We start from the raw sequence: 72,089 nt of genomic DNA, 5'->3' as shown, positions 1-72,089 counted from the left end.
ACCCCGGGGGAAAGTGGAACTTTTAGTGACCAATGAATAGGCAGGGAGGACTATGCTCCCCCCCTGCAACCACAATTTGGTAACATATATTTTGTGCACAAATTCATGGGATGCACCCCCAAAGCACCCCCTGCCCCGACACATTGGACACGAAAAAAACATAAAGAAAACATACCCCACATGTGTACATAATTTTTAAATGGTTGGACCCTTTTTTCAATAAATGTATAAAAAGGGTAAAATCCAGGATTGAAAAAAATATATAAAGGGAAGGACAAAAAAAGATTGTAAAAAATTTTGGGAATAAGTTTCAAGTATACTAGGGAAAGTGTATGGGGATTATTGAAAAATTGGGGGATGGAGAGAGTACTGCAGATGAAAAGGAAGCTTTTGAATGGGAAAGGGGTGAGATCAGGTGTTTACATTAAGCATATATGGAACAGTATTTAGATGAAGGTAGGGTTTTTTTGCATTTTTGGATTTAGAAAAAGGGATATGATTGGGTGGATAGGGAGCAATGTGGCAGATGTTTCAAGTGTATGGGAAAAGGGGTTACTAAATGTGTAAAGCATTCTTTAGGGTAGTGAGGTGATTGGGTGTGTAGGAGAGGGGGACTTCTTTGTAAAAATGGTCTTAGAAGGGGTGTGTAATGTCACCATGGTTGAAAAAGAACTTGAAAAGTAAGGGGGTTGGTACAAAAAATTTAAAAAAAAAAACTGGATATCACATTGGAGGGGAAATATGGAAGAAGTAATGTTTTCAGGATTTGGAGTTGACCTGTCAGCAGATGGTTTTTTGAAGGATAGGTAAACCCGAAATTTAAGGAAAAAGGGAGTGGTGCATTGGGGATTTGTGGGAAAAAAAAGAACATTTTCCCTAGGCAAAAAAGGGTATAAAAAAATAGTTACCAAATCTTTTGAGGGTGTGGCATGGGTTTTAAATGCTGAGTAGATGGGGGGAGGCAGAGACATGTCGTGTCTAAGGGCAATGTGTGTTAAATATTATGCAGAGAATTCAAGTGTGGAAATTAGGAGGTGGTGTGGTTACAAAAAGTTTTTCAGGGGGTAAAGGGGGGCTGGGTGGTTTGGTCTTTTAGAGAAAATGGAACAAAGTAGAATGTTTTGGGAAAGGTATAAATCTGTTGGGGAAGGAAGGGGGGATGGGGTCATCCCCAAAGGTTGGAGGAAGGGGAAAAAAAGGGGATTTTGTGGGGAGGGTTTGGATTCCCGCAAGCATCGGAAAGTTAGAAGGGGAATGAAACAAATGGTTTTGGGGCCCAAGCTGTTTGGGGGTGTGCGGGTAATATTTTATGAAGGGTTCAGGAAACTGGGTTTCTGGACCGGGGCTTAGAAATGGGGAAATACAATGCCGCCAATGTTTTATCCACTTTCTGAAATTTCCCGGTGAAAAAAAAAGGGAACAAATCAAATTGCTTGATTTCTGCTTATTTATCATAAGACAGATAACAGAAAAATGCCAGGTGAAAGCTCATCAACATGCTCCCTCCAGGGCAGTGAAAGTTATTTTTTTTTTTAAAAAAACTTTTTAGTACTAGTTTCGCACTGGCCTGTCATCTTTTACCTAAAAAAAATCTTTCATTTTTAAATTTTTTATTAAAATTTTTTGGTTTTTATGGTTATTATTTAAAATTCCTTTTAAAGATAGTGGGACAGTGATGGTTGCCCAAACTGGACAAGGCCACCCGGGGAGCACTGAGGTTAAATATAATATTTTCCTATGTATCCCTTAGTCACCAGCAGCTAGTACCCAAATATATCTTCCTCCACAAAAAAACCACAGGCACCGAGATCACATCTCACCCAAAATTAATAACAAATTTTTCTTCCCTTTTGGGGTTGGTCCCGACTAAAGGGGCGCCGGGGTTGGGGCGTACAAAGACACAAAATTTTCCCCTCCCCTTAAATCTAATGGGGAGGCTGGTGGGCCCTAATGGAAAAAGGGGTTATCGGTCAGTGTCGCGTAAAAAAAAAATCCTGCAGCAAAAGTGCATAAAAAAAAAAACCCCGACTTTTTTTTGGTTTTTAAAACACGGCTGCAGGTTTTTTTATTGCTTTTTTGGTTGTATTCTATTTCCTTTCATTTTATAGAATAAAGTTTGGGGAATTGAGATAATTTTGATTGGTTTATTGAAAAGTATTGAAATTGAGCTCAAAGAGCAGAAATTTGATTTTTCCCCCCAAACAAAAGTAAACAAATCACGGCAATCCCCCAACTGGGAGTGAATATTTTTCAAAAGCCTGATATTATTTATACCATTTCTTTCCATTTCTACACAAATGCAGTGGTCCACAATTTTATTTCTATTTTTTTTTGGAAAAAAAATTCAAAGGAAAAAAGAACTAACAGGGCCTGGGACATGGTAATGAACAGGGAAAAAGTTATTTTATCCGAAATGTCTTTTTTTTTATTCTGGACCCATTTGGAAAAAGGCATCTTTAAAGAATGCAAAAAGCCAATTTCTAACATTATTGGATAGTGGGAAAGGTAAATGGGTGGTTTTGGGACTATTTTATAGAAAAAAAGGATTCTAGTGAAATAGGAGATTTTTCGGCTGGTCATTGGAAATTGGAAAAAAGGGCTCAAAATGGGGGAAATCACGATACATAAACATTAGACCATTCTTCCAGAGCTTCCAAAATTTTCCATCAAATTTCCTCTTTTGGGGTCTTTTTGATCGGGGAAAATTTCTATCATTTCAAAGAAAAAAAAAATTTATTTTTTAAAAATTTCAAACCCCGAGAACAAATTTGAAGCCCGCCAACCCCAAAGGGTTAAAGGGTTTCAGGTATGATTAACAGTTAAAACCTTAAATTTAAATTCCTTCCATAAACAAAAACAAATCATCATATCATTCAAAAATTACAGGGACCCTTATATTACGGATATATCTGACACTTTTTGGTTATGAACTTGAAAAATTGGGCCCTTTTATACAACCTTCATAAAAAATTAACCGGGTTTGCAGAGGAAAAAATTTGATTAAACTCGCTCCAACCTGGTAGTAGCAATTTTGGAACAAATTTAACATTGCAGATGCCATAGTTTGCTAAAGTGCATGGAATGGGGGCCCAATTAACTTTAAACCCTTTCGGGGTTTGGCGTTTAAAATCGGGTTTACCCCGGGTTTTTGATGTCTGTCCCCACAACCCCCCTCAAATCTAGTGAGAGAAAGCTGGTGGGCCCTACATATGAAAGAATGGGTTTTTTGGGCCAGTGTGCAGGTAAAAAAAATCCCAGCACCACGAAAAAAAAAAAAAAACTTTGACCCTTTTTTTTTGGATTAAAACAGAAAATTTCACTTATTTTAATGGTTTTTTTATTGTATTCTAGTTTTCCTGGTCTCTTTTTTATAGAATGGATGACATATTACATAAATTGAGATGATTTTGACTGTTTTTCAAAGAAAATCATGTACCTTGAAACTGAGCTCAAATGGAAATGTTGATTTTTCCCAAAATTTGAAAAAAACATGCATCGCCAACTGGTAGTCTAAAATTTTTTTCACAAATGCGCTGATATTATTTTTACCATTTCTACACTAAGCAAGGGCTGCATAACAGAAATCCTATTTTTTGTAGAATAAAAATTCAAAAGGGGAAAACAAAAGAAGTAAGAGGGGCCTGGGGGCGGACAAAGAACAGAGGAAATGTTATTTTTGTCCCGGGAAAGTCTTTCCTGTTTTTTCTGGGCCCATCGAAAATTTGGGATCTTTGAAATTTTGTGAAATTGGCAAAATTCCCAAATTCTGACCACTGTATTGGTTAGTTGAAATCTAAATGGGTGGTTTTTGTACTCATTCAATAGAAAAAAAGGAGTTCTAGCGAAAAGTTGATTTTTTTCAACAAGTAAATGGGAAATTGGCGAATTGGGGGGCGGGGGCAAAAGCTGATCGTAAACTTAGACCATAACTTTGGAGCATAATTCCGTAAGTTTTTCCCTCAAATTTCATACTTTTGGTTCAAGATTGGAAAAAATTTCTATCTTTTCAAAAAAAAATTTTTTTTTTTTTTTAAAATTTGGCGACCCCGAGAACAAGTTCGAGGGCCTGTCAACCAAAAAAGGGTTAAAGAGGCTGGGGAAAATTTGGCCTCTTTGTTAACTTTATAATAATAATAAATTTTAATAATAATAATAATAATAATAATAATAATAATAATATTTATTTAAAAATGATACATAGTAGTACAAACCAAAAGCCCCCCCTTTTGCAGAGCATGATGGGCAAAATTAAAATTAAAAAAAGATTAATTAGGCTAAAAAAGATTAAATGGTGAAAGTTACATAAACAATTTATAAATGGTCAGGTTCAGGAAATTGTTCAGCTAAACGAGTTTACCAGGTGATGGCTTTGAAGATATAAAGGGAAGATGTAAATACTCTTAGAAGATGATGATGAAGCAAGCCCAGAAAATGCCCGGGAGCAATGACAGATAAAAAGAGAGCCAGATAACAGATGATGAAGAAAAACCCTGAAAAAAAAACAAACTTGCAGCGTTCGTGAGATTCCATGTTGTGCTAAACTGGATTTTTTCTTTAAAAGAGGACCTTACAAATCTAGAACATGTTTTGAAACAGGGTCTGAGGCTGATGATGCCTTCCCATCGCTGTATAATGTACTGAAAAGTAAAAAAACCAGAAATCCTTAAAATTTTTTAAAACCATTGCTTGTCAAAACCTCAACCGCCCCTTCTCCAAAAACCCAACAAATCACCTCACCCCAGTAGGGCCACACCATCATCTCTACTCTTTCACAATCACACATAACCACAACCAAAATTTTAAAGGTAAAAAATTATTTCTTTTGCTTTTTGTATTTTAAGCAACAAAAAATTATCATTTTTTTTTTTGTATGATCTGGATGTCAAAAAAAGTTTTGGCTTTTGGGGGGTCCTAGGAACTAACCCTTTTTTCCCCCCTTTTCTCCAGTTTTTTAACCCGGATTTATCTAACATGGCATTTTCAGGAATGTAACTACAGGGAAAATTTAAAGGGGCTACTTTTGAATAATTTTTATTTTTACAGATTAAAAAAAAATAACCCCAAAAGGGGAGAAGCTTATGATGATGTTTGGGCCCAAAAGGGGGTCATTTACACTCACACTAACACCCGGAGTGGGGGGCCAGTATCATTACCGAGTTTTGGCCTATCGTTCAGAAGGCTGTTTGAATGCCGAACAATTTGTTCCCATGGAATAACGTAAATAATGAATGATGGTGAAGTTTTTCTTTTGGGCCACCCCGCCTTGGTGGGGAAACGGCCGGGGGATAATAAAAAAAAAAAAAAGATCAGTCCATTTCAGACCCCCCAAAAAAAAACCCTACGCCCAAAATGTTCAAGTTGGAAAGCTTGACTTTGGTACCACTTTTCACAGGTGAAGGGGGGGAGGGACAGGACAAAAGAGGGAAAAAAGAAGGAAGGGAGTAGTGTTGGAGGCAAGTGGTAGTGGAAGGGTAGCAAAATGTAAAGGGGGTAGTTTTTAAAAACACAAAAACTCATACTACCCTGTATGTAAGTATAATGTAGTAATGTAGTAATCTTAAGTTAATTTTAAGCCAGCCCGTAACTTGCATATAAAAGGCTTTTTCATGCTTCTTACCTGTATTTTTTTTTCCCTGTATGTACAAAATTTCTAAATAAATAAATAAAAAATTGTTTGCCGAAAAGCCTAGGCATGCTAGTGGCCTTTAATTAATATTTTGTAACATTAAACCCCAAAATGAAACTTTTGAGGGAAATTTTGAACCTGGGCGTTGGGTTTCTATCCGGTGGTGGCGGTCGGTTGGCGGGTGGGTGGCTGGCTGGCTGGATGGGTGGCTGGATGGGTGGGTGGATGGGTGGCTGGATGGGTGGCTGGGTGGGGGGCTGGGGGGGTGGTGGGGGGGGGCTGGGGGGTGGCTGGATGGGTGGGGGGCTGGATGGGGGTTGGATGGGTGGGTGGCGGATGGGTGGGGGGGGCTGGGGGGTGGGTGGGTGGCTGGAGGGGGGGGCTGGGTGGGTGGGTGGGTGGGTGGCTGGCTGGCTGGATGGGGGGGCTGGATGGGGGGTGGGGTGTAGTTGGCTGACTGGCTGACCAATGTGGCTGTCTCTTTGTATCTCTCTTTTTTCTTTCTCTCTCTCTCACTGTACATAAGCAAGTTATCATACATTTAAAAATTACCTAGGGTAACCCAAAAATCCAGAAAAGTGCTATACAGTGGATCTGGCCCCCTCCCCAAAATTTAAAAATAATATTAATAATCATTTTTAAATTTCAATAATACATATGTACTAAAATTTAAAATTATTATTATTATTAAACTATAATATAATAATAGTGTCCCTCATTACCAAAAAAAATCTGTAGTTTTAATGAAGAGTGGGGGTGAGGGGAAAAAAGATTAAATGAATAAAAAGGGGGAATAAGAATTAGAAAGTTCACAGTTATGTAAACAAAGCGTTGTTGGTTTTTACCACCCGAAAAAACGATTCCTTTTGTCAACCGACCAGAAAAAAATCTCAATTTGTTAATTTATGTTATTTGCATGATTTTATAATTTGAAAAAATCTAGATGGATTAAGCAAAATTTCATATTAACTTTTTCCCTTTAATGCCCTCAGTGATTATTATTTTAAAATTATTAATATCGCTTTAAGACCGTACACTTTAATGGGGCTCTGAGACAAAAGCAGACAAAAAAGATAAAAGGTAGAAGAAAGACAGACACACAGGTAGACACACACAGGTGAAGAAAAACAGGGAGCTGACTGATCCCCGCAACCACAAAAGGGGAGGTCAGGACACACAGCCAGGTAGACAGACACACAGGTAGACAGAAAGACATCAGGTAGACAGAAAGACACACAGGTAGACAGAAAGACAGGCAAAAGAAAGACAGACACACAGGTGCAGAAAGACACACAGGTAGACAGACACACTAGTAGACAGACAGATAAAGATGCACAAAATTTACAAAGATATACAGGCAGACAGATCGGGCGGTTTTGTGCAACAGTGAACACAAAGAAGTTGGGAGAAAGAGCCTTTCTTGCCCCCAGTGAAAGATTCAGACTTCATCTTGGGGATGGTTTTACTGCCCAGTTATGTTAATAAAATTTGATGCTGCTGATGGGACAGGGTTACTCAAACGATGCTGCCTGCATGCCCCAAATTTGCCGGCATATTGTCAAATATTGTACGGTGTGCATCAAACCCCAAGGGGGGGTAATCGGGGGGAAAGCCCCGCAGGTTAAATGGATGGTAGGGTAATAATATTAATAATTAATAATAATAATAATAAAAATTTAAAAATAATAATAATTATAATAATAATAATATTATTATTATTATTATTTTTATCTTCATTCCTCTAAAAATGGTGTGTTTTTTTTTTTTTCTGAACAACCAACTTGTACACAATGTAAAATACAGTGGACCCCCCCTAAAGATTTCCCCCAATGGACCAATTATGAAATGTTTTATGTGGGCAGTTTTGCGGGATGTTTGGGGGGGCTGAAATGGGCTAATCTACTTCTTTTCTTGTGGGGAAAAATTCACATCTGGCACCCGAACTACTTCTGGAGTGAAAAAAAATCATTAACCGGGGTCCCCTGTATTTGATTGTGGGTAATTATTTTTAAAATAAAAAATTTGATTTTTTACAAACCTTACAAATGGGCGGGGAAAGAACTGAGAAAAATATTAAAACGATTTATTTGCCCGACCTGTGATGGTCCCCTCCTGTTCAGTTTGTATTCTTTTTCTCAACCTGTATCTTCCTTCTCGTTTTTTTTCGTTAACTAGTTGGCTCTCATTGTATTCAAGGTTAGCGGAAAAAAAGAAAAAAAACCCCCTTTAAGTGCCAATTAAGGATGATGGTGTGCCATTCTGATTTTTTTTCAATAAAACCCTCCCCCCCCTCACACATTAAAATTTTAAAATTTTAAGGTAAGTAATAATTACCCGTGTGTATCTTACTTTTTTTTGTGTTTTTTTCCTATTTCTATTGCTTTAAAAAATAATTATTAAACTTGTTTCTGGCATTTTATATTTTTTGTGTGCTCTGAAATAAATTTTGGAGCTGTTTTGGGCGGGTGGAGGAAACTACTTTCTCTGCCAGCCATCAGAACGTAAAATGAATCAGCGTTTGGGCCCAGCCCCCTTCCCCCCCCTTTGTTTAAAATTTTTTGGCATGAATTTTTCATTACTTCTCCCTTGTTTTGATGGCATCAAAAGGTATTTTAAAAAAGTTAAATTAGTGAACAAAATTGAGTTAATAATAGGTTGGGGACATTAAAGGCGGGGGTAGCCCAGGGGACACCCCCCGGCTACCCCCTGACATCAAAAAAATACTACTCCCTTTTCCCATTTAAGACCACATATTTTTGGTAAAAATGATTGTATGTTGCTTTTTACCTCTCTGGGTTTTTTAAATATTGTATATTAAGTATGAGCGGGGGAGAAAATCTACGTCACCTGGGCCCTCCCCTGACCTAAAAAAAACTCTCACCTCTCCCCTACTTTAAAAATTAAAATCTTTAAGATAAGTAATGAATTTACTGTGATTTTTTTACTTTGTGTTTTTGCTAGTTTTTTATACAATATAATTTAGTGTAAACTTTTGTCGGCATTTATATGCATTTATAAAGGGAAAAAAAATGGATTCTGCCTTCTGGCGATTTTCCCTTTTCCCCAAAAGCCTGGAACCTAACTCCCGTATAAGGGGGGCCCCTACTGTAATACTTCTAAACTGTTCATTTGAAAACCTTTTAAAAAAAGTCATTTTTGTAGTGAGGCAAAAAATGTTGAATGATGATGTATTTTCCTTTTTGGGGGTTTTCTTTCTTTTTTGGGTCACCCCTTTCCCCCGGGGGGAACGACTTTTAAAAAATATATATATACACCTACCATCCACTTTATGTGACTTCACCACTGACTTATGACCTGTTTTTTTCCCCAAATTTTTGGGGAAAAAAACAACTTTTGTTTTAACCGTTTTATCTAAACCTTACAGTATAAAAAACAGTACTTACAGCAAAAAAAGAAAAAACAAAATACCAAAAAAAACAAAAAATAAAGTCATTACAAAATGTTTTTTTATATTCAGTAATAAAAATTATTAATTTAATTTTCGACCGTTTCTCGGGAACCCAATTGTAAGTGGATGTAAATGAATATATATAAATGGACCCCCATAAGATTACCCCCGAATCACCAATTATGTAATGTATTTATGTTGGGGTTTTTCGGGATGTTTGGGGTCAAATGGACTAACTATTCCCAAAATTTTTTTCGGAAAAAAATTGGCCATACGGGACCTAACATACTTCTGGAGTGAAAAAAAATCGTTAACCGGACATTAAATTATATATATATATATGTACTATATATATGTATATATATATATTATATATATATATATATATTATATATATATATATATATATATATATATATATATATATATATATATTTTTTTTTTTTTCAACAATTTTCTCCCACATGACCCAAAAAAAAAAAAACCCCCAAAAAGAAAATCCTTTCTCATTCAACCTTTCCCCACACTCAATTATCACTGTTTTGCAGAGGTGCTCAGAATACAACAGTCTAGAAGCATAAACATAAAAAAGTACACAAATACCCTCAAACAAATCCCAAACCCCCTTTTAAAAGTGCAGGCAAATTTTTTCCAGGACTAAGCCCGAATATATATATATATATATATATATATATATATATATATATATATATATATATATATATATATATATATCTCAATGGAGGCAGTGGAGATGTCTGTCTAAAGGGCAATGTGTGGTGTAAATATTATGCAGAAAATTCGGAGTGTGATTAGGAGAAGGTGTGGAGTTAATAAAAGCATTAGTCAGAGGGCAGAAGAGGGAGTTGTTGAGGTGGTTTGGTCATTTAGAGAGAATGGATCAAAGTAGAATGACATGGAAAGCATATAAATCTATAAGGGAAGGAAGGAGGTAGGGGTCATCCTACCGAAAGGGTTAGGGGGTAAAGGGTTTTGTGGGCGAGGGCTTGGACTTCCAGCTTAGCGTGCATGGCGTGTTACATAGGAGTGAATGGAGCCGAATGATACTTGGGACCACAATGATCTGTTAAGTGTGAGCAGGGTAATGTTAGTGGAGGGATTCAGAGCAGTTATTTTCATATAGTCGGACTTGAGTCCTGGAAATGGGAGTACAATGCCTGCACTTTAGGAGGTTTGGGATGTTGGCAGTTTGGAGGATATGTTGTGTATCTTTTATACGATATATGCTTCTAAACTATTGTATTCTGAGCACCTCTGCAAAAACAGTGATAATGTGAGTGTGGTAGAAGTGTTGAATGTGATGAAGTATTTTTTTCTTTCGAGGATTTTCTTTCTTTTTTGGGTCACCCCCTGCCTCATTGGGAGGCAATACGACTTATTGAAAAAAATATATATATATATATATATATATATATATATATATCTATATATATATATATATATATATACGTCACATTAGGTAAAGGTTAGTAGACAGCAGCCACCCGGGAGTACTACCATCCTGCCAAATGGAGTGTGACACGAAAGTATGGTGTTTAGTGATGGTAGGATTGCTGGTGTCCTTTTTTCTGTCTCATAAACATACCCAGATTTCAGAGTGCGTCTTGCTGCTTCTACCATAGGTCACTACACATGTGTTTTTTTCCAACAAACCGGCCATATCCCACCTAGGCAGGAGTGGCCCAAAAAAGAAAACCAAAAGTTTCTCTTTTTAAATTTAGTAATTTATACAGGAGAAGGGTTACTGGCCCATGCTCCTGGCATTTAGTCGCCTCTTACAACATGCATAGCTTACGGAGGGAAGAATTCTATTCTACTTCCCCCATGGAATGAGGAAATAAACAAGAACAAGAACTAGAAAGAAAATATAAGAAAACTCAGAGGAGTGTGTATATATATGCTTGTACATGTATGTGTAGTGTGACCTAAGTGTAAGTAGAAGTAGCAAGACATACCTAGAATCTTGCATGTTTATGTGAGACAGAAAAAAGGACTCAGCAATCCACCATCATGTAAAACAATTACAGGCTTTCATTTTACACTCCTTGGCAGGGCGAGTGAGTACCTCCTTGGGCGGTTGCTGTCTGCCCAGCCTACTACCTAGAATTCACCTATATGTTTCACTATAAACACTTCCAACAGCGTGCATGGGCGTGTTAGATGGGAGTGAATGGAGCCAGGAATGATACTTGGGACCTGACGATCTGTTGGAGTGTGAGCAGAAGGGTAATATTTAGTGAAGGGATTCAGGAAGCGGTTATTTTCTTATAGTCGGACTTGAGTCCTGGAAATGGGAAGTACAGTGCCTGCACACTCTGAAGGAGGGTGTTAATGTTGCAGTTTAAAAACTGTACTGTAAGCAACACTCTGGCAAGACAGTGATGGGTGAATGATGGTGAGTTTTTTTCTTTTTAGACACCCTGCATGATGAGTCAGCCAGTGTAGTAAATAAAAAAAAATACACACACTGGCTCCTCACTCCTCAAGTGTTAGTGTGACCTAGTAAGTAGTTCAAATCGGACGAAACATTGTCATAAACATCTCCCCTATGTGTGGAGTTGTTGTGTATATCCCAGGAGTGCCTCATAATGCTACCTCTATGTATTTGAGGAATCTGAAGTCAACTCTTGACTTGCAGAGTAAGTGGAGATAAAAGAAGACACACAAGTTGGCTTCCACAATGTAATATCCTGCATGTTGTCATTTAGTGAGTTCTCATCCTTATTATATGAGAATCCATGTAATTAAAAATAAATGCATGGTAAATATCTAATCATCAATGCAAAATCAATCCAAAGTCTTCATATTTAATCCCAGACCATTTATGTAATTAAGTTATCTGGGTAAGATGTACACATTGCTGTGTTAGAAGGTAAGTCACAGTACTTGGGAAGTCAGCTAGAAACATAACACCACGACCACATACCTGCTGTCTCTTACCTTGTACAAGTTGCAATATTGGCTATTACATGATCAAAATGAATTCAGTCTGACCCTGCAATCACGATCACATGCTCTATCTGAAAGGAAAATATTACAATCAAAATTAAACATCCAAAATTCAGCTTATTAAAACTGGTGGTGTTGTCCGACCTAATCATGTTGTGATAAAATTTATTTTGATAAATGTTGATAAGAGAGTGTAGACAGCATTCCCAATAACAGCTTATCACAGACATCTTGCATTAGGAACATCTTTAAATCACAAAAAGCAACATCCAGAAACAAACACACTGGCATTTGTGTTATCACAAACATAAAAACAAAATAGACAATATATACTTATTAGCATTACTGCCTAAAGAAATCTACTAGAGTGGCAGAGAGAGAAAATATGATAGTTTTTTTCATTTGTGGCAAACAACTGATAATATCTGAGTTACCCCTCTTTTCAACAGAGAAGTGACAGACTGAAGTAGTAAGCACTGGGGACATCAGCCCTTATCATAGGAAAAGATTAACTTGAAATGATGTTGATGTTTATAACTAACTTTAATTTTTAATTTTAACTATTGCAGTAATGTACTGAATATATATAATGTTTATTTTTAATATCAAGTACAGTGGTTCCTTATTAGTCTGTTTCAGAAGACACATTATTATCAAAACTACAGCAACTCAAATCCCAAAATACAAGTTTTATGGTAATTTGTCCAGACCTTGGAAGTACAACTTTTGCTGTACCTTACACTCATAGATATAACACCAAACACTAATAAGTGGTAAAAGCTCAGGTTAGTGACAGCAACCACCCAGGAGTACTACAGTCCTGCCAGTGAGTGTAAAGCGAAGCCTGTAATTGTTTTACATGATGGTAGGATTGCTGGTGTCTTTTGTCTGTCTCCTTAAATATGCAGATTACAGGCGTATCTTGCTGCTTCTACTTACCTACACTTAGAGTGCACTACACATACATGTACACATTTATTTATACACACTCATCTGAGTTTTTCTTTGATTTTATCTTAATAGTTCTTGGTCTTATTACTTTTCCTTTTTATATCCATGAAGTAGGTCAGAATGTTTATAAGTAAATATCAAATTATTGTAAAAAGTCAGCTGATGCAGGAACAATGGGCTATTAACCCCCTTTTCCTGTAAAGATTACTAAAAGAATAAAGAAGAAAGAAAATTGTCAAAGTGGGAATACAGATAATGCGTGGGTACAATGCAAATGACTAGAAAGATGATTGTGGATATTTGAATGAAGAAACTGGATGTCCTGGCTTTAAATGAAATCAAGCTGAAGAGGAGTCAGAGGAGAGTTTCAATGGAGAGAATAAATGGGGATTAGGTCAGGGTTTCAAATAGAGTTAGAGCTAAAGAAGGAGCACATGTTAATAATGTTGAAGGATAAGCTATGGCAGGAAAGAGGGACTACAAATGTATATAAATTCAAGGATTATGGAGTAAAATAAAGATTGGATGTGAAAAGTGGGTTATAGTAGTATATGTACCTGGAGAAGAGAGAAATTAGAGGAGAAGTACAGAAATGTTGAGTGAATCGTGGAAATTTTTGAATCAAGTGTGAGTAATGGTGGTTGGGGATTTCAATGCTAAAGTGGGTAAAAATGTTATGGAGGAGTAGTAGGTAAATTTAGTTTGGAGTAAGTAAATGGGAGCCTTTGAATTGAGCTATGTGTAGAAAGAAATTTGGTAATAAGTAATACATATTTTATGAAAAAAGGATAAATAAATATAGATGTGTGATAACTACGTAATAGAGAAGTAGTTTGTTAGATTATCTGTTGGTGGATAAAGGTTGATGGGTAAATGGGATCTTGCATGTTTATAGAGGGGCAACTGATATATAAGATCATTATTTGGGTTGTAGCTACAGTTAAGAGTAAAAGAGGTAGATGGGAAAGAAAGAAGGTGGCAGCAACAAGTAAGAGGAGGTGAAAGTGTATAAACTAAGGGAGGAAGTTAAAGGGTGAGATATAGCGACTATTGCTTGAGAAAGGTGGGGGCTAGTACAAGATGAGTAGTGGGGGCGTTGAAGAGGTTGGAGATAGTTTTAAAATGCATTATTAGAATGTAGAGGCCAGAAGTTTGGTTATAGGAGGTGAGGCAGGAGGAGGAAGAGGAGTGATTAGTGGAATGATGAAGTAAAGGGTGTGATAAAGAAAAGGTAGCTTACAAGAGGTTTTTGCAAAGTAGAGTGTTATAAGAAAGGCAAATTATATGGGTAAAGAAAGGTGAAAGTGGTGAGAGAGTGCAAAGGAGAGCAGATGAAAAGTGGGAGAGGCACTGTCAAGAAATTTTAATGAAAAAAAGAAGAAAATTTGGAGTTAAACAAGTTAAAGCCTAGGAAAGTAGCATGGATTTGTCAGTTAAAACAGAGTAGGGAGTTAGTAGATGGGGAGAGGAGGTGTGGGTAGATAAGTGAAATATTTTAGAGATTTTAAATGTTGAGGAAGAAGGGAGGCGGTAATTTCATGCACTGGCCAGGGAGGTATACACATCTTTTAGGAGTGAAGAAAGAGCAGAATGTAGAGTGAGTGGTGCATTGGCATTACGTAAAATGAAAGGGGGTAAAGCAGCTGGAACTGATGGGATCATGACAGAAATGTTAAAAGCAGGGGGGGATATAGTGTTGGAGTGGTTGGTACTTTTGTTAATAAATGTATGAAAGAGGGGAAGGTACCTAGGGATTGGCAGAGAGCATGTATAGTCCCTTTATATAAAGGGAAAGGGGACAAAAGAGACTGTAAAAATTATAGAGGAATAAGCTTACTGAGTATACCAGGAAAAGTGTACGGTAGGGTTATAATTGAAAGAATTAGAGGTAAGACAGAATGTAGGATTGCGGATGAGCAAGGAGGTTTTAGAGTGGGTAGGGGATGTGTAGATCAGGTGTTTACATTGAAGCATATATGTGAACAGTATTTAGATAAAGATAGGGAAGTTTTTATTGCATTTATGGATTTAGAAAAGGCATATGATAGAGTGGATAGAGGAGCAATGTGGCAGATGTTGCAAGTATATGGAATAGGTGGTAAGTTATTAAATGCTGTAAAGAGCTTTTATGAGGATAGTGAGGCTCAGGTTAGGGTGTGTAGAAGAGAGGGAGACTACTTCCCGGTAAAAGTAGGTCTTAGACAGGGATGTGTAATGTCACCATGGTTGTTTAATATATTTATAGATGGGGTTGTAAAGGAAGTAAATGCTAGGGTGTTTGGGAGAGGGGTGGGATTAAATTATGGGGAATCAAATTCAAAATGGGAATTGACACAGTTACTTTTTGCTGATGATACTGTGCTTATGGGAGATTCTAAAGAAAAATTGCAAAGGTTAGTGGATGAGTTTGGGAATGTGTGTAAAGGTAGAAAGTTGAAAGTGAACATAGAAAAGAGTAAGGTGATGAGGGTGTCAAATGATTTAGATAAAGAAAAATTGGATATCAAATTGGGGAGGAGGAGTATGGAAGAAGTGAATGTTTTCAGATACTTGGGAGTTGACGTGTCGGCGGATGGATTTATGAAGGATGAGGTTAATCATAGAATTGATGAGGGAAAAAAGGTGAGTGGTGCGTTGAGGTGTATGTGGAGTCAAAAAACGTTATCTATGGAGGCAAAGAAGGGAATGTATGAAAGTATAGTAGTACCAACACTCTTATATGGGTGTGAAGCTTGGGTGGTAAATGCAGCAGCGAGGAGACGGTTGGAGGCAGCGGAGATGTCCTGTCTAAGGGCAATGTGTGGTGTAAATATTATGCAGAAAATTCGGAGTGTGGAAATTAGGAGAAGGTGTGGAGTTAATAAAAGTATTAGTCAGAGGGCAGAAGAGGGGTTGTTGAGGTGGTTTGGTCATTTAGAGAGAATGGATCAAAGTAGAATGACATGGAAAGCATATAAATCTATAGGGGAAGTAAGGAGGGGTAGGGGTCGTCCTCGAAAGGGTTGGAAAGAGGGGGTAAAGGAGGTTTTGTGGGCGAGGGGCTTGGACTTCCAGCAAGCGTGTATGAGCGTGTTAGATAGGAGTGAATGGAGACGAATGATACTTGGGACCTGACGATCTGTTGGAGTGTGAGCAGGGTAATATTTAGTGAAGGGATTCAGGGAAACCGGTTATTTTCATATAGTCGGACTTGAGTCCTGGAAATGGGAAGTACAATGCCTGCACTTTAAAGGAGGGGTTTGGGATATTGGCAGTTTGGAGGGGTATGTTGTGTATCTTTATACGTATATGCTTCTAAACTGTTGTATTCTGAGCACCTCTGCAAAAGCAGTGATAATGTGTGAGTGTGGTGAAAGTGTTAAATGATGATGGAAGTATTTTCTTTTTGGGGATTTTCTTTCTTTTTTGGGTCACCCTGCCTCAGTGGGAGACAGCCGACTTGTTGGAAAAAAAAAAAAAAAAAAAATCTCTATGATAATTTCTCTGACCTTTTTCACTAGCTTAACCCTTTCAGGGTCCATGCCATAGATCTACGGCTTTACATTCAGGGTCCAAACTGTAGATCTACGCCATGAGCTCAGCCCACCACTCTGATAAGCTGTGAGCAGTAAATTTGGGCCTAAATATGAGAGAATATATCTATGTGGTATGTGTGCACTACATAAAACAAATCCTGCAGTGCACAGTACATAATGAGAGAAAAAAACTGAGACCGTAATTTTCGATTAAAACAGCGACTTTGCGGTGTTTTTTCGTATGTTTCTTATAGTTGTATTTGCAATTTCTTGGTATCATTTGATAGAATGGAAGATATACTACAGAAATAGAGATGATTTTGATTGGTTTACGGAGGAAGAATTCTGTTCCACTTCCCCATGGAGATAACAGGAAATAAACAAGAACAACAAGAACTAGTAAGAAAATAGAAGGAAACCCAGAAGGGGTGTGTGTGTGTGTGTGTATATATATATATATATATATATATATATATATATATATATATATATATATATATATATATATATATATATATATATATATATATATATATATATATATATATATATTTTTTTTTTTTTTTTTTTTTTTTTTTCAACAAGTCGGTTGTCTCCCACCGAGGCAGGGTGACCCAAAAAAGAAAGAAAATCCCCAAAAAGAAAATACTTTCATCATCATTCAACACTTTCACCACACTCACACATTATCACTGCTTTTGCAGAGGTGCCCAGAATACAACAGTTTAGAAGCATATACGTATAAAGATACACAACATATCCCTCCAAACTGCCAATATCCCAAACCCCTCCTTTAAAGTGAAGGCATTGTACTTCCCATTTCCAGGACTCAAGTCCGACTATATGAAAATAACCGGTTTCCCTGAATCCCTTCACTAAATATTACCCTGCTCACACTCCAACAGATCGTCAGGTCCCAAGTATCATGCGTCTCCATTCACTCCTATCTAACACGCTCATGCACGCTTGCTGGAAGTTCAAGCCCCTCGCCCACAAAACCTCCTTTACCCCCTCTTTCCAACCCTTTCAAGGACGATCCCTACCCCTCCTTCCTTTCCCTATAGATTTATATGCTTTCCATGTCATTCTACTTTGATCCATTCTCTCTAAATGACCAAACCACCTCAACAACCCCTCTTCTGCCCTCTGACTAATGCTTTTATTAACTCCACACCTTCTCCTAATTTCCACACTCCGAATTTTCTGCATAATATTTACACCACACATTGCCCTTAGACAGGACATCTCCACTGCCTCCAACCGTCTCCTCGCTGCTGCATTTACCACCCAAGCTTCACATCCATATAAGAGTGTTGGTACTACTATACTTTCATACATTCCCTTCTTTGCCTCCATAGATAACGTTCTTTGTCTCCACATATACCTCAACGCACCACTCACCTTTTTTCCCTCATCAATTCTATGATTAACCTCATCCTTCATAAATCCATCCGCTGATACATCAACTCCCAAATATCTGAAAACATTCACTTCTTCCATACTCCTCCTCCCCAATTTGATATCCAATTTTTCTTTATCTAAATCATTTGATACCCTCATCACCTTACTCTTTTCTATGTTCATTTTCAACTTTCTACCTTTACACACACTCCCAAATTCGTCCACTAATCTCTGCAATTTTTCTTTAGAATCACCTATAAGCACAGTATCATCAGCAAAAAAGTAACTGTGTCACTTCCCATTTTGTATTTCATTCCCCATAATTTAATCTCACCCCTCTCCCGAACACCCTAGCATTTACTTCTTTTACAACCCCATCTATAAATATATTAAACAACCATGGTGACATTACACATCCCTGTCTAAGACCTACTTTTTCCGGGAAGTAGTCTCCCTCTCTTCTACACACCCTAATCTGAGCCTCACTATCCTCATAAAAACTCTTTACAGTGTTTAGTAACTTACCACCTATTCCATATAGTTGCAACATCTGCCACATTGCTTCCCTATCCATTATCATATGCCTTTTCTAAATCCATAAATGCAATAAAAACTTCCCTACCTTTATCTAAATACTGTTCACATAAATGTTCAATGTAAATACCTGATCTACACATCCCCTACCCACTCTAAAACCTCCTTGCTCATCCGCAATCCTACATTCTGTCTTACCTCTAGTTCTTTCAATAATAACCCTTCCATACACTTTTCCTGGTATACTCAGTAAACCAATTCCTCTATAATTTTTACAATCTCTTTTGTCCCCCTTCCCTTTATATAAAGGGACTATACATGCTCTCTGCCAATCCTTAGGTACCCTCCCCTCTTTCATACATTTATTAAACAAAAATACCAACCACTCCAACACTATATCCTCCCTGCTTCTAACATTTCTGTCATGATCCCGTCAGTTCCAGCTGCTTTACCCCTTTCATTCTACGTAATGCCTCACGCACTTCCCCCGCACTTACATCCTGCTCTTCTTCACTGGCTAGTGCATGAAATTACCACCTCCATTTGTTCGTCGACATTTAAAAGTTCCTCAAAGTATTCTCGCCATCTACCCAATACCTCCATCTCCCCATCTAATAACTCTCCTACTCTGTTTTTAACTGACAAATAACTGACAGATAACTATGGTATCATTTTTTTACATTCATGTTCATTTCATTTAACTTCAGTCAAAAGAAATAGGTACACATCTGAATTTATACTGCTTATCTGTTCACTAAGCTACAGAAGGTAAAACAGGGAACAACAACAATCCTCCAGAGGTTATTCTTACCGCCAAGCTTCTCTCTTCAGTAAATCTGCCCAAGACTCGAATGGCCTTTGTAAAATCTGTTTCCTCCTGACTGGGTGTTGGAACAACATTAACACCAAGAGTACTGTATAATTTCAAAAGTTCAGATTTGGCAGAGTCAAAATCACCAGTAATAATCTCTGGTAAAGGACATGTGCAGCATGATGACTCAAATGATGTATTCTGGCACCTCATAAGCTTGTGGTAGGCATTAATGGCCCCGTCAACACACACGCGCACAGAGGCTGAAACAAAAAAAAGCAATACCATTTAACTGCATTAGAGATACAGAGTAAGGTATCCTTGGTCATATACCCAGGTACAGTACAGCATTCTTGACAGTACAAGGTTCTTAGGAAATCTTAAAAAAAAAAAAAAAAGCTCTATCATTTCCCCTCCCTACTCTCTTCTCTCCTTCACTTGATGTTAGGCACTGCACTACACAACTAAATTTTTAAGAGTTCAAATTTTCACTCGTATTGTACGTACGTATTCAATGACAATCAAAATGAATCTGCCTGCAGAACCTGATTTTGCTCATAAATTTGAGAGAAAAAACCACAACCATAACTGTTCTTGGATATCATCCTATATATTTTGTTGCCTTGGTGCAGAACTTCATTATTTCTGAATTCTCCTTATGAATGCCAACTGACAAACCGATAATTACTTTTAATGCATTTTTATAATACTGAAACTATTTTTTTTAACACACAGGCCATCTCCCACCAAGGTATGACCCAAAAAAGAAACAGTTCATGGACCGGGCCGTGGGGGCGTTGATCCCCGGAATAACCTCCAGGTAACCTCCAGGTAAACACTCACTCTATCACTGTCTTTCCAGAGGCATGCTGATACTACAGTTCAGATGCCCCTCCAAACTGCAAATATCCCTACCCCTCCTTCAGAGTGCAGGCACTGTAATTTGCGCCTCCAGTACTCAAGTCCAGCTAACTGGTTTTCCTAGCTCCCTTCATAAATGTCACCTTGATCACACTCCAACAGCACAAGTCATAAAAACCATTTGCCTCCACTAACACTTTCACACATGCCTGCTGGGTGTAACTGTATCATTTGAGTATTAAAGTAAAGGACTTCATTCCTGGAAATGGGAAGTACAGTGCCGGCACTCTGAAGAAGGGGAGTTAATGTTGCAGTTTTATAACTGTAGTGTATGCATGCCTCTGGGAAGACAGTGATGAAGTGAATGATGATGAGAGCTTTTCTTTTTCAGGCCAAACCTGCACATGAAAATCACTCCATATGAAAGCAAAAGACTCGGCAGGAGATGCAACATTTCCCCGATGAAAAGCAGGGGTGCCACGAGTACAATGAGAGACAACACAATAAGTGTCCGGAGCCCAAGACTGTTCAGTTGCCTCCCAGCATACATAAGGGGGATTACCAATAGACACCTGGCTGTCTTCAAGAAGGCACTGGACAGGCACCTAAAGTCAGTACCTGACCAACCGGGCTGTGGTTCGTATGTCAGCTTGCGTGCAGCCAGCAGTAACAGCCTGGTTGATCCGACCCTGATCCGCCATGAGGCCTGGTCTCAGACTGAGCCACGGAGGAAATGACCCCTGAAACCCTCTCTAGGTAAACTCCAGGTAAACCCTGCCTTGGTGGGAAATGACTGATGCATTAATAATAATAATAATAATAATAATAATAATAATAATAATAATAATAATAATACTGATTACTGTATAGGATTTTTTCTTTTCCATAAGGTGTGAGATTCAAATAAAGTTTTTTCTTAAGAGTTATTTACATTATCAATAGCCACTTCTTATAACACAGTCGAGCCTAAAATAATGTACGTACATTAACCCTTTCAGGGTCCGTCCCGTAGATCTACGGCTTTACGTTCAGGGTCCAAACCGTAGATCTACGCCATGAGCTCAGCTCACTCTGATAAACTGTGAGTAGTACATTTGGGCCTAGATATGAGAGAATACATCTATGTGGTATGTGTGCACCACATAAAACAGATCCTGCAGCACTCTGTGTATAATGAGAGAAAAAAACTTAAATCATGATTTTTCGATTAAAACAGCAACTTTGCAGTGTTTTTTCGTATGTTTTTTATAGTTGTATTTGCGATTTCTTGGTCTCATTTGATAGAATGGAAGACATATTACAGAAATAGAGATGATTTTGATTGGTTTTAGCACTGGAAATGGCTTGAAACTTAGCTCAAAGTAGCGGAAATGTTAAATTTTTGCCGATATTCAAGAGTAAACAAACGACCTCACACGTCTAATACACGTCAGCTGGTGGGTCTAATATACATTCACAAATATGGTGATGATATTTATACAATTATTACAGTATTGCATAACAGTAAATCTTCTATTTTTTGGTGTGAATAAAAATTCATTATGTGAATAAAAAATCAAAATGGAATATATTTGTAAAGCCTCAAAACATAACTAATGAACAGAGGAAATGTTAGTTTAGTGCCAGGAATGCCTACATTGTTTATTCTGGACCCTATTTTGAAATTGGAATATTTTGAACTTTGTGTTAAATTGGCCAAATTAACAATTTCCGATCACTTTATTTTGTAGTTGGAACAGTTGACTTGGCAATTTCTTGTGCTCAATCGATAGAATAGAAGTAATACTAGTGAAATAGCTAAGAATTTGGTTGATTGGAATAATGTAATTGGCCTAAAATGGGAGTCAAAGTCGGCAAAATCGCCGATTCGTAAATATCGCTGACACTTCAAAATTCGCAAGAGCATAATTTCGCCAATTTTCCACCAAATTTCGTACTTTTTGTTTTATTACCTTCACAAAAAGATTCTCTACGATTTCATAAGAAAAAATAACAAATTTTTTTTTTTTTAAATTCTTGGACACTGGTGCGTGACTCCAGATTTGGGCCTTGGACCCTGAAAGGGTTAAGTCGATTCATTCTTCTCAATGAGTGGTTTTCATTTTGATAACAGTGCTATACACATTTTTGATAACAATCCAAATGATCTACCAAACTGCAACATCAACCCCCATCTGTCAAAGTGAAGACACTTTACTTCCTCAACACAACAAATATTGCATTGATCACAATCTAACAGCACATCAAATCCCAAAAACTTTTTCATCAACTTGCTTTGGTTTAACATGCTCAAGTTCTTATTTCACAAATTCCCCTTTTCACCCACCTTCCAACTCGTGCAATACTTGGATATCTTTATTGTGGAAACTTATCACCAACCAGTGACTTTATCAATCCAATACAGAGAAAAACAATTGAAGATATGCCTCGCTCATCTACGTGTGTCAGTTTTCTAAACCATTCACATAAAGCTTCCATGAGATGCCCCCTACACCTTCTCTCCAGCCCAGATCTATACACTATCTTGGTCAATCGATCTTGTTCCATCCTTTAGAAATGACCAAATCATCTCAACAACCTCTCTTATGCTTTAAATTCATACCACCACACCCACTTTTAATTTTGTCCCCTCTTTATTTTCTGCATAATATTCATGTCAAAAATTAATCTTACTCACGACATCTCCACTGCTTCCAGCCTAATTTTTGATGCATTATTCAAAGACTATGTCTCAGACCCATGCAAAATACAATGTCTTACATTCATACAAAAGACAATGCCTCACACTAAACAAAAGATAATGCTACACAACCATATTAAGACAATATCTCACACCACAGCATACACAACACAATGCCTTACACTTACACAAAAGTGTTGGCACCATTATACTTTTCTTAAACATTACCCATTTTGCATCCATTAACGAACTCAACCAGCTGCTCAACTACTACTTACTCTTAGTGTCACTGAAAAACTATATTTCATAGATGACGGTTTCATCACAGATCTATGATACTGCAGGGAAGACATCTCGGGTACTTGAAGTTGAAGATGCAGGATTTTCAGATGTAGGCCTACAGCTATGACACATTCATCTTGGCTGTCTTCTTCAACATTTCATACAAGTGAAGTTGTTTCAGTTGCTTCAATCTTTCCCCAGTGTAATTTTCCATACATCAAATAAAAATTAATTAGCTCTTGTTCCATCACAAAGGAACATTCTATCTGTGATTAATTCACATGACAGCTCAATTAACTGGCATAGCCAGGATTAAATGTTAGCAATATACACTAAGAATAAAACAAAATCAATGGATCACCATCAACAACTGTAGTGTAACCAATATAAATGTGTGTGAACTACACACAATGCCATCTGAGGCTGCCCTAGTAATTTTGTCTGGACTAAATGAAGTGCTGGACCATCTGCTGCTGGAAAATCAGTGTTATACCTGTATTTATGTCAAGAGGAGTGCTGAACCCATAGGAGTCATGCAGAGCCTTGGGGAATAAGAGTCAATCAGATTCAATCCAAATTCTTTGGATCAAGCCATTCACCAGCATCAAGTACCTCCCTTGAAGGAGCTTTTTCTATACTGTGACTTTATGGGGTGTGCCAATTCTCTGGAGCCTACCTTGTGCTCTAAGTGTGATTTTGCTCTAAGCCTTCATGATTGGAAATTGGCAGGAAAGTTTTTTCAGTGTTTAATTTGATGTAGGTTTATGAACACCTCCAATGCTCTATTTTAAATTTTTAAATTTCGTCTTGCAACAAAAGGAGTACACACTCCATGACATCACACTGGCAGATGTGTAGTCATAACATGAAAAAATAAAAAGTAGTAAAATTGTAGAGGCTTTAGTATCCACAGCTAAACCTCTAGACATATAAATAATCCACTGATTTTCTGTCCAACAATTTAGTATATTTTTCCAACAAAATCTCTTCAAGAACTTATAAAGAAAGCACAATACAAAAAACATACCACTTTATATTAAACAAAAATAAACTTACCATGCTGCCAAAGAAAGCTGACATAATGCACGTTTGTCTTGTTCACTGCTTCGTTCAGCAGAACAATTCCATATTGTAATCCTGGAGAAGGGTGGTAATACTCTTTGGGCTTCCAACATAATTTTCCATCACCATTTTCCATTATTATATCTGCTGAATTGGAACATTATGAAAATTACAATACTGAACATCATGAAATGTGCTGTATTTGCTGAAAATAAAACTTTTAATAAACTTTTATAGTAGTCAAGTTGGAAAAGCTGCACAATCAAAACTATTTCTAGAAACCAATTCATACTAAAGAATGAGCGATAGTGAATCTGTTGTCTTCTTTGGGTGACCCAGCCTTATTCAGAAACAGCTGGTGTTCAAAAAATAATTATGCTGTTTTTTATAAAGTTAGGCAGATGCAAAAGTTGCAAAAGTTTATTCACTCTAATTTTAAAAATTCTGCCATAAACACTTTCCTTTGTGAGAATAGAGACCTTAAAGATAAAACACAGAAAATTAAACTCAAAGCTGAGTAGCAAAGAGCAAGTCATTATCCATCATTATTCACACCAGAAATTTCCAAAAAAAGTAAAATACATTACATTACCACAGTAAAATACAGACCATGTGATTGCTTATTACTTTGAAAGTTCCACCATGAGCACGTTATTCTCAGAAAATATTCCTCCCAATACTGTACATAGCAGTTATATACTGTACTTAAAACATTTGTGTTCTCTTAGCTCTTGAGAAAAGGCCCCGTCAGTAACTGGGGTGGTAATTTCCAGAACCTAAAGGCACAATAGATTAAATGTAATGTGTATTTTCTTGACATATTAACAACACTGTTATAGTCCTGAGAGTATCAATTTCCAAGTTCATGACCACAGTCAGATATACAGCCTCTCCTCACTTAGTGACGTACTCGTTTACCAACGACTCGGAACGGAACGGAACTCTGTCGTTAAGTGAGGAGAGGCTGCATATTGTTATTAAAAAAAAATGCTAATACTGTACTGTACTTTCATTTTATAGCAAAATACATATAGATATGAATTTCAGGTAACTCTCCACAGCACTTTTGTTAATATTTTGCTTTCAACAATACTGACTATATAACAGTCACCCTATGGGGGAAGTGTCCCCTAACCTTGGATGTTCCGAGGCACAAGCTGACTGTGCATGTTGGGTAATCTGGGTAATCTTTCAATGTTGCTGAGAGGAAGAGGAGGCTGAAGGTAGTGAAGGGGTTACCTCCCCCATTACCCAGTCCAATACCAGACCATCTGATTGATGGCCTGATCAGTCTTTTTGTTGATGCTAGCTGTATGCAGTACAAGGTAGGTAGGACAGCTCGGCTGATCAGATTCAATTTTCTTGCTGAAGTAGTTAGTTTATTGTGTGCTCCATATCTATTCTGTGGGTGGTAGAGCATGAACAAATGGATTCACAAAAGGCCTGGGAAGTAGATGCCAAAAGGGTTAACTGGCATGTATCTGGGTTTATATCTACAACTAACTTGTCTGTTGCAAGCATATTTAGGATACTTGCTTAATATTTCTGGTATCTTATTTTCATAATAAGATATATCTTGACACATCAGGAACTGCACAAAATGTTATTTCTACTAAACCAAAAAACTAGTCAATGCACTATTACACTCAGTGTATTAAAATAATTGTTGCCAAAATAAATAAGTAAATAAAAAAAATGTATGTATGTTTAAATGAGATACAAAACATAGATATCATAAAATAAATAAGTCATGTGTGACTTTCTTGGCTTATACTGGATTGAATCATTCCTTTGTACAACACTGTACATGGGCACACCACTAAACTTCTGCTGTCTATTCACCTTGCAGTAAGCAACTACCTAGAAGTTAGTCTCCTGTTCTCATTAGGAATGTAAGGAAGGATCTAGGAATAGCATTGAATATAGGCACACTACTTGCTTGGGATAGCTAAGTGACAGACTCCCTTATTCTTGAAGAGTTTAAACTTACTCAGTATACATTATATTCACTTATACTACTGTGGATAATATATATTATATATATATATATATATATATATATATATATATATATATATATATATATATATATATATATATATATATATATATTATATATATATATATATATATTATATATATATATATATTATATATATATATATATATATATATATATATTATATATATATATATATATATTATATATATATATATATATATATATATATATATATATATATATATATATATATATATATATATATATATATATATATATATATATATATATATATGCAATAAGATCACAGTAAACAGGTGATTTCAAAATATGCAAAACAACCACTCTGAAAGAATAGAGAAATTCCAAGCGCTTTCGTGACTACTCACATTATCAAGGAACTATGATTGATATGCCTTCTCTTCTTAAGACTTTTAATATTAAAGTTGTATTCAAAAATCTTGATACAGTAAAAAAACTTTTGATTAAGAATTCCCCCCAAAATGCTGATGGATGTGTCTATAAGATTCCTTGTAAAATTTGCGATAAAGTTTATTACGGTCAAACTGGTAAAAATCTCGAACTAAGATTAAAACAACATAAATATAGCATTAGAACTGGACAAGATTCCAATGCTCTATTTATTCATGTAAGAGATTTTAACCATCCAATTGATTTTCAAAAAGTTGAGAAAGTAGTATCAAGCAAGTCCATGGTCGACAGGAATATAATTGAATCTTGTTTCATAAAAAGCAGTTTTGACAATAATATGAATATTTCCTTTGGTTTATATAAATTAGATCCATTTATAATTAATAGAATTTGGGTAGAATTTAATAATACACTGGACAAATAAATAGCTTGGGGGTGAGTTTTGCAAAGGACCTGTCCAAGTTGGCTCGCCGCGCGTCACGTGTTTAACCGTTGTAGGATCTAATAGTGAGGTGCTGGCCGACCCCTTATATAGCTTCCTTGGATGCTTCACTTTCATAGTTCCTTGATAATGTGAGTAGTCACGAAAGCGCTTGGAATTTCTCTATTCTTTCAGAGTGGTTGTTTTGCATGCATATATATATATATATATATACATATATATATATATATATATATATATATATATATATATATATATATATATATATATATATATATATATATATATATTATACATACATACATACACACACACACAATGTATATATATATACAGTGGAACCTCAAATATCGAACTTTCTTCGGTCCAGAAGTCTGTACGAGTGTATTTACCGAATGAATTTATTCCCATCAGGAATAATGTAAATTAGATTAGTCCATTTCAGACCCTTAAAAATACACTTATAAAAGCACTTACAAAAATACACTTACATAATTGGTTGTGTTGGGAGCAATTCGATTTTTGAGGTTCCACTGTATATATATATATATATATATATATATATATATATATATATATATATATATATATATATATATATATATATATATATATATATATATATATATAATAATGTAGGTAGTAGGTTGGTAGACAGCAACCACCCAGGGAGGTACTACCGTCCTGCCAAGTGAGTGTAAAACGAAAGCCTGTGATTGTTTTACATGATGGTAGGATTGCTGATGTCTTTTGTCTGTCTCATAAATATGCAAGATTACAGGCATGTCTTGCTACTTCTACTTACACTTAAGTCACACTACACATACATATACACATTTATTTATACACACTCATCTGAGTTTTCTTTGATTTTATCTTAATAGTTCTTGGTCTTATTACTTTTCCTTTTATATCCATGGGGAAGTGGAATAAGAATCTTTCCTCCGTAAGCCATGCGTGTTATAAAAGTCAACTAAAATGCCAGGAACAATGGGCTAGTAACCCCTTTTCCTGTAAAGATTACTAAAAAGAATAAGAAGAAGAAAATTGTCAAAGTGGGAAGTCTGAATGTGCGTGGATGTTGTGCAGATGATAAGAAAGAGATGATTGTGGATGTTATGAATGAGAAGAAGCTGGATGTCCTGGCTTTAAGTGAAACAAAGCTGAAGGGGGTGGGAGAGTTTCAGTGGAGAGGAATAAATGGGATTAGGTCAGGGGTTTCAAATAGAGTTAGAGCTAAAGAAGGAGTAGCAATAATGTTGAAGGATAAGCTATGGCAGGAAAAGAGGGACTATAAATGTATTAATTCAAGGATTATGTGGAGTAAAATAAAGATTGGATGTGAAAAGTGGGTTATAATAAGCGAGTATGCACCTGGAGAAGAGAGAAGTGTAGAGGAGAGAGAGAGAGTCTGGGAAATGTTGAGTGAATGCGTGGGGAGTTTTGAATCAAGTGTGAGAGTAATGGTGGTTGGGGATTTCAATGCTAAATTGGGTAAAAATGTTATGGAGGGAGTAGTAGGTAAATTTGGGGTGCCAGGGGTAAATGTAAATGGGGAGCCTTTAATTGAGCTATGTGTAGAAAGAAATTTGGTAATAAGTAATACATATTTTATGAAAAAGAGGATAAATAAATATACAAGGTATGATGTAGCACGTAATAAAAGTAGTTTATTAGATTATGTATTGGTGGATAAAAGGTTGATGGGTAGGCTCCAGGATGTACATGTTTATAGAGGGGCAACTGATATATCGGATCATTATTTAGTTGTAGCTACAGTTAGAGTAAGAGGTAGATGGGAAAAGAGGAAGGTGGCAACAACAAGTAAGAGGGAGGTGAAAGTGTATAAACTAAGGGAGGAGGAAGTTCGGGTGAGATATAAGCGACTATTGGCAGAAAGGTGGGCTAGTGCAAAGATGAGTAGTGGGGGGGTTGAAGAGGGTTGGAATAGTTTTAAAAATGCAGTATTAGAATGTGGGGCAGAAGTTTGTGGTTATAGGAGGGTGGGGGCAGGAGGAAAGAGGAGTGATTGGTGGAATGATGAAGTAAAGGGTGTGATAAAAGAGAAAAAGGTAGCTTATGAGAGGTTTTTACAAAGCAGAAGTGTTATAAGAAGAGCAGAGTATATGGAGAGTAAAAGAAAGGTAAAGAGAGTGGTGAGAGAGTGCAAAGGAGAGCAGATGATAGAGTGGGAGAGGCACTGTCAAGAAATTTTAATGAAAATAAGAAAAAATTTTGGAGTTAAACAAGTTAAGAAAGCCTAGGGAAAGTATGGATTTGTCAGTTAAAAACAGAGTAGGGGAGTTAGTAGATGGGGAGATGGAGGTATTATGTAGATGGCGAGAATATTTTGAGGAACTTTTAAATGTTAAGGAAGAAACAGAGGTAGTAATTTCATGCACTGGTCAGGGAGGTATACCATCTTTTAGGAGTGAAGAAGAGCAGAATGTAAGTGTAGGGGAGGTACGTGAGGCATTACGTAAAATGAAAGGGGGTAAAGCAGCTGGAACTGATGGGATCATGACAGAAATGTTAAAAGCAGGGGGGGATATAGTGTTGGAGTGGTTGGTACTTTTGTTTAATAAATGTATGAAAGAGGGGAAGGTACCTAGGGATTGGCGGAGAGCATGTATAGTCCCTTTATATGAAGGGAAAGGGGACAAAAGAGACTGTAAAAATTATAGAGGAATAGGTTTACTGAGTATACCAGGAAAAGTGTACGGTAGAGTTATAATTGAAAGAATTAGAGATAAGACAGAATGTAGGATTGCGGATGAGCAAGGAGGTTTCAGAGTGGGTAGGGGATGTGTAGATAAAGTGTTTACATTGAAGCATATATGTGAACAGTATTTAGATAAAGATAGGGAAGTTTTTATTGCATTTATGGATTTAGAAAAAGCATATGATAGAGTGGATAGAGGAGCAATGTGACAGATGTTGCAAGTATATGGAATAGGTGGTAAGTTATTAAATGCTGTAAAGAGTTTTTATGAGGATAGTGAGGCTCAGGTTAGGGTGTGTAGAAGAGAGGGAAAATACTTCCCGGTAAAAGTAGGTCTTAGACAGGGATGTGTAATGTCACCATAGTTGTTTAATATATTTATAGATGGGGTTGTAAAGGAAGTAAATGCTAGGGTGTTCGGGAGAGGGGTGGGATTAAATTTTGGGAAATCAAATTCAAAATGGGAATTGACACAGTTACTTTTTTCTGATGATACTGTGCTTATGGGAGATTCTAAAGAAAAATTGTAAAGGTTAGTGGGTAAGTTTGGGAATGTGTGTAAAGGTAGAAAGTTGAAAGTGAACATAGAAAAGAGTAAGGTGATGAGGGTGTCAAATGATTTAGATAAAGAAAAATTGGATATCAAATTGGGGAGGAGGAGTATGGAAGAAGTGAATGTTTTCAGATACTTGGGAGATGACGTGTCGGTGGATGGATTTATGAAGGATGAGGTTAATCATAGAATTGATGAGGGAAAAAAAGGTGAGTGGTGCGTTGAGGTATATGTGGAGTCAAAAAACGTTATCTATGGAGGCAAAGAAGGGAATGTATGAAAGTATAGTAGTACCAACACTCTTATATGGGTGTGAAGCTTGGGTGGTAAATGCAGCAGCGAGGAGACGGTTGGAGACAGTGGAGATGTCCTGTTGAAGGGCAATGTGTGGTGTAAATATTATGCAGAAAATTCGGAGTGTGGAAATTAGGAAAAGGTGTGGAGTTAATAAAAGTATTAGTCAGAGGGCAGAAGAGGGGCTGTTGAGGTGCTTTGGTCATTTGGAGAGAATGGATCAAAGTAGAATGACATGGAAAGCATATAAATCTATAGGGAAAGGAAGGCGGGGTAGGGGTCGTCCTCGAAAGGGTTGGAGAGAGGGGGTAAAGGAGGTTTTGTAAGCAAGGGGCTTGGACTTCCAGCAAGCGTGCGTGAACGTGTTAGATAGGAGTGAATGGAGACAAATGGTACTTGGGACCTGACGATCTGTTGGAGTGTGAGCAGGGTAATATTTAGTGAAGGGATTCAGGGAAACCTGTTATTTTCATATAGTCGGACTTGAGTCCTGGAAATGGGAAGTACAATGCCTGCACTTTAAAGGAGGGGTTTAGGATATTGGCAGTTTGGAGGGATATGTTGTGTATCTTTATATGTGTATGCTTCTAGACTGTTGTATTCTGAGCACCTCTGCAAAAACAGTGATAATGTGCGAGTGTGGTGAAAGTGTTGAATGATGATGAAAGTATTTTCTTTTTGGGGATTTTCTTTCTTTTTTGGGTCACCCTGCCTCGGTGGGAGACGGCCGACTTGTTGAAAAAAAAAAAAATATATATATATATATATATATATATATACAGTGGACCCCCGCTTACCGATCACCTCCCAATGCGACCAATTATGTAAGTGTATTTATGTAAGTGCGTATTGTACGTGTATGTTTGGGGGTCTGAAATGGACTAATCTACTTCACAATATTCCTTATGAGAACAAATTCGGTCAGTACTGGCACCTGAACATACTTCTGGAATGAAAAAATATCGTTAACCGGGGGTCCACTGTATATATATATTTATATATATATATATATATATATATATATATATATATATATATATATATATATATATATATATATATATATATACCCTGCCTCGGTGGGAGACGGCCGACTTGTTGAAAAAAAAAAAAAAATATATATATATATATTATATATATATTATATATATACAGTGGACCCCCGCGTAACGATTACCTCCGAATGCGACCAATTATGTAAGTGTATTTATGTAAGTGCGTTTGTACGTGTATGTTTGGGGGTCTGAAATGGACTAATCTACTTCACAATATTCCTTATGGGAACAAATTCGGTTAGTACTGGCACCTGAACACACTTATGGAGTGAAAAAATATCGTTAACCAGGGGTCCACTGTATATATATATATATATATATATATATATATATATATATATATATATATATATATATATATATATATATATATATATATATATATATATATATATATACAGTGGACCCCTGGTTAACGATATTTTTTCACTCCATAAGTGTGTTCAGGTGCCAGTACTAACCGAATTTGTTCCCATAAGGAATATTGTGAAGTAGATTAGTCCATTTCAGACCCCCAAACATACACGTACAAACGCACTTACATAAATACACTTACATAATTGGTCGCATTCGGAGGTAATCGTTATGCGGGGGTCCACTGTATATATATATATATATATATATATATATATATATATATATATATATATATATATATATATATATATATATATATATATACGTATATATATATATTATATATATATATATACGTATATATATATTATATATATATACGTATATATATATTATATATATACGTATATATAATGTATATATATATTTTATATATATATATATATATATATACATATATATATATATACATATATATATACATATATATATATATATATATACATATATATATACATATATATATACATATATACATATATATATACATATATACATATATATATACATATATACATATATATATATATACATATATATATACATATATACATATATATATATATACATTATATACATATATACATATATATATATACATATATATATAAATATATATATATATATAAATATATATATATATATATATATATATATATATATATATATATATGAGCATGCAAAACAACCAATGTGAAAGAGTAGTAAAATTCCAAGCGCTTTCGAATTCTAAAGTGCTTGGAATTTCACTACTCTTTCACAGTGGTTGTTTTGCATATTTTAACCCTTTGAGGGTTTTGGTCGTACTAGTACGTCTTACGCGTAGGGGTTTTTGACGTATTAGTACGCATAAATTCTAGCGGCCTCAAATCTAGTGGGAGAAAGCTGGTAGGCCTTCATATGAAAGAATGGGTCTATGTGGTCAGTGTGCACAGTCTAAAAAAAATCCTGCAGCACACAGTGCATAATGAGAAAAAAAAAAACTTTGACCATTTTTTTGGAATATATCAGCGACTTTGCAGTGTATTTTTGTATGGTATTTATTGTTATATTCTAGTTTTCTTGGTCTCATTTTATAGAATGGAAGACATATTACAGAAATTGAGATGATTTTGACTGGTTTTACAATGAAAGGTGCCTTGAAATTGAGCTCAAAGTAGCAGAAATGTTCGATTTTTACCAAACTTCAAAAGTAAACAAATCGTGCCAAGCGTGCAATACATGTCAACTGGTGAGTCTAATATTCTTTCACAAGTGCACCAATAATATTTATACCATTTTTTACACTAATGCAGTAGTCTGCATAACAGTAAATCTTATATTTTTTGTGAGAATAAAAATTCAAAGTGGAAAGCATAAGAATATAAGAGGGGCCTTGAGACGTGACTAATGACTAGAGGAAATGTCATTTTAGTGCCAGGAATGTCTTTCTTGTTTATTCTGGACCCTATTCGGAAATTGGCATCTTTTGAAATTTGTGTGAAATTGGCAAAATTGCCAAATTCTGACCACTGTACTGGATAGTTGAATTTCATAAATGGGTGATTTCTTGCACCCATTCGATAGAAAAAATAGAGTTCTAGCAAAATATTCATGTTTTTTGTCGACTAGTACAGTGAAATTGGCCGAAAATGGGGCTCAAAGTGGGCAAAATCGCCGATGCGTAAACATCGCCGAGACCGCTAACTTTGCGAAAGCATAATTCCGTAAGTCTTCTATTAAATTTCAAACTTTTGGTGTCTTTATGATCGGGAAAAGATTCTCTATCTTTTCATAAGAGAAAATAATTTTTTTTTTTTAAATTTGGCCGACCCTGAGAACGAGTTTCGGAGAGGGCCTGTCGACCCTCAAAGGGTTTTAAAATCACCTGTTTACTGTGATCTTAGTGTGTGTGTGTGTGTGTGTGTACTCACCTATTTGTACTCACCTATTTGTGGTTGCAGGGGTCGAGTCTTAGCTCCTGGCCCCGCCTCTTCACCGGTTGCTACTGGGCCCTCTCTCTCCCCGCTCCATGAGCTTTATCAAACCTCGTCTTAAAACTGTGTATGGTTCCTGCCTCCACTACATCATTTTCTAGGCTATTCCACTGCCTTACAACTCTATGACTGAAGAAATACTTCCTACTATCTCTCTGACTCATTTGTGTCTTCAACTTCCAATTGTGACCTCTTGTTTCTGTGTCCCCTCCCTGGAACATCCTGTCTTGTGTGTGTGTGTGTGTGTGTATATATGTGTGTGTGTATGTGTGTGTGTGTGTGTGTGTGTGTGTGTGTGTGTACGTGTGTGTGGGTGTATATATATATATATATATATATACACAATTATATATATATATATATATATACACATGTATATATATATATATATATATAATATATATATATATACACATGTATATATATATGTCGTGCCGAATATGTAAAACTGGTCAATTAGCAAGAACTCATTTAAAATTAAGTCCTTTCTAAAATTTTCTCTTATACGTTTAAAGATATATTTTTTCATTAATGTTGATGTAAAAAATTATAATTTTGCACCAAAAAAATCTTAGAAAACTTATCTAACCTTATTATAACATGAACAATTTATTTTAGCCTAACCCAACTAAATATATTTTAGATTTGTTTACAATAATTTAATACTAAACAAACACAGTGAAATATATTTTTTTCGTTAGGTTCAGAATGATTTTTGCGAAATTATTGCATACACAAATTTTCACTTGTCCTATATAGCAAGATGAACGTTGCTTTTTAAGCCAAGATGGCTTTTCCCGTTTAGGGTTTCCGCTAATACGGCCATTTCAAATTTGACCAAATTTCCCTTTTGGCCCCCCCACCTGACTTTCAAATACGCCCCCGGGCCCCCACCCGGTTTGTTTACTTTTCTTCAAGATCTGTAAGCACTAAGTCTTCCATTATGTCGGGAACCCTCCAAAATTTTCCCAAGTGTTTTTAAAAGTTATTTAATTTTATATATACAGGGCCCCTGGAAGATTTTAACCGCAAGGGGGTAATTGTTTTAAAATAATCTATGTGAATGAAATTTTCCCATAAGAAATAAGGGGAAATAAAATTAATCCGGAAGACACCCAAAAAGTATAAAAAATTTTTTACCACATAAAAATATTAATTTTTCAAAACAAACGGGAAAAGGCAGGGCACACTTACATGACACTTACTTTTATTAAAGATCGGGGATGATTGATGGGATGGGGGAGGGGGAGTTATTTTTTTTTTTGTTTAAAAGGGGGAACCCCTTCCATTGGGACTTGAGGTAGCAAGCCCTTTTTCGGGTTACTCCTTCTTTTTTTAAAAATGCCATTTTGGGGCCAGCCCGGGAGTCACTGATTTTTTCGGACAAGATATCTGTCCATAGTGGCCTGTACCTCTGCCCTTTATCACTTCCCTAAAGTGTTTCACAACATTGTCAGTGTACAGGTTGCCAACACGGCTTGAAAGTGAGGGTGATTTTCATCCATGAAGGTTTGAATTTAAAAGCCATTTTTGGCCAGATTTTTTTATTTTTGTAGTAGGCAACTTTTTTTCAATTTTTTTCTCCTCCTCTAAAACCATTTTCCCCCAGGGTCTGGCCTTTTCCCTTTTGAAGTTGATCTATCAGCTCATCAGGGTTAGCTTTTCACCCCCTCCACCAACTCTTCCACATCCTCCCACTAACCCCCAAACCCCCAAACTTCCAATGCCACAATGGTTTCCCTCAATCACAGGTTTTCTCGGGGTTACCCAAAAACCCCTTAAAAACCCCTTTTGTCTACACATTTTTGGCCCAAATTTTTTTCCAAGCAGAGTTCAAGGTCCTTTTTAGTCACTTCCTCCCAACCCTTTTACCTATAAGGTTTAACAATTGAGGATATTAAAGGGATCTCTCCAAAACTCTCTTGAGTCAGTTGAGTTTGGGCTTACACCCCTTTCCCCAAACAGAGCGGGCAGTTTTGAAGGGGAAAACCTGCTGGTCCATGGGCTGCAGGAGGGGAGGGTATTAGGGAAAATTTCACCAAAAGTTTTTTATGTCCCCATAAAGTCGTTTCTGCCACGTCTTGATGACCGGGGGGGCATTGTTAAAAACCGGGAGGCACTTAAGTTCTAATTTTTTCAGTTAGGTAATTTTTCAAGGGGGGGAAAATGCAGGGTTTAAAACCAGTTATAAAAAAATTTCCCTAGTGACCCATCCCTTTACTTTTTCCCCCTCCCAGACACAAAATTATTTTTTGAGGACATTTTTTTTGCCTGAACCCCTTTTGGGAGTTTCGGGAGGGGAAAACCCCAATAAAGGCTTCATTTTGCAACCACCAGAGAAATTGGCACACATGAGAAGAGTAAGCCTGTTTTTCATGGGTTTTTGTCCTGGGAGTCCCTTTTTCCCTCCTGAGAATGAACCCTTGCTTGGCATTTTCTTTTCCAGAACGGGCCTTTTTCCCATCACAAAAACACTTTTTCGGTTTCAGCCCTTCATTTTCCCTATGTACCCCTTTGGGAATTCCTGCACATATTTTTCAGCCGTTTGTGGTCCGAACTGGACCCTACCATCCCTTTTTTCACATTTGGGATGCCACCAACGTTTATAAACTTAAAACCAAACCCTTTTGCTGGCCTTAAATTCACTCACATCATCACTAGTTGCAGGCTTTTTTTAATTAAACGCCTGCAACTTCCACCCTTTTTTCACATATGATCCCCTGAAAACGCCATCTCCTCCCAGCTGTTTTTCATTTATCCACACCAATAAGAGCCCTCAACATCTTCCATCACTTTGGACTTTTTTTTAAAAACACATTTAAAAAACCTTTTTGGCAAAAACCCTTGATTGTCTTCGTGCCCCCAAAATGGTATGGTTGGGGGTTTTTTGTACAATTTGGGAAAAAGGTCATATATCCCCTTAATTTCATATTTATCAATGATCTCTTTCTTCATTTAAGGGTTTTTTCCCCTTTTATTGGTGTACAAAAAAAGTTTTTTTGGGGGGCCCATGGTCATTTATTTTCCAAAAACAGCCCCAAAAAACATTGTAATAATACGAAATTTTCCAAAAGGATGGATGTTAGGGGAGGTTCTGGTAAACAATGGCACGGGCGGAGTGGGGGGCTGGTTTGAGGGCAATTGATTTTTCCCCGGACAAAAAGGGAGCGGTTTTTTAATAAAAGAAAAAAAAATTTTTTTGCGAAAAGTGTTGCGAAATAATAAATGGGATGCCACCCGGTATGGGGTCCACTGTCCCTGAAAAAATTAATTTCCCTATACCTAAAATAAACTTACAAAACGTTGGATGCAGGTACAAAAATTAAAAAAACAGAAAAGAGTTTTTTTATGTCCCCAGACGCCATATTAGTAATGATAATAATAATACCATTTTTAAATGTTGAAAACGCAATTATACACATTTTTCATTAATCCATCTATGATATTTTTTCAAAATTATAAATAAACAAAAACATAACTTATAAAGATGATAAATAAAACCTCACAATAGAAAAAAAGCATAAAAGGAGATGGGTAGCCAGATAATTTTGTACAAGTGACGGAAAGAATAACATTTTCTCACTACTCCTAGTTTATATATTCAAAAATTGTTAAAATAATAAAGGTGCTATTCTCAGGGCAAAGAGAATAAGTTCACAATTTTGCCAATTTCCAAAGCTCAAATTTGATTAATTTTATTTTTTCACTACAACCCCATATTACCCCTTTTTATTAAATTTTATAATAAAATTTTAATTTTAAATAATTACCTTTATGTACTCCCTATATCATTTTCCCCAAGCTCCATTTTTTGGGATCACTTTTGAAAAAAAAATAAATCCCTTTTTTATTGTTCCTTTTTTTTAGCTTTTTAAAAAATACCTTAGCCCCATTATTTTCATTTGTTAAATAATTCAGGTGCTATTTTTTTTGCTTAAATTTTTTACTTTGTTTTTTTACTTAATTCTAAAATGAGTCACTACAAATCTTATGATTACAAGCATTGATCCCATACCAACCCCTTATTTAATGACTTAAATGAATCAAAATTTCCAAAATTTCTACACAGCAGAACAATCAAAACACTTCTCAGAGCCAAAAACAACATAACTATCTTGAACTTTCAATATCAGATCTTTCGCATTACAAGGGCCTCAAAAAAGCATTTAAATTTTTACATGCCAATATGTCCATCATTACACTAATTTAAACCCCCTAAAACCAGATAGGAAGATTCCATGCCATTTTCCCGGGTTTCACAGCCATCCAACCAGGCCAGACCAAAAAGGGGGTTTTTACGGCTACCCAGACAAAAGAATGTATCACCTACTTGCAAAGGGGGTGAAAAATGGGGAAAAAAACAAAAATTTAAAAACCCAAAAACCTACAAAATTTCACATAGATAAACATCTACAGAGTTCCACAGTCAAACATTAGCCAATTTTTTAAAACTTAGGGAAGTATGATAACTGATGCAAAAATTGAAAAAAATTTACCATTTCCCCAGGTGGGTTTCAAATAAACTGGGGGGGAAATTACTGAATCCCCCCCAAAAACAATGAGAAATGGGCACCCCCAAAAAGTAAAAAACCCCAAGAGTTAAAAGACTAGTGTTTCCCCCACTTGACCCATCTGGGCCAACACCATATCCCCCCAAAATTTTAGGGGGAAATACAAAAATACCCCCAGACCACTACCCTACTTTCCTCAAAAACCTGAAACTACCCAAGACACTCTTAAAGTCAATTTTAGACTTCACAATGAGGCAGCCATTAATAACTTTACAACAGAAAGAAACATTATTCAAATCCGGGGCGGAAAAAAATAAGGGTATTGGGCGAATCAAAATTTTTAAAAAACCAACCCTATAACAACACCCCCGCCCTAAAACTAAAAGATGAAGTAAGGACTAACAGTCCCCCGGCTAACACCCCCCCAAACCTAAAACAAAAAAATTCTATGGAAAAAAAGGTTGGGGAAAGGGTCAATAACTAGAGACCAAACAAAAAAACTTAAATCAACTTTTCGATAAGAAGGGGAAAAAAATTTATTTTGAGAATAGATTATCCAACTTTCGCAGGTGAAAAAAAAAAGACCTGGAAAACCCCCATCAGAAATTCTGGGAAAAAAAAAAAAAGATATCACAAAGAAAATAAAATTAGAAAATCAGATGAACCCCAACTCCCACCAACAGAAACAGCAAACAGACTCAAGATTTTTCCCCCACCATAGGGCAAAAACCAAAAAAATCCCAAGCCCAGATAAACCAAAAGACTACCCCACCGGGAAACTACCCAACACACTGTTTCTAGTCCGACTAACCCATACTAAGTCTCCCTTATTATCAACGCACTAAAAACAAGGGGAGATTTAAAACCCTTTCCCCCCTTTTATTAAAACAAAAAAATGTCACAAGTGCTATCACCAACATTTCAACACTTTTTAACAAACCATTTAATCCCCCCACCCCCCCTACAGACTAAAAAAACAAGGGTCACCCGAACCCCAAAGGAGGAGATCAAACAGAGTTTAATAACTATAGGCCAATATCCAACTTTAACCTCTCTCAAAATCTTTAAAAAATTAAACCCTAAACGAATTACCCTTTCCTTTTCTCCCAAAACATAAACAACCCCCGCCAATTTGGATTCAGGCCTAATAAAAATAATTTAAAGATGCTATTATAAAATGCTAGAAAAAATATATACACTGCAATAGAGAAAAAGAAGTCCCCCTGGGGGTCTTCATTGATTTACTTAAAGCTTTTGATACAGTTGACCATGACTTGGTTCCCCCTTTAAAAATTTTCACACTATGGTATAAGAGGGCACTCCCCCCAACTACCCCAAGTCATGCCCCCAGCAAAAGAAGCCAATTTTGGGTACGCAAAAGGGGGAAACTCTTCTGCGAACCAAACAGTTGGTGTCCTACAAAAGTGTCCCTTTGGCCCCCCTTTTCTCCTATACATAAATGACCCCTTCCCCCAAAAAGCCGGGAAATTTCTCAAACCCAATTAAATTTCGAGATGACACTACATACGCCTTTCCTTTACCCGAGCCCAGTCACGCCCAGCCAATACTGTAAAACACCCAAATTTCAGAAAAAATCTACCTGGGTGAGGACCAACAAAAATTAAAACAAACATTTTTCAAAACCCCTTTTATTCAGTTTGGTAACAGAGCTACAGATGTCCTCTTAACATAATGATAAACGGATCACCCATCACAAAGTAACAGAGGGAAAATTTTAGAATCCCCCCTGATAATAGACCAAATTTTATACACATATACAACAAATTTCTAAGAAAATTTCCAAGACTGTAGGCATCCCATCGAAGATACGGTACTATGTTCCACAGTCACCCTGGCCCTATATCACTCTTTTTATTTACCCCTATCTCACCAAAGTGGAATTTGTGCATGGGGCTAAAAAATTAAACACCCAACCACCCCCAAAAGGTGGGGAGGGGGAAATAAACTCCAAACCCCCACCAAACCCAAAAACCTCCACCAAAAACACCCCTTACTTATTACTGCACCTATTACATCAAGAACACTTAACCTGATTTTAAACCCCTCCTAAAACATCCCCTTTGCCAACCTCAACAGAAAACATAAACCATAACACAAGGCACAGATCATTTTTGATTTTCCCTTGGTCCATCTCACACTATGAAAAAACCAATGCAATGGGGCCCCTTAAAATCGGGGAATTCATTCCCTTAAATATAAAAGAAACACTACCTTTTTTAAAAATTTCAAACTTTTCCCTCAAAGATCATTTCTCCCCCAAAAAACCAAATAAAATCAAATAACTAAACCCTTTTTAAAATTTTGAAATATTTTAAAAATGTTTCTACAATTATATCACATAAATGTTAAACCAAAAAACCGAATCTAACTTTATTATTTTTTAAATACCCCCAACCCAACAGAATACTTCAAAACCAATTGAATGTACAAAATGACAACCCCCAAAAAACCCGTCTTTTGTAATACCACTTTTTGCTTTTTTAGTAATGTTTTTAAATTTAAAGTTTTATCACTTTATTTCATCATTGCTTTTGTTAATCCTGGAATTTGCCAGCCCTAATGCTATGCAAGGATTAGTGGCTTTTGGGATACCGGGCTTATCTGTATTTTTTTTTTTCTGTATGTTGGGTCAAAAATTTTTTTAAATAAATAAATAAAAAACAAAAATAAGAAAAATTTTTACTTTGGGGGTTTAAATTTGAAAAAATTTTTCCTTTTTAGATGTAATGTAAAATAAGTTTTTTCCAAAGGGATACAAAATACAGTTAATGGGGTTATCAAAATAACAGTATTTGAGAGAACCCAGGAAACCCAACAAAAATCGGAAATGACTTTTTTTCCATTTGTTTACCAAAAACGCCATTTCTTTCAAAAGATGTTATATGAAAATGGGGGGCCCTTTATTTATTCTACCATCAATGTGAGGGCAACTTGTATACAATGTAATTTGACAAAACCAGAGGTTCCTTACTTTGTTTACAAAATTTAAATTTCACTTGTTTGTTTCATAACTCTGCCCCCCCTTTTTATGTACTCTTTCCCCTCTCACCCCATTTTTTCCTTTTATCCATTTACCCCTCTGCCCCTCATTAAGACTCAAAATTTATGAGGTTTAAGAACTGTATAGGGTTTATCCCTAATTTTAAAAAAAGTATGTGTGGGGAAAGGGGGTTTAGTAGCCCCCTCCACAACATACCAAAATTGATTTCCAAAAAACTACCATCTCACCCTAGATTAAGACTAAAAATTTTTTAATAATTATTATTATTATTATTATTATTATTATTATTTTCTCAATTGTTTGTTGGGTTATCTTAATGAAACTTGGGCAATGTATGATGGAAAGATGCTTCTTAACGTACTCAAAAATGAAAGAAATCAGACCACTTCTCAGCCATTAGCGGCCGCTTAGCGGTATATTTTTGTATGGTTTTTGTGGTTATATTATCGTTTTTTTCAGTCTCATTTGGTAGAATGAAAGATATATTACAGAAACATATGATTTTGATTGCTTTCATGATGAAAAGCACAGTGGATAACCAGTATACGATATTAATCCGTTCCTGAGAGCTCATCGTATGCCAAAATTATCGGAAGGCGAATTAATTTTCCCCATAAGAAATAATGGAAATTAAATTAATCCGTGCAAGACACCCGAAAGTACTATGAAAAAAAAAGTTTTACCACATGAAATATTAAGTTTAATGCACACAAACTGAAGAAGACATGCACAGTTAGTAGTACTCTACTAACAATAGAATACATGACACTTACCTTTAATGAAGATCTGGTGATGATTGATGGGATGGGAGGAGGGGAGAGTGTCGAAGTTGTTAATGTTTAGAAGGGGAATCCCCTTCCATTAGGACTTGAGGTAGCAAGTCCTTTTCCGGGGTTACTTCCCTTCTTCTTTTAATGCTACTAGGACCAACTTGAGAGTCACTGGACCTCTGTTGCACAACAAATCTGTCCATAGAGCTCTGTACCTCCCGTTCCTTTAAGATTTGTCTAAAATGGGCCATAACATTGTCATTGTAATAGTCACCAGCACGGCTTGCAATAGCTGTGTTAGGGTGATATTCAACCATAAAGGTTTGCAGTTCAACCCACTTTGCACACATTTCCTTAATTTTTGAAGTAGACACAATGGATTCCACAACTGGCAAAGGCTTCTTAGGGTTAGACCCAAACCCTTCAAAATCTTTCTTAATTTCCATACTAATTCTCACCCTTTTTACCACAGGGGTGGCACTAGAAGCTTTCTTGGGGCCCATGGTGACTTTATTTTGCAGAAACATGCTCCAAAATCACTGTGATAATATGGAATGTACCGAATGTATGCTTAGATGTGAGCACACTGGCTGGCTTGTAAACACTGGCATGCACGAGGCAGTTCAGGCCTCACGTGGACGCGTCCCAGACGAATCACGTGTGGTGGGTTTTTTAACGAGTGGCGAGGCAAAATTTTTGTGTTAAAATGTATTGTATACCAGATTTAACGTATACGGATGCCATCATATGCCGGGGGTCCACTGTACCTTGAAATTGCGCTCACAGTAGCGAAAATGTTCTATTCATTAGCGAAGCTCAAGAGTAAACAAATGACGTCACCGTCCAATACCTGTCCGCCTGCCAGTCCAAATTCCAATATGCAGTCAAGAATGGCTTGACATTATTTATACAATTATTACAATAATGTAGCAGTCTGCATAACAGTAAATCTTCTGTTTTTTTGTGAATAAAAATTCCAAATGGTAAGCAAGATTAATATAAGAGGGGCCTCTAGCCATGACTAATGAACAGAGAAAATGTTATTTTAGTGCCAGGAATGTCTGCATTGTTTATTCTGGACCCTATTTTGAAATTGGCATCTGTTGAAATTTGTGTGAAATCGGCCAAATTGCCAATTTCTGACCACATTATTGGGTAGTTGAAATAAGTGAATGGGTGGTTTCTTGTACTCAGTTGACAGACTAGAAGTAAATAAGTTTATTCAGGTATACACAAATACAGTTACATAGATTATCATACATAGCAGTGTATGTATAGAGAACCTAGGATAACCCAAAAAAGTCAAAGTGACTTATTTCCAGTACCTGGCTTGGGCTTGCCATATATGATTTTTGGTAAATATTTTTTTTTCTCGGTTGTTTGTTGGGCTATCTCATTGAAACTTGGGCAATGTATGATGGAAAGATGCTTCTTAATGTACAACAAAAATAAAAAAGACGGACCATAAATAAGGGAGTTCACTTCTCAGCCATTAGCCGCCTCTTTGCAGTATATTTTCGTATGTTTTTTATGGTTGTATTCTCGTTTTTTTGGACTCATTTGATAGAATGAAAGATATATTACAGAAATAGATATGATTTTGATTGCTTTCATGATGAAAAGTACTTAGAAATTGAGCTCAAAGTAGCTGAAATGTTCAATTTTTCCCGATGTTCAATGAACTTTGTGTAAGTCATTCTGTAATCAGGCAAACTCAGTAATCTGGCACACTACAGGTCCCAATGATGCCGGATTTGTGATGGAGGACCTGTACTCAAAGAAATGCATACATAGCTGATTACTTGGGGAAAAAATCAAGAAAATTCCGTCATTTTTTTTTTTCACCCACATATGAGCACCGGTCCCGATAACATCTCACCAAAATTTCTAAAAGATGGCACCTCTGAATTACCAATTCCCATTGCACATAATAAATCTATCAATAGCCACTTATACTGTCCTGGAGGGATTGAAGGAGGCCAGAGTTACTCCTATCTTCAAGAAAAATAGTAGATGTGTTGTCTGGAACTATGGGCCTGTTTGTATGCTCATTGTGATGTCCAGAATAATAACAAAAAAAGGCACAATACCATGACTGGAACGATACACAAATAATGTCATCATAAGCTCCTCTCTTCTATGTGCGGGTTATTTGATGTCCAGAATTCTAGAGATGGTGGTATACTGTCAAGTAGTTAATTATGTTAACTTAATGACAAAAACATTCTCCATTGTTACCAGTCAGGTTTTAAGAGATCTCATTCAACTGACACCTCCCTCATTAATTTGTTGGACTATCTGAGAACTGAAATGTCACTAGGGAATCTTATAGGTATGCTAGCCTTAGACTTGCAAAAGGCCTTCGATACAAACAACCACAATATATTATGTAAGAAACTACATACAAGCTATTGACAGGGGTACTGTAGACTGGTTTATGTCCTACCTGAACAACAGGAAACAAATTGTCAAAATCAATAACAAAGGCTCAGAACCCATGTAGATAATATGTGGGGTTCCTCAAGGCAGTATTCTGAGTCCTTTACTATTCTTGTGTTACGTGAATGACATGCCTAGTTCTAGTGATAGTACCCTAGTTCTAGTTCTAGTTCTAGTTCTAGTACCCTAGCAAGACATTGCTAGGGTACTATCACTAGAACTAGAGTCCTATAGCAAATGATTGTTAGACAACAAATTATCACTGCACCTCAGGAAAAAGAAAGCCATACTCTTTGGCATGAAACATTAATTGAAAAGGGTAAATAATTTTAATGTCCAGTGTAATGGTGAACTTATTATTAAAGTAAATTCTGTTAAATGTCTTGGAATCCCCTTTGACCCAAGCATTTCAGGTGAACTAATAGGGAACAATGTAGTAAATAAGAAGGGTAAATGCCAGACAAAAGTTCCTCTACAGATAGGCACAGCATCTATCTACTGAGGCTCGCAGACCCTGTGTCTAGCTCTCATACAATATAATATAGACAATTCCTGCTCTTCATGGTACTCTGCCTTAACAAAAAAAAAAAAAAAAAAAAAAAATGAAAGATATGCTACAAATCACCCAGAACAAAATTGTGAGATTCATTCTGGACCTGGGTCCAAGAGAGCATGTAGGCCAGAATGAATTATAACTGGACATGCTGAGTATTGAAGACAGAGTAAAACGACCATAGCTAGATTACATTTATAAAATTGTTCACAACCAGTGTCCCCAATATCTTACTGCCAATTTTGTTAAGGCTGGGAACCGAAGCAATTATAGAACTAGGGGAAGGGACAACAACTTTGCAGTACCTAGAGTCAGTGGTCAGGCTTCAAAGACTTTTTCTGTACAGCTAAGAAAAAGTGGAATAGACTGCCTGCACATGTCAAAGCCTGTCATAGCATGAGCTAGTTCAAGAAGAGAGCCAGAATGTACCTCATGAACAAGGCTACAGAAAGGGAGGAGAGTGATTGTTTGTATATCTAACGAAAAAAAGAGAGAGGTTAAGAGAGGGTGAAGCAATGAAAAAAAGAGAAAATGAGAGAGTGGGTGAGATGTTATCAAAAAATTTTTTGTTAAAAATAAAAAAAATTTTTGGGGAGTGAGATTAAAAGTTGGAAGTTTAGAAAAAAAATGGATTTGTAAATTTAAAAAAATAGGAGAGGAGAGTTATTAAATGGAGAGTTAGGGGTATTAAAATGGAGGGAATTTTTTTGGGGGAATTGTTAAATGTTGATGAAGATAGGGAAGCTGGGGTTTTTGTGTTAGGGCAAGGGGGAATAACATCTTGTGGGAGTGGGGAAAAATGGTGAGTGTGGGGGAATTTCGGAGGGAGGTAAAATAAAAGGGGGTAAGGCAGCCGATTAGGGATAAAGATGGGAAATGTTAAAAGCAGGTGGGGATATATTTTTGGGGAGTGGTTGGTAATTATTTAATAAATGTATGGGAAAAGGGGAAGGTACCTAGGATTTAAAAGAGATGAAGGGTTTTTGTTTAAAAGGGAAAGGGGACAAAAAAGAGTAAAAAATTTTAGGGGATAAGTCTGTTGGGGTATACCTGAAAGTTAGGTTAATTATTGGGAAAAAATTAAAAAATAAGACTGAGAATAGATAGCAGATGAACAAGGAGGTTTTTGGAAAGGTAGGGGTGGGGAAAAGGGGTTTCAGGAAACAAAATTGGGAACAGTATTTTTAAAAACAAAGAGGTCTTTTTTGGATTTATGGGTTTTGGGAAAAAGGGATATGACAGGGTGGATAGGGGGGAATGTGGAGGGTGCTGGGTTTGGGAGGGGGAGGTTTTGGAGGAAAAGGTTTTTCAGGAAATGGGAGGCCCCGGGAGATATTAAAAGGGAAAAAGGGGAAAAATTTCCCGTAAAAAAAGGCCTTAGACAGGGGGTTTTGATGTCACCTGGTTGTTTAAAATAATTTAAGTGGGGGTGTTAAAAAAAGCAGGGTTTTTGACAAGAGGCGGGGGAAAAAATAAGGAAAGGGGAAAAGGGTGAGTGGTGTACTTAGGAGTCTGTGGAGACAAAGAACTTTGTCCTTGGAGGCAAAGAGGGGAATGTATGAGAGTATAGTTTTACCAACACTCTTACATGGGTGTGAAGTATGGGTGATGAATGTTGCAGCGAGGAGAAGGCTGGAGGCAGTGGAGATGTCATGTCTGAGGGCAATGTGTGGTGTGAATATAATGCAGAGAATTCGTAGTTTGGAAGTTAGGAGGAGGTGCGGGATTACCAAAACTGTTGTCCAGAGGGCTGAGGATATATATATACTATAATCTGATCCAATCTTTATTATTATTTTTATTATTAACACATCGGCCAATTCCCACCAAGGCAGGGTGGCCCGAAAAAGAAAAACTTTCATCATTCACTCCATCACTGTCTTGCCAGAGGGGTGCTTTACACTACAGTTATAAAACTGCAACATTAACACCCCTCCTTCAGAGTGCAGACACTGTACTTCCCATCTCCAGGACTCAAGTCCGGCCTGTCAGTTTCCCTGAATGTTACTGTGCTTACAGTCCAACAGCACGTCAAGTATTAAAAACCATTTGTCTTCATTCACTCCTATCAAATATACTCACGCGTGCTTGCTGGAAGTCCAAGCCCCTCGCACACAAAACCTCCTTACTCCCCTCCAGCCTTTCCTAGGCTGACCCCTACCCTGCATTCCCTCCACTATAGATTTACATACACTCTCGAAGTCATTCTGTTTTGTTCCATTCTCTCTATATGTCTGAACCACCTCAACAACCCCTCCTCAGCCTTCTGGATAATAGTTTTGGTAATCCCGCACCTCCTAATTTCCAAACTAAGAATTCTCTACATTATATTCACACTACACATTGCCCTCAGATATGACATCTCCGCTGCCTCCAGCCTTCTCCTCATTGCAACATTCATCACCCATGCTTCACACCCATGTAAGAGTGTTGGTATAACTATACTTTCATACATTGCCCTCTTTGCTGCCATGAACAAAGTTCTTTGTCTCCACAGACTCCAAAGTGCGCCACTCACCCTTTTTCCCTCAGCAATTCTATGATTCACCTCATCCTTCATAGACCCATCTGCTGACATGTCCACTCCTAAATATCTGAATACATACATTCATCTCCTCCATGCTCTCTCCCCCCAATCTGATATCCAATCTTTCATCACCTAATCTTTTTATCCTCATCACCTTACTCTTTCCTAGATTCACTTTTAATTTTCTACTTTTACATACCCTGCCAAATTCATCCACCAACCTCTGCAACTTCTCTTCAGAATCTTCCAAAAGCACAGTGTCATCAGCAAAGAGCAACTATAACAACTCCCACTTTGTGTTTGATTCTTTATCATGTAACTCCATACCCCTTGCCAAGACCCTCACTTTCACTTCTCTCACAACCCCATCTATAAATATATTAAACAACCACGGTGACATCACACATCCTTGTCTAAGGCCTACTTTTACTGGGAAATAATCTCCCTCTCTCCTACATACTCTAACCTGAGCCTTGCTATCCTCGTAAAAACTCTTCACTGCTTTCAGTAACCTACCTCCTATACTATACACCTGCAATATTTGCGACATTGCCCCCCCCCCATATCCACCCTGTCATATGCCTTTTCCAAATCCATAAATGCCACAAAAACCTCTTTACCCTTATCTAAATACTGCTCACCTATATGTTTCACTGTAAACACTTTGTCTGCACACCCCCTACCTTTCCTGAAGCCTCCTTGTTGATCTGATATCCTACTCTCAGCCTTACTCTTAATTCTTTCAATAATAACTCTACCATACACTTTACCAAGTATACTCAACAGACTTATTTCCCTATAATTTTTACACTCTCTTTTTGTCCCTTTTCCTTTATACAAACGAACTATGCATGCTCCCTGCCAATCCCTAGGTACCTTACCCTCTTCCATATATTTATTAATTAATAGCACCAACCACTCCAAAACTATGTCCCCACCTGCTTTTAACATTTCTAACTTTATACCATCAGTCCCAGCTGCCTTACCCCTTTCATTTTACCCACTGCCTCACAAACTTCCCCCACACTCACAACTGGCTCTTCCTCACTCCTACAAATAAGTAATAAATATATTTTCTTTTGTTGTAACTGCTTTTACATAGTTAAGATATCTGTTTTTAGCTTTTAAATATAAATAATAATTATCTCAAGGATCCTGATGGAAAGAAGTCACTTTGTATGCCCTTTTTTGGGTTATCCCAGGTTCTCCATACATATGCTGCTCTGTATGATAATCTATGTAACTGTATTTGTGTATAGCTGAATAAACTTACTTTACTAAACTTTACTTTACTTATCTAATATAGTTACCCCAGTGCTATATATGTTTCTGTAATGGTAAAGGACCTAGAGGGACAAGAGAGAACAATAAGTAATACCATTTACATGAGTGTGGTAAATACCCCTCCTCACTTCACCACACCATTACCTACTTTCATATACAGGTGTCCCTCCAAATTCGCGAGGGTTAGGGGATCAAGAACCTCGTGAATGTTGAAAAATCGCGAATGTTTGGTGCCCAAATATATTGTAGGGAAATATAATAAGAACATTTATTTAGCCTAAAACACATGAAAACATTGTAAAATATTGTACTAGTGCCAGCCCTTTGGTAAAGAAGGTGAGAAAGACTATAGAATTCAAGAAAGAACTCGTAGCAGAGTACCAAAGTGGAGGAGGAAGAGAGAGGGGAGAATGTACCTTCTTCAGTGATTCAGTGATACTGCGATATGTATGATACTAAAGCAGCATGAGTCATTGAAGGCTATAGTGCCAGCCAGCGATAAAGTGTAGCATTAACAGTGTAGCAAGTAAGTTAAGTGATTCATCGATAGAAAAAGGACAGCACGAACCTAATTCCTCCAGTGTTGTTGGAGTTATATAGGGTGACTGACAACACCACCATCTCTAGTTTCTACTGCCTCCACCACCACTATGTAAGGCTTATGCCTCAGTGGCCCTTATACACCTGTGAAGGCTTACTCAGCCCTGTAACAACTTCAGTCAGTATTACCAAGGCTGGCTCCTCCTCAGGAAAATTAATGAATAGAAAAAGAATAAAAACTGACAAACATAAACACTTTATTATTTAGAAAATATAAAATATAAAATACTTAAATATGAAATATTTATCCTACTTTAAAGAAAAATGAAAAATATAAACGATATCTGAATTCAACGCTAGTATATACAATTAAACTTGGGTGTCTGGTTGATGTTGATACATTCTTGTAGAGAATATAGCCGTTGTTGATGTGTGGGGGGGTCACAGGTGTTGGTGACAACCCAACGGCCAGTTCTTCACAGAGTCTATAGCCTTGATTAGTCAGTCCAGATGACAGGAACGCAGGTTCCTTACCACTGCAAAGATGAGGGGTTGTGTCCTGCGGTGGCGTACAGTACATCAGGTAGGTAATTCAAAGAGTGACATCTCGGGATGTTAGTCCGTCTCCTTCAATACTTCTCATTGATTGGCAGGTGACCCAATCTGTCATTCCAAGCTGGAAAGAGAGACAGTTTACCCACTGCTTTATGTAGTAATTAAAAGAACACTCTGGTTTAGTTTCAATCTTTCAAGTTTCATTACCAACCACCAAAATAAATATGAATAACTGCTTTAAAAATATCTTGAAAGTAAAATTTAACAAAAAATTTATTAAACCTAAAAAATCAACTTTATTATTTAAATACATCCAACAAATATCCATAAAATGAAGTGTACACAATTGCTGACGTTGACTTGTTTTGTAACCCAACTCCCCTTGGGGTTTTAAAGTAACCTGCTTACTTATTAAAACACCGGAATAACTTCACCAATTGCTTAGTTAACTTTTTAATAACAAGTTTAATGTATGATAGAAATAAGTGGCGGAGTCTCTTATTGAGTTTTTGCACTCTTATGTGTGCTCAAATTGTAAATAAATAAATAAATAAATAAATATGGAACTTATAAGCTTGGAGAGCCAATGTCCACCTCAAGAGGTGACTGTTGGTTCCCTTAAAAGTTTCTAGGTACATCAAAGGTTTGTGATCCGTCTCTAAAATGAATTCTTTTCCCAGTAAATAAAATTTAAGCTTGGAGATGCCCCACACAAGTTCCAAACATTCCTTTTCTGTGGTTGAGTATATCGTTTCTGCGGGAAGGAGTTTCCGGCTTAGGAAGCATACAGGGAAGGGAGTACCATCATGGTATTGTAGTAACACTACACCTAAGCCAGTATTGGAGGCATCAGTTCTTAAACAAAATGTTTTATTAATATCTGGAATCTTAAGTATAGGGTCTTTCAAGAAGATATTTTTAATCTCATTAAACTTTTCCCGAGCTACGTTGGAAAGTTCAAGAGGTTCCTTCACAGACTTTTTAAGGAAGTCGGATAAGATGCCTGTAAGATCAGTAAGGTTCGGGATAAACCGTGCATAAAAATTTACAGAACCAAGAAAGCTACGCATGAGCTTCTTGGTTTTGGGGAATTTAAATTCTAATAAAGCTTTGATCTTACTGGGGAGAGGCTGCAAAGAGTTATTAGAAAGGATCAGTCTGAGATATCTAATCTTGTTATACCCAAGGAAGCATTTCTTCGGCTTGGCAGTGAGGCCATATGAGCGTAACCTACGCAAAACTGATGTTAATGTTTGGGTGTGCTCGCCCCACGTGGATGTCATTACGTAAATGTTATCAAAATAAACTGAAACATTTGGCATATTACCCAAGACCTTTCTCATCAGTCTCTTGTAGGTAGCACAGGCAGTTACCAAACCGAAGGGCATAGTTCTATACTACATCAGTCCTTGGTGGGTAGGAAAAGCGGTGTACTGCTTAGAAGAAGGATCTAACATTACTTGATGATAGGCCTGCGCAATATCAATCTCTGAAAAGAAGGAAGAGTCATAAAATTTGTGTATATCGCTATTAAGGGCATAGGCTCAGCATCCCACCAAGTCAATAGCAAGTCTATATGAATTATCCTCCTCCTTAACCATGACTACTGGTGAGCAATATGCAGATACTGAAGGTTCAGTGATCTTTAGTGTTAATAATTTGTCTACCTCTCGGTCAAATGCATCCCTAAGGTGAACTGGAACTGGGTATAATTTCCGTTTGATAGGATTGTCTGTCACTAAGTCAATCTTATGGACTACCGTGGTGGTGACACCTGGAATATCAGTAAAAATGTCTGAGAAGTTACTCACACATTGAAGTAGTTCATGTTTCACATGGTCATCCAAAAACTCATTAATATTAATGTTTGCTGCACCCGAGTGGTCAAGAGTCACCAAGTCATGTAGTTCTCTGTCATAGTCTATGTTAGAGGTGTCAATTACGCACACCTTACATTCTTCAGTTGTCTTATCAAGTTCGTGTGGAAAAACTAAGTCAGAGTTATTAAGGCAGTTAACCGAATTTCTTTGGTAATATTTCTTAAGGATGTTGATAAGATAAAGCTTAGGTTTCCCCTTGACTTCTATGAGGTAGTCAACTTTTCCACAAATTTTAACACCTTATGTGGACCTTTCCATGTTACTAATAATTTATTTGACTTGATAGGCAAAAGTACGAGAACTTCATCCCCTACTTTAAAACTTCTCCTCTGACTTTTGGAATCAAAATAGGTTTTGTACTGGTCCATTGACAAACTTAAGTTTTTCGAAACTATGTCAGAGGTCTCCTCAAGTTTGGATCCAAGGTCAAGGAGAAACTGGTAAGAAGACTGAACCTCAGCATTTACCTCCTCATTAGTCCATAAGTCTAAGGGGGGCCCCCCCCCTTTTTTTAGAAAATTAAAAAATTAAAAAAAAAAAAAATTTTTTTTTAAAAAAAAAAGGAAAAAGGGGCATTTTTTTTGGAAAAAAATTTTTTCCCCCAAAAAAGGGGGGGGAAAAAATTTAAAAAAAAGCCTTTTTTAAAAAAAAATTTTTTTTAAAAAAATTTTTTAAATTTTTTTGTTTAAAAAAAAAAAAAATTAAAAAAAAATTTTTTTTTTCCCCTTTTTTTTTAAGGGGGTTTTTTGGGAAATTTTCCCAAAAATTTTTTTCCAATTCCCCCCAAAAAAAATTTTGGGTTTTAAAAAAACTTCCCCCCGGGGGGCCCAAAAAAAAAAATTTTCCCAAAAAAAATTAAAAAAAAAATTTTAAAAAAAAAAAAAAATTTAATTTTTTCCAATCCGGAAACCTTCCCCCCAAAAAATTTTCCCCCAAAAATTTTTAAATTAAATTTAAAAATTTTTTTTTTTTTTTTTAAAAAAAAAAAAAAAAAAAATTCCCCCTTTTTTTTTTTAAAAAAATTTTAAAATTTTTTTAAAAAAAAGGGGGGCCCCCCCCTTTTTTTTTTTTTTTAAAAATTTTTTTTACCTTTTTTTTCCCCTTTTTAAAATTTAACCCAAAAATTTTTTGGGGTTTTTTTTTAAAAACCAAAAAAAAAAAAAGAAAAAAAAAATTTAAAAAAACCAAAAAAAAATTTTTTTTTTTTAAAAGGGGTTTAAAAATTTTAAAGGGGGTAAAATTGGGGTTTTTTTTTTTTTTTCCCAAAAAAAAAATTTCCTTTTTTTTAATTTTTGGGGGGAAAGGGAAAAAAAGGGGGGAAATTTTTTTGAAAACAAATTTGAACTTCACATTTGGAACGGGGTTAAGATATTAGAACCGTGTTGCGCTAACCCCCCCATTACAGCTGGGACGATATGGTGTTGTAAAACACCCGAATTTGGAGATTTTATTGTCAGTTTAATTTGCCCCACGGTCAACTTTGGAACCCCCACTTGGAGAAGATGGAAAAAAGAGTTCAGCCCCCCTTGGAGTTTTTCTTTAATGGTCAGGAAATCCAAATCAACAATTTTAAATGGCCCTCAACATTCAGCCAATTTTCACGGCTTCCACATTCCAATTCCCAAACCCCCAAACCCACCCACCAAACCCCCCGGCCAAATCATATTTTTTTTTCCATTTATAGCCCCTTATACTCCTCCAAACCGAAGGAAGCTCCCCCCATCAGGGGTGGGGGGCGTTTGTTCATTATTTTGCTTTTAAAACACAGATAAAAAAACCCATTATGACTGAATTTTAAGCATTGAAAGGTAAACGGTGACATCTTTTACCTAAACTGCAAAGAATTAAACTTTTCTTACAGCAATAATAACAATAGTAATAAAAATTTAAAAAAAATAATAAAATAATAAATATGATAAATTAAAAGGGAAAAAAGTAAAAAAACGGGGGAGGGGTTGACAAACGCCAGTGACTTTGTTTATGCATTTAGTCTCCCTGCTCCCAAAACATTTCAAAAAATTCGTTTTGGTTTTGTAGATTGAGTGTGACTGGAGGGGGGAAGGATTGAGGAAGTAAAAAAAAAGATAAATACTTTTATTAATAATATGTACTATTATTATTTAAAAACATATATGTTTTTAAAAAACATGTTAATAAAAAAATTTATTAATAATAACATATCATTAATTTATAACATATATGTTATTAAATACCACGCCTCAACTGCAATTTTTTGGAATGTTTAAAGAGCGGGGAGACAATGTCATCCAGCATAAAAAAAGTCACACGGGGACGAGTGTCCCACTTCTTTTTTTGTAAAATTTCTTCTTAAAATTTTTGTATTTATTATTATTTTTAAAATTTATTATTATTATTATTATTATTATTATTATTATTACAGTTTTTTGAATAGAGAAATGTTCGATTTTTTGGTTTTCAAGAGTAAAAAATGTTTCACTGTCAATCCCTTTTCCAAAGCCTTTCCAAATGCAGTCAGGAAGGGGTTTCATTATTTTTCTGTAGTTTAAAGCAAATAATGAACAAAAAAAACACTCACCACACGAGGGGGGGGGCTGGCTGCCGGGGGGGCGGAGGGGGGAGTAGGACCCAGTGGTGGGGGGATTGGGGGGATTTGGGGGAAGAGTGGTGGGGTCCCCTTTGGGGTCTGTGGGATTTAATAACATAAACATAAATACATGTTTTTAAAAAAATACATTATTAAAGCATAAATGTATATATTTAGTAATTTTCTAGTTTTCATGTATTTTAGATTTTTTCATTTCAAAAGTTAGAAGGTTTTTAAAATTTCAAAAAATTTGGGGGACCAAAATTCAAGTTTTTCAACATTCGTGAGGTTTAACCCAACCCCCGCAAAGTTTAGGGAGACCATTTATGTCCCCAGATGAAAGTGGGATAAAAACAAACGATGTCAATAGCTACTTTTTAAATTCCCAAAAATTATTTACCATGGTCCCTTGGGTTTCCCGGGGGTACGAAGTAGGCAACTTTCAAATCTACAATAGGAGGGTTTAAAAATTTTGGGGCCCAAAAAAAAAGGGTTTTAATTTTATTTTCACGGGAGAAATGTCCGCCACTGGTAGGTCATGAGCCATTTTTAAAAACAGTCTCTGCATTGACGGAAAATAAGATGGAATAGTCATCTCATCTGTTTAATTTAAAAATGATTTTCAAGATATTTTTTTATATTAAAATTTTTATGAAAAGTTTTTTTTTTTGATAATTGATTTTCTAGCTGCATTATGGCAATTTGAAAAGGGGGCAATTTCTAAATTGACAAAGGAGTCCCTTATTATCTAAAACTTTAAAATCAGGAAAACAAAGGATGGGGTAGGGGAAGCCCGACTTGGCGAGCCCAGCAAATATTTATAGCAGGTCCCCATCACAAACCGCAATCAGTTATTCTTCCCTTCAGTTATCGCTAATTTTTACAGCAATTTTAAAATTTCCCGGGGGCCCCCACCAAACCCGCTGGTACTTTTTTGGGGCCTTTCTGCATGTCATTAATTTTTTTTTCCATTTATTGTTTTAACCGCTTACTTTTTGCCCACCCTGGTTAATGAATAAAAGAAATGCTTCTCATTTTGTAAAACACCCCAAGACAATCCTTTAAAGTATTTTGAAAACGGGGGCAGGGGACAGTCTATAACAGGAGAAAATGTTTATTAAGCAATATCAACATACAGCTTATTTGCCTACAAATTGATCTAATAGACATGAAAAAATATAAAAAAACAAAAACATTTTAAAACCCCGAATAAAAAATATTTGTCTAAATTAAGGGTTTGAAGAAAAGAGGATATGGTAAAAAAATACCACCCCATCCTTGTCTTGGGGGTTTTTTTTAGAGAAAACGGAGGAGACAGGGGAACTATGATATAATGATCCACCCTCCCGAAACAAAAAAATTATTTTCTCTATAGATTATCACACATAGCAGCATATTTTAGAGAACCCAGAAACCCAAAAAAAATGGGTTTTTTTTTGTTGGTTTAGCCAAAAATTTTGAAAATTCATTCCCGCCCGATTAGAACAGGCATTTTTTAACTGTTGTCTATGACCATCAGTAAATGGGTTTCCCGGGGAAAAGTGGGGGTTATCCTGGGGAATGACCTAATTTTTTGAAATGTCGCATAACAAGTGCCTTTTATAAATAAAACACCGAGATAGTGACCCTATTGTGATAGTCTTAAGGGCCGTAGTGATGATTTTTTATGATAATAAGTGTTATCTTTTTATTTTAGAAAAAAGAAAATATTATAACATTTATTTTATAATAATTTTAAAGGTAAAGACCAAAAATTAAACTACCTTTTCTGATTTTTTTTGGTTTTCCCGGTTTTTTAAAATATGTTTTGAGATAATTCTATGTAACTGCATTTGGGGATACCCGAATAAAATTACTTATTTTATTCCTTACCCGTATAATTTAAAAAATTACGCAGAAAAAAAGAATTTTTATTACAGGGGCCCCCCAAGATATTTTTTTATTCCCGAAGTATGTTAGGTGAGTACTGCAATTTTGCCTAAGGGGAAAATTTAAAGATTGTTCATTTTGACCCCAAACATACACGAAACCCATTACAAAATACATTTTAAAAATTGGGTGCATTGGGAGGTGATCCCAAATTTCCCCTTATTTTTATTTTTATTATATTATTTAATTATTATTTTTCAGTTGTTTTTTGTATCTTATCAAACTTAAAAAGATGGGATATTTTTCACGAACCAAAAAAGAAAAAATGACCAAAAAGTGAGCTCACTTCTCAGTTACGCGCTTTTGCGTATATTTTTTTATGGTTGTTATTTTTATTCATTTTTTTACCATTTATAAGGATATATTACAGAAATAGAATACCGGGATCCACTGTATATACAATTAAATCCTAGTGTCTGGTTGATGTTGATGTTGATGTAGAGAATATAGCCGTTGTTGATGATGTGGTGGGGGTCACAGGTGTTGGTGACAAACTCCAACGGCCAGTTCTTCACAGAGTCTATAGCCTTGATTAGTAGAGAATATAGTCATGGCTGATGATGTAGGGGGGCTTACAGGTGTTGGTGACAAATCCAACGGCCAGTTCTTCACAGAGTCTATAGCCTTGATTAGTCAGTTCAGATGACAGAATGCAGGTTCTTACCACTGCAAAGATGAGGGGTTGTGTCCTGCGGTGGTGTACAGTACATCAGGTAGGTAATTCAAAGAGTGACGTCTCGGACGTTAGTCCATCTCCTTCAATACTGCTGGTTGGCAGGTGACCCAATCTGTCATTCCAAGCTTGAAAGAGAGACAGGTTACCCACTGCTTAAGAAATCACTCTCCATGATAACTATAATACCTAAAAGACGGGCATTAATAAAACATCTAACATAGAGATCAAGGCTGAAAGGAGTAAAGTTTATTATTGGTCAAAAGTGAAGCTTTCAACCAAATAAGTCCACTAGAATAGGAGCAGGCTTGTACATAAAGTTGTGCTGGGAGCTGTGAGCTGGAGTGATTACTGTTTAGTCGGAGCCCTCACGTCACCTTTCGGGGTAGGGGGAAAGGGGGATAGCGTGAGCAAGACTTACCCTACCTTAACAAGCAGCCAGCAATCAAACTATCGCTACCATGTACTCACCGCTACCCTATCTGTTGAACTTTTCTCACACACCCAACAACACCAACACAACAACACTAGTGACATAATTTAATGACATATTTTATTCATTCTAGAGTATATGCTTTGTTTCTGTAAGTTATTAATATCACTGATTGTATCATATTAGATGAATTGTGATTGATAAATAAGCCATAGATTAGATATTAGTGTCTTGTCCTATCTCCAAACAAACTCTGCCACCACCACAATTCCTAACATACTTAACCCTTAAACTGTCCAAATGTTGATCTGCGTTTGCACGCGTAGCGCTCCGACCTTGATTTTCTCTGTAAGAAATAATATAAAACGTAGATCTACGTTCAGAGTGCTGTGCGAGCGAACGTAGATCTACGTTTGGACAGTTTAAGGGTTAATGACATACAGTGGACCCTCGCCTAACAATATTTATCCGTTCCTGAGAGCTCATCGTTAGCCAAAATTATCGTTAGCCGGAGGAGTGAGCCAGAGTTACTCCTATCTTCAAGAAAAATAGTAGGTCTAATGTAAACAACTATAGGCCTGTTAGTATACTCAGTATAATATCCAAAATTCTAGAGAGGGCGGTGTACTGTCAAGTAGTTAAGTGCTTTAATGACAACAAAATTCTCCATAGCTATCAATCAGGCTTTAGAAGATCTTACTTAACTGACACCTCCCTAATTAATATGACGGATTACATGAGAATAACATCAAAGAGGATAACATCAAAGCTGCTTTCATAGACAACCTGGAAGCATTCTACAACAGATGGGAACATAAAAAGTCTGGGCTGAATGGTACTGCCCTTGATGCTGGCCATGTAGTCAGAAACTGTAAGGCTGGAGGTGATGTCCTGGTAGTCAGTAAATGTGGGGCTGATAGTGCTGTCCTGGTAGACAGTAATGGTGAAGCTGGAGGTGCTGTCCTGGGAGACAGTAATGGTGAAGCTGGAGATTTTGTCCAGGTAGTCGGGAATTATACGCAGGAAGGAATGCATATAAATGACCTCATGGGAGACAGGAGCCGTAGTGGGGAAACAAGTGTAGTCAAAAATAAGATAAAACCAATATTGCAAACTAGGAATACCACAGGAAATAGCAAACAAGAGGACTCCACTAGCAATAGTGAGGATATATTACCAAAAACAACTGGTGGGAGCTCCATTGTTGGTGCTAGGGAGGATAGGAATAAGACAGGTAAACATACACCAACAGGGAATACAGTCACAGAAACCCAAGGCAAATGGAAACCAAGCCTGTGCACATACTATGCACTTGGTATCTGCAGGCATGGGAAATCTGGAAAAACAGATGGGACGTGCAACTATGACCACCCTAGAAAATGCCGTGCCGATATGACAACAGGAAAATGCAGACTCCCTTCCTGTAAGCTTTTTCACCCTGAAATGTATACCTCTTCAGTACAGGAAAGACTGTGCTATAACTTAAATTGCCAGGCACACCATCTAAAGGGGACAAAAAGATACAAAACATCCAGGCCATGGGAAAACCTGGGTAGCCACAGCCACTCAGGAGGGAGAGGTTTTTTAGTGCCAGGAAGGAAAAAAAAACTGGTAGGAAATGGCAGAAATCGTACACCAAATCCAATCATTCCTGGAGTGGAACCACAGTCGATGGCCTCCACTCCAAACCAACAGATACAGATACTAATGCCGGAAAAAAAATCCCCCCCCCCCCCCCCAGTACCAACAATACCACCAGTCCGATGACATTCTTCTTTGCAAATATACAGGGTCTAAAGCCAGCAACAAACAACAAAATACCTTTCATCTGTGGACTGCTTGCAGAGGCAAAGGCAATGTTCGTGGCTTTCACTGAGACCCACATAAAGGATCACTTGGACAACGAAATATGGATCCCAGGTTACGACCTATACAGATGCGACAGAGTGAACAGGCAAAAGGGGGGAGGGGGGTTGGCCTGTACATTACAGAGTCACTAGTTTGCACAAAACTGCTAAATGCCTCAAATGATGTAGTGGAAGTTTTAGCAGTAAAGATCGAGAAACAAAACCTAGTCATTGTGGTAGTCTACAAGCCTCCGGATGCAACATCCCAGCAATTCCAGGAACAGCTGTTAAAAATTGACCACTGTCTGGAAAATCTGCCAGCTCCTACACCCAACATCTTGCTCCTGGGGATTTCAACTTAAGGCACTTGAAATGGAGGAATATAGCAAATAATATTGTTGCAGTAATAACACCAGGAGGCAGCTCTGATGAAAACTCACACTCACACGAGCTTCTAAATCTCTGCACAAAATTCAATTTAAACCAGCAAATAATAGAGCCTACTAGACTGGAGAATACACTAGACCTCATCTTCACTAAGAATGATGATCTGATATGAAATGTCACCATATCAAAAACAATATACTCAGATCACAACATAATTGAGGTTCAGACATGTATGCGTGGAGCCCCAGACCGGCTTAATGAGATTAGTCACGAGGGAGCATTCACCAAATTCAACTTCAATAACAAAAACATAAAGTGGGACCAAGTAAACCAAGTCCTAACCGATAAAAGCTGGGAAGATATACAGTGGACCCCCGCATAGCGAACTTAATCCGTGCAAGAGGGCTGGTCGTTATGCGAAATGTTCGCTATGCGAATTAATTTTCCCCATAAGAAATAATGGAAATAAAATTAATCCGTGCAAGACACCCAAAAGTATGAAAAAAAATTTTTTTTACCACAAAAAAATGTTAATTTTAGTACACACAAACTGAAAAAGGCATGCACAATTACATGACACTTACTTTTATTGAAGATCTGGTGATGATTGATGGGATGGGAGGAGGGGAGAGAGAGTGTTAGTGTTTAGAAGGGGAATCCCCTTCCATTAGGACTTGAGGTAGCAAGTCCTTTTCTGGGGTTACTTCCCTTCTTCTTTTAATGCCACTAGGACCAGCTTCAGAGTCACTGGACTTCTTTCGCACAACATATCTGTCCATAGTGGCCTGTACCTCTCGTTCCTTTATGATTTGTCTAAAGTGGTTCACAACAGTGTCATTGTAACAGTCACCAGCACGGCTTGCAATAGCTGTGTGAGGGTGATTTTCATCAAAAAAGGTTTGCACTTCAAGCCATTTTGCACACATTTCCTTAATCTTTGAAGTAGGCAATTCCTTCAATTTCTCTCTCCCCTCCTTTGAACCAGTTTCCCCAGGTCTGGCCTCTTGCTCTTGAAGTTGATCTATCAGCTCATCAGTGGTTAGTTCTTCATTGTCCTCCTCCACCAACTCTTCCACATCCTCCCCACTAACCTCCAACCCCAAGGACTTCCCCAATTCCACAATTGATTCCTCAACTGGTATACTACTCCTCTCAGGGTTAGCCTCAAACCCTTCAAAATCCCTTTTGTCTACACATTCTGGCCACAGTTTCTTCCAAGCAGAGTTCAAGGTTCTCTTAGTCACTCCCTCCCAAGCCTTACCTATAAGGTTTACACAACTGAGGATATTAAAGTGATCCTTCCAAACCTCTTTTAGAGTCAATCCAGTGTCTGTGGTCACTTCAAAGCACTTTTGAAACAGAGCTTTTGTGTACAGTTTCTTGAAGTTGGAAATGACCTGCTGGTCCATGGGCTGCAGGAGAGGAGTGGTATTAGGAGGCAAAAACTTCACCTTAATGAAGCTCATGTCCCCATAAAGTCGCTCTGCCACGTCTGTAGGATGACCAGGGGCATTGTCTAACACCAGGAGGCACTTAAGGTCTAATTTCTTTTCAGTTAGGTAATCTTTCACATTGGGGGCAAATGCATGGTGTAACCAGTTATAGAAAAATTCCCTAGTGACCCATGCCTTACTGTTTGCCCTCCACAGCACACACAAATTATCCTTGAGGACATTCTTTTGCCTGAACGCTCTGGGAGTTTCAGAGTGATACACTAATAAAGGCTTAACTTTGCAATCACCACTAGCATTGGCACACATCAACTAAGTAAGCCTGTCTTTCATAGGCTTATGTCCTGGGAGTGCCTTTTCCTCCTGAGTAATGTAGGTCCTGCTTGGCATTTTTTTCCAGAACAGGCCTGTTTCATCACAATTAAACACTTGTTCAGGTTCCAGTCCTTCAGTTTCTATGTACTCCTTGAATTCATGCACATATTTTTCAGCCGCTTTGTGGTCCGAACTGGCAGCCTCACCATGCCGTATCACACTATGGATGCCACTACGCTTCTTAAATCTCTCAAACCAACCTTTGCTGGCCTTAAATTCACTCACATCATCACTAGTTGCAGGCATTTTTTTAATTAAATCGTCATGCAACTTCCTAGCCTTTTCACATATGATCGCTTGAGAGACGCTATCTCCTGCTAGCTGTTTTTCATTTATCCACACCAATAAGAGTCTCTCAACATCTTCCATCACTTGCGATCTTTGTTTCGAAAACACAGTTAAACCTTTGGCAACAACAGCTTCCTTGATTGCCGTTTTCTTGCCCACAATAGAAGCGATGGTTGATTTTGGTTTCTTGTACAACCTGACCAGGTCGGTGATACATACTCCACTTTCATACTTATCAATGATCTCTTTCTTAATTTCAATGGGTATTCTTACCCTTTGAGGTGTAGGGTTGGCACTAGAAGCTTTCTTGGGGCCCATGGTCACTTATTTTCCACAAACAGCACCGAAAACACTGTAATAATACGAAATATTCCGAGTGTATGCTTGAATGTTACCGCGGAGGCTGGCTGGTAAACAATGGGACGGGCAGCACATGTGAGGCTGGCTGAGGGCGCACATTGGACGCGTCTCGGACGAAGGTCGCTGAGCGGGTTTTTGTCCACTATGCGGGGCAAAATTTTAGCGAACAAAGCGTTCGCTATGCGGATTGTTCGCTATGCAAGGCGTTCGCTATGCGGGGGTCCACTGTACTAAGCAACACAGACCCCAACTTATGCCTAGAACAGATTAACTTGGTGGCACTCGATGTATGCACAAGGCTTATTCCTCTAAGAAAAAGGAGGAGTAGATGTAAAATAGAAAGAGACAGGCGCTCCCTTTACAGACGACGGAAAAGAATAACAGAGCGGCTAAAAGAGGTCAATATATCTGAAATGCGTAGGGAGACACTGGTCAGAGAAATAGCAAGCATCGAACTTAAGCTAAAGGAATCCTTTAGAAGTCAGGAATCGCGGGAAGAACTAAAAGACATAAATGAAATCGAAAGAAACCCAAAGTATTTCTTCTCCTATACCAAATCAAAGTCGAGAACAGCGTCCAGTATTGGGCCCCTACTTAAACAAGATGGGTCCTACACAGATGACAGCAAGGAAATGAGTGAGCTACTCAAGTCCCAATATGACTCAGTTTTTAGCAAGCCGCTAACCAGACTGAGAGTCGAAGATCAAAATGATTTTTTATGAGAGAGCCACAAAATTTGATTAACACAAGCCTATCCGATGTTATCCTGACGCCAAACGACTTCGAACAGGCGATAAATGACATGCCCATGCACTCTGCCCCAGGGCCAGACTCGTGGAACTCCGTGTTCATCAAGAACTGCAAGAAGCCCCTATCACGAGCCTTTCCATCCTATGGAGAGGGAGCATGGACACGGGGGTCGTCCCACAGTTACTAAAAACAACAGACATAGCCCCACTCCACAAAGGGGGCAGTAAAGCAACAGCAAAGAACTACAGACCAATAGCACTAACATCCCATATCATAAAAATCTTTGAAAGGGTCCTAAGAAGCAAGATCACCACCCATCTAGAAACCCATCAGTTACACAACCCAGGGCAACATGGGTTTAGAACAGGTCGCTCTTGTCTGTCTCAACTATTGGATCACTACGACAAGGTCCTAAATGCACTAGAAGACAAAAAGAATGCAGATGTAATATATACAGACTTTGCAAAAGCCTTCGACAAGTGTGACCATGGCGTAATAGTGCACAAAATGCGTGCTAAAGGAATAACAGGAAAAGTCGGTCGATGGATCTATAATTTCCTCACTAACAGAACACAGAGAATAGTCGTCAACAGAGTAAAGTCCGAGGCAGCTACGGTGAAAAACTCTGTTCCACAAGGCACAGTACTCGCTCCCATCTTGTTCCTCATCCTCATATCCGACATAGACAAGGATGTCAGCCACAGCACCGTGTCTTCCTTTGCAGATGACACCCGAATCTGCATGACAGTGTCTTCCATTGCAGTCACTGCAAGGCTCCAGGCGGACATCAACCAAATCTTTCAGTGGGCTGCAGAAAACAATATGAAGTTCAACGATGAGAAATTTCAATTACTCAGATATGGTAAACACGAGGAAATTAAATCTTCATCAGAGTACAAAACAAATTCTGGCCACAAAATAGAGTGAAACACCAACGTCAAAGACCTGGGAGTGATCATGTCGGAGGATTTCACCTTCAAGGACCATAACATTGTATCAATCGCATCTGCTAGAAAAATGACAGGATGGATAATGAGAACCTTCAAAACTAGGGAGGCCAAGCCCATGATGACACTCTTCAGGTCACTTGTTCTATCTAGGCTGGAATATTGCTGCACACTAACAGCACCTTTCAAGGCAGATGAAATTGCTGATCTAGAAAATGTACAGAGAACCTTCACGGCGTGCATAATGGAGATAAAACACCTCAATTACTGGGAGCACTTGAGGTTCCTAATCCTGTATTCCTTGGAATGCAGGAGGGAGAGATACATGATTATATACACCTGGAAAATCCTAGAGGGACTAGTACCGAACTTGCACACGAAAATCACTCACTACGAAAACAAAAGACTTGGCAGACGATGCACCATCCCCCCAATGAAAAGCAGGGGTGTCACTAGCACGTTAAGAGACCATACAATAAGTGTCAGGGGCCCGAGACTGTTCAACTGCCTCCCAGCATACATAAGGGGGATTACCAACAGATCCCTGGCAGTCTTCAAGCTGGCACTGGACAAGCACCTAAAGTCGGTTCCTGACCAGCCGGGCTGTGGCTCGTACGTTGGTTTGCGTGAAGCCAGCAGCAACAGCCTGCTTGATCAGGCTCTGATCCACCAGGAATCCTGGTCACAGACCGGGCGGCGGGGGCGTTGACCCCCGGAACTCTCTCCAGGTAAACTCCAGAGCTAAATGTCTCCAGGTAAACAATATATTATGTAAGAAACTTCAAGCTATCGGTATAGATTCTGTAGACTGGTTTAAGTCCTACCTTAGCAATAGGAGACAAATTGTCAAAATCAGCAAAACGGAATCAGAACCCCTGCCGATAGCATGTGGAGTTCCCCAAGGTAGTATTCTGGATCCCTTATTATTCCTATGCTCTGTTAACGACATGCCCATCAGTGTCAAGTGCAAACTCCTACTGTATGCAGATGACAGTGCTCTGTTAGTGTCATGCAAAGACCCACAATATATAGCTGATGTATTAACACTGGAACTGGAGTCCTGCAGCAAATGGTTAGTAGACAACAAACTACCATTAAACCTCGGGAAAACTGAAGCCATTCGCTTTGGCAAGAGACATAAACTGAGAAGGGTAAATAATTTTAATGTCCAGTGTAATGGGGAGCCCATCACTTCAGTTTCATCAGTAAAATATCTGGGAATCCTATTTGACCCATGCATGATAGGAGAATTGATAGGGAACAGTGTAGTAAAGAAAGCAAATGCCAGACTGAAATTCCTCTATAGACAAGCACAATGTCTACCTACTGAGGCTCACAAGACCCTATGTCTAGCCCTTATACAGTGTCATAGTGATTACGCTTACTCTTCATGGTACTCTGCCTTGACAAAAAAACTGAAAGATAGTCTGCAAATCACCCATAACAAAATTGTAAGATTCATCCTGGACCTGGGACCAAGAGAGCATGTAGGCCAGAATGAATTACAGTAGTTAGGTACGTATGCTGAATGTTGAAGTCAGAGTAAAACAACTGAAGCTAAATCATATATTTAAAATTGCTCACAAACAGTGTCCAGAATATCTTGCTGCCAGTTTTGTCAAGGTTGGGAACCAAAGCAATCATAGTACTAGGGGGAGAGAGCACAACTTTGTAGTACCCACAGTCAGTGGCCAGGCTTCAAACACCTTTTATTGTACAGCAATAAAGGAATGGAACAGACTGCCCGCACATGTCAGAGCCAGTCATAGCATGAACCAATTCAAGAAGAGTGCCTAAAGGTGTCTGATGAATGTAGCTACAGAAAGGGAAGTGAAAGATTTTTTATTTGTTTAGCTAACACGTGTGTAACTTTACCCTATTCCTAGTAATGATTCTCGTATTGTAGATAGTCTTAATGACCCTCGTGTAGTAGATGATAGTCTTAATAGTATGATAACGAGATGTTATCTCCATTATAGAATAATAATAAGATATTATCTCCTTTATTTTATAATAATAAGGTAAAAAGGACCCCAATGGAAATAAGTCACTCTGACTTTTTGGATTATCCTAGGTTCTTTACACATATGCTGTTATATGTATGATAATCTATGTAACTGTATTTGTGTATACCTGAATAAAATTACTTACTTACTTTCTTTACACTGTGCACATGCGCTACACAGACACTCTTATGTCTAGGGAAAAATTTACCACTCACATCATATTTGAGGGTGATGTAATTAAGACATTGATCTACATCTGTGACACTGAATGTGTTATTACTTGTTCACTATAATTCATGTAATTATCTTTAACACAGGCAACATCACATCCAGTTCCACAGACAACCACAAGCAAAACCACGTTGCCTCACTATTTCATCACTGTCCACATGCAACATCACTCCAGACCCACTGTTGACCACTGAAGAAATTCAAATATCACTCACAGCTCATTAATGATGGTAAGGACCATTCTTTTGTACACATTGTGGTGTTTTCATCTAGGTGTGTGTATAGGGTCGAGCTCTTGCACTTTGGACCCCACCTCTACTCATAGATCATCTAGTATAGTAATAACCTATTTTTAGGGATGTTTCCAGAATATTCTTGCAAATAGGGTTGGCCTAGGAAAGGTTGGACGGGGTAAAGGAAGTTTTGTGTGCGAGGGGCTTGGATTTCCAGCAAGCATGCATGAGCATGTTAGATAGGAGAGAATGGAGACAAATGGTTTTAAGGATTTGACATGCTGTTGGAGTGTGAGCAAGGTAACATTTATGAATGGATTAAGGGAAACCACAGGCTGGACTTGGGTTCTGGAGATGGGAAGTAGAGTGTCTGCACTCTGAAGGCAAGGTGTTCATGTTACAGTTTTATAACTGTAGTGTAAGTGCACCTCTGGCAAGACATTGATGGAGTGAATGATGAAAATTTTTCTTTTTCAGGCCACCCTGCCTTAGTGGGAGATGGCCAGTGTGTTAATAAAATAAATAATAAATATTCTAGTCCATTTGAACTTCTACTTTCTATTCTTGGTCCTTCATACATTTTGCTCCAGCGATGAGCAATACTGCATGGGGAAATAATACGAGGAGCTTCCAAGACTGAAAAGTTTGCATTGAACCAATAGATAACAGAACCTACTTGAAATGAAAATGAACATCTTAACCCTTTGACTGTCGCGGCCGTATATATACGTCTTACGAGGTACCGTGTATGACGTATATATACTCATAAATTCTAGCGGCTTCAAATCAAGCAGGAGAAAGCTGGTAGGCCCACATGTGAGAGAATGGGTCTGTGTGGTCAGTGTGCACCATATAAAATAAATCCTGGAGCACGCAGTGCATAATGAGAAAAAAAAACTCCGACCATTTTTTTTAATTAAAATGCCGACTTTGTGGTCTGTTCTCGTATAGTATTTATGGTTGTATTCTCGTTTTCTTGGTCTCATTTGATAGAATGGAAAACATATTACAGAAGTAGAGGTGATTTTGATTGATTTTACTATAAAAAGAACCTGGAAATGGAGCTCAAAGTAGGGAAAATGTTTGATTTTTGCCAATGTTCAAAAGTAAACAAATGATGTCATTGTCCAATAAATGTCCAACTAGCCATTCTAATATGCAGTCATGAATGGGTTGATGTTATTTATACAATTATTACAGTATTGCAGTAGTCTGCATAATAGTAAGTCTTCTATTTTTTGTTTGAATAAAAAATCAAAATAGAAAGCAAGAGTAATATCAGAGGGGCTTGGAGATGTGACTGATGAACAAAGAAAAATGTAATTTTAGAGCCAGGAATGTCTGCATTGTTCATTCTGGACCTTATTTTGAAATTGTCATATTTTTTAGTTTTCGTGAAATTGGCCAAATTGCAAATTTCTGACCACATTATTGGGTAGTTGAAATCGGTAAATGGGCAGTTTCTTGTACTCAATCGATAGAAAAAATGGAGTTCTAAAGAAATAGCTATGAGTTTGGTCGACTGGAACAATGGAATTAGCCGAAAATAGGGCTCAAAGTGGGCGAAATTGTTGATTTGTAAATATTGCCGAGGTCGCTAACTTCGCGAGAGCATAATTCCGTCAGTTTTCCATCAAATTTCGTTTTTTTTGGTGTCATTACAATCGGGAAAAGATTCTCTATCATTTCATAAGAAAAAATATTTTTTTTTTTTTTGAAATTTAGTGACACCAGGAGACGCCTCAGGATTGGGGGTTGCGACAGTCAAAGGGTTAAACAATGAGGAACTAATCAGAGACAACAATCTCAAGTACAATAAACTCTGATCATTTACGTGTAAGAAAACATAAATTCATATTTGGACAAGCTAAGAGATAGCTAATGGGAACATAAGAATGGAGGAACAGTGCAGAAGGCCTACTGGCACCTACAAGGCAGGTCCTTATCAAAACAACCCCTACCCAAAGCTACCCAAGAATATCCTCCTGTACCCTGGGAAACCAATCAAACCCAGCCCCTCCCACTCATATATTTGTCCAAATTCTTTTTAAAGCCACCCAAGGTCCCCCTCTCGATAACCTTACTCGGAAGATTGTTCCATGCATAAGAACATAAGAAAGAAGGAACACTGCAATGGGCCTACTGACCCATGCAGAGCAGGACCGTGTCCCCCCCTGGATTAGCCCAATGACCCCCCCCCCCCGGATTAGCCCAATGACCCACCCAGTCTGGTTATCTCCACTCAAGGATGGAGCACGGCACCAGACCCAGCAGCACAAGCTAGTCAGGTCCAGCTAATGCTCCAGCTTCACACACGAAGGGCCCGGGTTCAATTCCCGGCGGGTGGAAACATTCGACACGTTTCCTTACACCTGTTGTCCTGTTCACCTAGCAGCAAATAGGTACCTGGGTGTTAATCGACTGGTGTGGGTCGCATCCTGGGGGACAAGATTAAGGACCCCAATGGAAGTAAGTTAGACAGTCCTTGATGACGCACTAACTTTCTTGGGTTATCCTGGGTGGCTAACCCTCCAGGGTTAAAAATCTGAACGAAATCTTATCTTATCTTATCTTATCTTACACAACGTTTTAGCCTGAATAACTGTACTCATCCACAACTCTATTACCAAACCAGTGCATTCCTATGTCCTTCCTGAATCTGAATTTTTCCAACTTGAAACCATTGCTGCGAGTCCTGTCTTGGCTGGAAATTTTCAGCACACTATTTACATCCCCTTTATTTATTCCTGTTTTCCATGTATACACCTCGATCATATCCCCTCTAATTCTACCCCATTCGAGAGAGCGCAGATTCAAGGCCCTCAGTCTATCCTCGTAGGGAAGATTTCTGATACATGGGATCATCTTTGTCATCCTCCTCTGTACGTTTTCCAGAGCATTTATATCCATTCTGTAATACGGTGACCAGAACTGAGCAGCATAGTCTAAATGAGGCCTAACCAAGGATATATAGAGTTGAAGAACAACCTGAGGACTTCTATTATTTATACTTCTAGATATGAAGACAAGAATTCTGTTAGCTTTATTGCAAACACTAATGCACTGTTGTCTTGGTTTTAGATTACTGCTAACCAGAACTCCTAAATCCTTTTCGCAGTCAGTATTAAGATCTATATTATTTAGTTTATATGTGCATCTGCCACTTCTCCGAACATTGCATCAGTCTATTCAAATCATCCTGGAGTGCTGTAATGTCCTCTTTAGAATGAATTGGACGGCCTATTTTGGTATCATCAGCAAATTTGCTTATGTCACTATTTATTCCCTCATCTATGTCGTTTATGTAAATTGTGAACAACAATGGGCCCAACACTGACCCCTGAGGAACACCGCTTGTGACGTGCCCCAATTCTGATTTCTCCCCATTTATGCAAACTCTCTTCTACCTATTTGTCAGCCATGCCTCTACCCAGGAAAAAATTTCTCCTCCTATTCTGTGTGCCTTAAGTTTCCTCATTAGTCTCTAGTGTGGAACTCTATCGAAAGCCTTACTGTACCCATATACACAAGATCATATACAGTGGACCCCCGCATAGCGACCTTAATCCGTGCAAGAGGGCTGGCTGTTATGCGAAATGTTCGGTATGCGAATGAATTTTCCCCATAAGAAATAATGGAAATCAAATTAATCCGTGCAAGACACCCAAAAGTATGAAAAAAAAAAATTTTACCACATGAAATATACATTTTCCTACACACAAAGAGAAGGATACATGCACAATAGTAGAGTAGTACATGCACAATATATATTGTGCATGTACTACTCTACTAAATGAAGAATAAATGACACTTACCTTTATTGAAGATGCAGCAATGACTGATGAGACAGTGTCCTGGGAGTGCCTTTTCCTCCTGAGTACTGTAGGTCCTGTTTGGCATTTTCTTCCAGAACAGGCCTTATCACACTGTGTATGCCACTACGATTCTTAAATCTCTCAAACCAACCTTTGCTGGCTCTAAATTCACCAATATGAGCACTAGTTCCAGGCATTTTCCCTGTTCACTTGGGTGTTAGTCGACTGGTGTGGGTTGCATCCTGGGAGACAAGATTAAGGACCCCAATGGAAATAAGTTAGACAGTCTTCGATGACACTGACTTTTTTGGGCTATCCTGGGTGGCAAATCCTCTGGGGTTAATTGTTTCTTGGTATTCTCAATAAGCCACACCAACAACGGTGCTATAGCAGCAGCAGCAGCTGACGGTGGTACAGCAGCAGCAGACGATGTTACAGCAGCAACAGACGATGTTACAGCAGCAGCAGCAGCTGACGATGTTACAGCAGCAGCAGACGATGCTACAGCAGCAACAGACGATGCTACAGCAGCAGCAGACGATGCTACAGCAGCAACTGACGATGTTACAGCAGCAGCAGCAGCAGACGATGCTACAGCAGCAACTGACGATGTTACAGCAGCAGCAGACGATGCTACAGCAGCAGCAGACGATGCTACAGCAGCAACTGACGATGTTACAGCAGCAGCAGACGATGCTACAGCAGCAGCAGCAGCAGACGATGCTACAGCAGCAGCAGCAGCAGACGATGCTACAGCAGCAACTGACGATGTTACAGCAGCAGCAGACGATGCTACAGCAGCAGCAGCAGCAGACGATGCTACAGCAGCAGCAGCAGCTGACGGTGGTACAGCAGCAACAGACGATGCTACAGCAGCAACAGACGATGCTACAGCAGCAGCAGACGATGCTACAGCAGCAGCAGCAGCTGACGGTGGTACAGCAGCAACAGACGATGCTACAGCAGCAACAGACGATGCTACAGCAGCAGCAGACGATGCTACAGCAGCAGCAGCAGCTGACGGTGGTACAGCAGCAACAGACGATGCTACAGCAGCAACAGACGATGCTACAGCAGCAGCAGACGATGCTACAGCAGCAGCAGCAGCTGACGATGCTACAGCAGCAGCAGCAGCTGACGGTGGTACAGCAGCAACAGACGATGCTACAGCAGCAACAGACGATGCTACAGCAGCAACAGACGATGCTACAGCAGCAGCAGACGATGCTACAGCAGCAGCAGACGATGCTACATCAGCAGCAGATGATGCTACAGCAGCAGCAGACGATGCTACAGCAGCAGCAGCTGACGGTGGTACAGCAGCAACAGACGATGCTACAGCAGCAACAGATGATGCTACAGCAGCAGCAGACGATGCTACAGCAGCAACTGACGATGTTACAGCAGCAGCAGACGATGCTACAGCAGCAGCAGCAGCAGATGATGCTACAGCAGCAGCAGCAGCTGACGGTGGTACAGCAGCAACAGACGATGCTACAGCAGCAACAGACGATGCTACAGCAGCAGCAGACGATGCTACAGCAGCAGCAGACGATGCTACAGCAGCAGCAGACGATGCTACAGCAGCAGCAGACGATGCTACAGCAGCAGCAGACGGTACTACAGCAGCAGCAGCAGCTGATGGTGGTACAGCAGCAGCAGCTGACAGTGCAGCAGCAGCTGACAGTGCAGCAGCAGCTGACAGTGCAGCAGCAGCTGATG

General features: G+C 37.7%; 1 protein-coding gene across 1 annotated transcript; it reads right to left on the bottom strand.

Moving 5' to 3' along the window:
• Positions 1-18,131: 18,131 nt before the first annotated feature.
• LOC138851463 (thiamine pyrophosphokinase 1-like) lies at positions 18,132-25,271 on the bottom strand (the record flags this gene model as incomplete). The annotated part of the gene is made up of 4 exons (XM_070080615.1): positions 25,238-25,271; positions 24,097-24,246; positions 19,218-19,480; positions 18,132-18,210 (listed from the first exon to the last, which is right to left on the bottom strand). Coding segments are annotated over exons 1-4 (526 nt in total), but the record flags the coding sequence as incomplete, so codon positions are not given.
• Between the last annotated feature and the right edge of the window lie 46,818 nt (positions 25,272-72,089).

Source organism: Cherax quadricarinatus, unplaced genomic scaffold, assembly GCF_038502225.1.
Source record: "Cherax quadricarinatus isolate ZL_2023a unplaced genomic scaffold, ASM3850222v1 Contig682, whole genome shotgun sequence".
NCBI classification, from domain to species: domain Eukaryota; kingdom Metazoa; phylum Arthropoda; class Malacostraca; order Decapoda; family Parastacidae; genus Cherax; species Cherax quadricarinatus.
This window is presented reverse-complemented; position numbering and strand designations above follow the sequence as displayed.